We start from the raw sequence: 58,404 nt of genomic DNA on the forward strand, positions 1-58,404 counted from the left end.
CATTGTGGAATAGGCCAAACTTTTCTTAATATCTTTTTGAGCAAGAGCTAAAGTAGCTCCTAATAATATTGTTATTATACCTATCAAAGATATTAGATTCATTATGTAAGGTACGACTTTGAAAAGAGGAAAAAGGCGAGCTACAAGAAAAATTTGTGTCTTAATTTGGGTTTTTAATTATGATACAAAGGTGTCTTAAGTGACTGCCTAGTCAAGCCTAGACAAGTAATCAACTGTTGGTGTCAAACGCATGTGAATTGTGATAGGTAAGCCGAAAAAATTGCATTAGCTGAAAACGAAAAAATCAAGGAGGCATGAAACCCAATTAATGCATTTATTCAAAGCCAATTTGTCAAGCAATTTTCCAATGGCTTACTCAAATAAAAGAGTTTGAAGAAAAATGAACTCAATCTCAATTATAATTTATCAAACAATAAATATTCAGTCACACGAATTCCTAAATGTCAAATCTTACAACACTAATGTGTGGCCCGATTTGTCCACACCCAACCTATTCTAATGTATTCAAAAGAAAATAATGAGATCAAAAGAAACAAATAAAGAAGAAGATATGGAACAGTAAATCAGAATTGGGACAATTAGATAATTCCTCTCAAGGTGTCCAAAATTTGATTAATGCCTTGGTATTCTCCAAGTTGTGTTCCACTCATCTCCGCTATGCAACCCAAAAAGTCTTCATTTTTATTGAATTTCTAGCCATCGAAATTACCTATATGAAGCCACTTAAACTTTGGCCACTAATCATACAATATAAGATTAATTCATCTCATGCATCGGGGTCAGTTTAAGCCATTACACGATTGCCACTTTTAGCCATTAAATTCTCTATGATTCAGCTGCACAAAGCTCCATTAATGGCTGCATATTCATCCATTAAAATCAGCCTCTTATACCTCCATTAACAGTTGCATGTTCAACTATTAAAATTTCAGCCTCATTTTCCATTAAGGCCACACTTAAATCATGAATAATTTCACTAGAATTTCAACAATGAACTTTCATCTATGAAACCCTCAAATTTATTAAAATTCAGTTATATTTCCACTTGAATTAAAGCAAACTTTCAGCTATAATTTTCAGCTCACTTATCAATGGTCCTTCACCAAATTTTCAGCACATTTCATTGTGAATTTTCAGCTATGAAAAAGTTTTTATCCACAACCACAAATTCAATCTTGAGATTCAACACACCTATGTAGTCTTATATCCTTAATTATCCATCAAAACCTTACTCCATTGACTTTTGACCACAAACTTCACAAATGCTGCCACTTTCTCCATCGAAACTCACTAATGCAGCATGAATTTCAACATGAATATCCAATCCTTGAATTTGAGCCAATTACATCATTTAAAATCTTAGCATACCTTCACTTGAATTTTAGCCGTGAACACAAGCATATGCAGCCACAAACATATTTGTGCATGACCGTCAAAATTTTCTATTATATTACCACAAAACCAACCTCCAAATTATGTACATGCAACCACAAAAATTCGTCTTTCCTTCGTTGCATTTTCACCATAAATTTTTGGCCTTTTAATTGTCCATTAACAACACAAAATTTCAGCCACGCAACCTTCTCAATTCGGTCAATAATATTTACTTAAACAACCACGGGATACACATGCACACCTTTGAATTTTTTGGCCACTTATATTCACCTATGCAGCCACATTAAATTTCCAACCACTTTAAATGTTAAAATAAAGAAAAAGAAGCACAAATTGTTATCATGATCACAACCAGCCACATTAATTCAATGCATTTATATATCAATATATTCCATTTTCATTGAATTTCAACGTGCCTTCATTACAATTTTAGCAACTATCCACTTGAATTTCCATAATATTTAGCAAATATAGCCATTAAAATTCAGTCATGAATATCCATTAACGCAACCACTTTTCTCCACGATTTTTCTACAAATTTCAACCATGACAATTCACCCATACATGGACACTATCTTATGGTGAAAAGTATTCCAATTGTAACTACATCGAATGGTGGAGACTAAATAAAACCATTGATAGACCCAAGTGAAGATGGTAGCAAAAAAGATGGCCTTAGTTATCTCAATCAATTTCTAGGTATCAAAGTAAAGGGAGTTCCAACTTCATGGACCCAGAAATGGACTTAGAAATAGAGAAGTTGCATAAGGGGGGATAATAATGATAACAAAGTAAGAACAAACATGCCAAATGATCAATTAAACGTAGCCCCATTCCATGGGTTGTCAATGGGCTTCCAAAGCAAGAGAGAGAGATCACAAGTTCAGATAAGAACCAAGGACATGGTTCTTAGATGTTTCACAACAAAAATGAAATAGAGTCAGGTTGATTTCTGAAAAAATCAAGAAGAACAGTAGATAGGACAATAACAAGAAAACCATGTCGTCCCAAAGATCAACAAAAATCAAACATGCAAGATATCCACATTCAGATCATAGCAACAATACCCATAGATGGTAAGAGAAAATGAAGAATTACATGATAATGAAGAATAACAGTGAATCTGTCACAATCATACCTGAGTGTGCTCCCTTCCTGTAGCTGATAAAATAATCAACTTTCCTTTCTCCTTCAAACGTCCTTTTCTTTCTTTTTCCTTTTTATATTCTTTCTCTATAGACACTCTTCCAGGTTTTGTTGGGTCTCTAGCTCTTCTACTACATCTCCAGATTCAGCCAAAATCTTCTTATGCTTCATTTCTTTCTACCAAAAATCGGAACCTTTATGAGAAAACAAAGGCTATGCTTAGTTAAGAAAAACACCCAAAAGGGGGGGGGGGGTGAATTGGGTTTTTGAAATCTTTTCAATCACAACAAATTTAAACAAAATATAATCAAAGTAAAGAGATAGAGTTTAGAGAATTCAAACTCGAGTTTATAGTGGTTTGACACTTCCTTGCCTACGTCTACTCTCCTCAACCTCCTAACCGAGTGAGGGTTCCACTAACTTGAAGCTTCAACCAAGCTTCCAATCTTCTTACACTTGGATTCCGGCTCCAATGGGCTCTTACACAACCTCTTCAAGATTCAACCCTCTTGAAGGCTTTAACACTCAGATTTTTACAAGATATAATCCCTCAACCTAGCTTAAGGATAGCTCAAATATAAGACAAAGCTAGGATGACACACAAGAGTACACTAAAGGGTATGCAAGTGGTGATTTAATTCACTATGAAAGAAAAGAGAGCTTTTTGATCAAGAACAGGTAGGTAGGCTATTGAATGCAAGTGTTCTTTTGTCAAAAAATGAAGTGGAGCTCTCAATTTATAGGTTTCCAAGCTCGGGAGTCAAAAACAACAAAAGGTAACCTCGTCCGGTAGAGCTAGGGTCGACTGGTTCACTAGTCGTTGGAACATTTAATGCATGACAGGTTACTGTTGCCTTAACCGGACCTCGACCGGTCCTCGATCGACCTCGACCGTCCTCGATCGACCTCGACCGGTCCTCGATCGGACCTCGACCGGTCCTCGATCGGACCTCGACCGGTCCTCGATCGGACCTCGACCGGTCCTCGATCGGACCTCGACCGGTCCTCGACCGGTCCTCGATCGGACCTCGACCGGTCCTCGATCGGACCTCGATTGGGAAAAGAAGGCTACTGGGAGAGAGAGAAGGTTTTTGAGCTCCCTCGATCGATCCTCGACCAGACGACCACAACCGGCCGACCGGTTCCTCAACTGGTTGAGCCGGTTGGCCATAGCCTCGACCGATTGAGCCTTTTTGGCCCCGACAACCTATTTTTTTGATTCCTTTCTTTTCTAACACTCAGGCAAGGTCTTTAGGTAAATTATTAAGCCAATTATAAAACATTTTGCCTAAGGTACACTAGTTAGAAACTCGGGTTTTAATGAAATCGAAGTTTTAAAGAATAAACCGAGTTTTCTAAGATGCATAAAATGTATGAAAATTCTAAGTGCACTCATGCATTCATCTTACATTAGTTTTCTATTATCACAAGTCTTCCAAGCATCTCGATCTTGTATCCATTTGGTCATTTGATGAAACTTTGAGTTTATACTTGAGATTCTTAAACATTTAAACCAATTAGTCACTTAACCATGGTTTGTTATCTTCAAAACCTGATTAGGAGAACCCTTGGGCTAACAATCTCCCTCTTTTTGATGATGACAAACCTTGGTTATTTAGGAGAGAAAAAAAGTCTCCCCCTCAAACCAATCATGGATCAATCAAACGATTTTTAATAGGAAGCAATGTAAAACACGAAAATGAACAATGGATCATAAAAATATCATATCATATATATATGAAAACGAAACCTCACATGTACAAACAAGATAGATATGACTATGATGACAATGACATGTATGAGGGTCTCTTAGATCTTATAAATTTCTCCTCCTTTGGCAACATAAAAAAGAAATAGAGGGGGATCTCTAGATAGTCTCAAGGCTGAGGGGGTAGAGGAGGAAACACAGAACGGAGGTAAGCCATCATCTCCTCATGCTGACTCGCCTGACAACTCTCAATACGATCAATGCTCTGTTGGAGATGCTCGAATGTAGCCTGCTGCTGATCCATACGCTTCTCTATGCGCTCAAATCGCTGCTAGAAGTGATCAAATCGAGAAGTGACTCCAGTCTGATACTGATCCATGTGCTCCTCCATAGAGTAGAAGCGAAAGTCATGGACTAAAGCAAGCTCCTCCATACGAGTCCCAAGGGAGCTGATCTGAGATGAAACATCCATCTAAGGTGCATGATCAGGAACATGAGGTGTCTGAGATGGTAGCTCGGTAAATGATGGTTGAGATGATGGTCTTGTTGTGAAAGACGACTCAATCATCATAGGCTTTGAGAAGGTAGCCTCAATATGAATGCCCTTTGACTGAGGTGGAGGCGGAATGTCAAGCTCGGGCCCTCTCTGCTCAAAGTCCCTCTGAGGGTCTAACCCATCCTCCATCTCTCTGATCTTGGCCTCTTCCTCTGCTCCGGGATGCATCTGATCCTGTCCCCGGGCCTGTCGCTCAACTTTCCTAACCTAGGAGCCATTGGGTGCCTTCTCAAACTTCATGCGCCTCAAAGACTGCTCATCACACTTGTCATAGCTAGTAAGGGCCTCGAAATCCGTCTCTCTACTCAAGTCGACCCCGACATCCTTGAATACTCGGGTAAGGAAGCGGCCGTAGGGGAGTACTCGTATCGTGCTCTCAATGCAGGAGATCATATGCATCATAATCAGATATCCCACGTGAATCCGTCTCCCGGTGAGGATCGAGTCCACAAATAATGCCTCAAGGTAGGAGACCTCGTCTCGATGTCCTCCACATGGCAATAAAATGGAGCATATCATGTGGTGAAGAACTCGGCTGGGCACTGTCAGGCTGTGTGTCGATGGTTTGCCTATCCCCTGGGCATTTGCGAGTCCGCACAACCTCTGAACAACCTCTCTAGGCTTGAATCCCGGCACAGTGGGCCACGCCTTGGCCTCATACACTCGGAGTCCAACTGAAGGGATGTCGAGAATGCGGCAGATACTCTCGGGACTCAATTTGATCTTAAATCCCCTCATAGTGGACAATACGGGTCCTCCAAGCTCATAGGTCGCCCGGGAATAAAAAGCCCGCACCAGAGTCAGGAAGATCGACTCAAAAATCGTCATAACTGGCAGCCATCCCATCCGACCGAATAGTCCCTCAAACCCGAAGTGCTGAAGTTGGGAGAAATTGACACTTCTCCCTGGGACGACTTTCCTCTGGGCGAACTTTTGCTTGTAGTGCTGATAGTCTTCAATCGAACTGAAGAGGGCTGTGTCATACCTCACCTTTTGGCGAGCCTCCGTCTGCTCGGGCTGAGATGGTTCAGCAGGGCACTTGCCCTGAGCCCTGGAGGTGTCCGTCTCTCGCCTAGGAGCCATCCAACGAACTGAAGGGAGAAGGAGAAGGCCAAAATGAGAATGAAAACAAATAGGAAGGAGCAACCACCAACCCGAAGCCCTAGGCGCATGGAGATGAAGCTGAATAGACCCTGAGGCGCGTAGTGCAGAGAGAAGACGTTCCCAAAAGCTGAAACCCTGGGTTTCAAATCAAAACCCTAGCTCAAATGCGTCTCAAAATCCACTCAAAGCCTTCAATCAGTCCAAAATCCAACCCAAAATGGACTCTGGAAGCAAGTATGTGAAAGAGCGTCAAGCTATGGAGGAGAATAGGTGAGAAATGAAGCGCGCACGGGGGGAGGGGCTTTTTAAATTCCCAGGCTTGACGAACTGGTCAACCGCCTGGTCAACGGTCAACGGTCAATTTTTCCAAATTTTGTTGCATTTTCTTGTCTCGTGATCCTCCCCCTGCCCTTTTAAGTTGAAATCCCCAATTTTTGATGTCCAATGCCACGAGAATTTTGATTTTTGGTCAAAATTTGACCTCTTTCCTAGGATTATTTCTATATGATGCATATGATATGAATTTCACGCAATCATAGGGTATATTCAAGTGTAATATCAACAAGAATTCATCAAGCAATCATTTGATCATAAAGAAATCACCCCTAGTTGTCTTCTAATATCAACAAATTGCTCTTTACTTAAGGGTTTTGTAAAAATATCAGCAAGTTGATCTTTTGTGCTTACAAATTCAAGTGTAATGTCACCCTTTTGTGCATGGTCTCTAAGAAAATGATGTCTTATCTCTATATGCTTAGTCCTAGAGTGTTGTACCGGATTTTTTGAAATGTTTATGGCACTAGTGTTATCACATTTTATAGGAACATGCTCAAAAATCAAATTGAAATCACTAAGTGTTTGTTTCATGCAAAGGATTTGTGCCCAACATAAACCGGCTGCTATGTATTCGGTTTTCGCCGTAGACAAAGCTACCAAATTTTGCTTCTTACTATGCCATGAAACAAGTGAGTGTCCTAGGAAATGATAAGTGCCACTAGTGCTTTTCTTCTTAACTTTACAACCGACAAAGTCGGCATCCGAGTATCCAATTAATTCAAAGTTATCACCCTTAGGATACCATAGGCCTATGTCCATAGTCCCTTTTAAATATCTAAGAATTCGTTTTACAACACTTAAATGACATTCCTTAGGACAAGATTGAAATCTAGCACACAAGCATACACTATACATGATGTCGGGTCTACTAGAGGTCAAATATAGCAAAAAACCTATCATGCCTCTATACATAGTTGAGTTGACAGGCTTACCTTTCTCATCCATGTCAAGCTTGATGGATGAACTCATTGGAGTCTTCATTGTTTTGGCTTCCTCCATATTGAACCTTTTGAGGAGATTTCTTATATACTTTGCTTGATTGATGAAGGTTCCTTCCTTTAGTTGCTTGATTTGAAGTCCAAGGAAGAAGTTAAGTTCTCCCATCATGCTCATTTCGAACTCACTATGCATGCATTTAGAGAATTCTTCACAAAGAGAGACATTAGTAGCTCCAAAAATGATATCATCAATGTATATTTGTACTAAGAGCATGTCATTTTCTTTGGTTTTTATGAAAAGAGTTGTGTCAATTTTTCCCATTTTAAAACCCTTTTTCAAAAGAAATTTACTCAATCTTTCATACCATGCTCTAGGTGCTTGTTTCAAACCATAATGTGCCTTTTTAAGTCTAAAAACATGATTAAGAAAGTTAAAACTTTGAAAACCGAGTGGTTGTTCAACATATACCTCTTCATTTATAAAGCTATTTAAGAAGGCACTTTTCACATCCATTTGATATAAAACAAGGTTTTTAAAACATGCAAAGACAAGTAGCATCCTAATGGCTTCCAATCTAGCTACGGGAGCACAGGTTTCTTCATAATCTATCCCTTCTTCTTGATTAAAACCTTGGGCTACCAATCTTGTTTTTTTCCTTATAATTATGCCATTTTCATCCGTTTTGTTTCTAAAGACCCATCTAGTTCCAATAACACTTTGATTTTGAGGTCTTGACACTAATTCCCATACTTCACTTCTTTCAAATTGGTTTAACTCTTCTTGCATGACCATCATCCAATTTTCATCAACTAGAGCATCTTTTATATTTTTAGGTTCAATTTGAGAGATAAAAGCAAGATTATTGCAAATATTTCTAAGAGATGATCTAGTTCTTACTCCACTAGATGGATTACCTATAATTTGATCTTGTGGGTGGTTGATGACAAACTTCCAATCTTTAGGGAGATCTTGGCTTGATTCACCTTACATTTGTTGAGGAGGAGGTAGTGCCAAAGGTGATTCTTCTTTCTTGGGATCCTCTAAAACTTCTTTTTGTTGCCTTCTATCTTCAATTTGTAATTTTCCCATGGAGGTCTCCAAGCCTAAATCATCATTAAAGCTCTCTCTTTCTTGGAGACAATTGTTAGATTCATAAAAAATAACATGGATGGGCTCCTCAACAACCATGGTTTTTTTTATTAAAAACTCTAAAGGCTTTACTTGAAGTTGAGTAACCAAGAAAAATTCCAACATCCGATTTTGCATCAAATTTTCCAAGATTGTCTTTGGTGTTTAATATAAAGCATTTGCACCCAAAGACTTTGAAATAGCTAATGTTGGGTTTCTTGTTTTTCCAAAGCTCATAGGGAGTTTTCTTAAGAATAGGCCTTAATAAAATTATATTTAAAACATAACAAGAAGTGTTAACCACTTCGGCCCAAAAGTATTTTGGTAAATTGTTTTCATTTAGCATGGTTCTAGCCATTTCTTGAACAGTTCTATTTTTCCTTTCAACTACCCCATTTTGTTGAGGAGTTCTAGGAGCCGAAAAAGTTGTGGTTAATACCATGCTCATTGCAATAGTCTTCAAAATCAATATTTTCAAATTCTCTCCCATGATCACTTCTTATACAAGTAATTGTAAAACCTTTTTCATTTTGAACCTTGTGGCAAAACTTTGAAAACTCATAAAAGGCTTCATTATTTTGACTTAAAAATAAGACCCAAGTGTATCTAGAGAAGTCATCCACAATAACAAAAGCATAAGATTTTCCTCCAAGGCTTGGTGTCCTAGAGGGACCAAATAAATCCATATGCAACAATTCAAGAGGTCTAGTTGTTGAAATTAAATTTTTGTTTTTAAAGGAGTTTTTGATTTGCTTTCCCATTTGACAAGTTTCGCAAACTTTGTCTTTTTGAAAATTTATTTTGGGAAGGCCTCTAACAAGTTCATCTTTGTTGAGTTGGGAAATGAGGTCCATGTTAGCATGTCCCAACCTCCTATGCCACAACCAACTTTGATCATGCATGCTTGAAAAGCATCTATCATGACCATCATATTTTGAAATATTTATTGCATAAACATTATCACATATATGGTCCATGAAGATGGTTTTATCGTTTTGAATATCTTTGATGATGCTATGAGATGCTTCAAAAATCACTTTAAAACCTTTGTCACAAAGTTGGTTTATGCTCAAAAGATTATGTTTTAAACCATCCAATAATAAAACACTTTCAATAAGAGAGGATGTTGTAGACCCTCAATTTTGTCCCTTTAACACATGTCTTTAAGTTCATTTTCAGTGCTCCACAGTAGTTCCTTGGTGGCCCAGTACTACTCACCACTTACCTTTTTCTGAGTCACCTTGGAGACTTTGGTTGAGGGATTATTTGATCCCTTATTGTGACCTTTGGCAGCCTTAATTTAGACTTAGGCTTTTCTTGTTTTTTTTAGGATAGCTTTTAGATACACTTGGCCCATTAGGCACCACCCTAGGCCCACTTAGTCTCATCATAGGCCCGTTTAGGCACACTTGGCCCATTTGGACATTTTTAGTGTGACTTGTATGACTTGCATGGTTACATGGCTTTTGGGCTCGGCTTTTGTTTATTGGTTTATTTTTATTTTATTTTATTTTATTTTTAGTTTTAGTTTTATGATTATCATTCACTTTTTATTGGTTATCTTCCTCTTTATATTATTTTCCTTAACTTATTTATTTATTTATTATTTATTTTTGTTTGTTTATTTATTTATTTTTTACCGTTTCCTAATTTATTTACTTGCTTATCTATTCATTCAATTTATTTAACTTCAAGAATTTCATGTTTTTGCAAGGAAACTTACCATTGGAGTTTAAGGAAGGTGGGACTCTCCTTGGAAGGTTTTAGAGGGGAATTTGAAATTGGGAAGATTGCTTTTGATTGGAAGATTTAAAAAAAGAAGAGAAGAAGAAAGGAAAGAGGAGAATTTTCCTTTTTGGAAACAAATTTAGGTCTTGAGGGGTGATATATATAGGTGAGAAAAGGAGGAATTGTGGGAGGACACGCATTGGAGAAAGGAAAGGGAGAAGAAGGAAGATAGCAGGAAAGAAGATTTTTTTTTAAAGAAAACTTTCAGCACACGTTGAGAACGGAGGAGATTTGGAAAAGAGAAGCAATTTTTGCTTCTTCAGAAGAGTTTTAAGGTAAGTCTACTGTTATTTTATTTTTTTTATTTTTTTATTTTTTGGCTCGTATTATTAATCTATGTTCCTTATTCTTTCTTTTATGACCTGGGATGTTGTTTGCTTGTTGGGTTGAGGACGGCATAAACTCCATGTGAATCTTGCTGATTTCTCATATATTGTTACGGATATTGTTTCATTCCCTACTTTTTTTTTCTTTTATCATTTGAACTCAATGAGACTCTGTTTTATGGTATATTATTTCAAGATTTTGGTTGCCCAGATTCTCTTTACTCCTCCCACCAACCTAATCTCGTGGATCGAAATATGAAACACGACTTTCTCTAGATCATTCTATTTTCATCCTCTATGCTTTCTTTTCTTGGTTGCCTTCTTTTGTTCTTGTGTGTATTTTCAAGGGAGACGTGCATCACTAATTAATTACGTTAGAGAGGAGCTTTTGAATACTGCTGAAACCTGAGACTTAGAACCCAAATTCGGAAGCGGTAAGCTGGCTTGATGACTCTAATGAGAATTTTGTTTCATGGGAAACATGACTTGATAGTGATTGAATATGGATTGATGGGGAATGGATACTTCAATGCGTCCTATAGTGGATTACAAGTTTGGTTCCCTTTAGGGAAGGCATGTCCAAGACAGGGGAGGGCAAAGTTTTGTGTTCGTGACATCCCAGGAGCAGTCAGGATGGCTAAGACCTTGTCGATGGATCTCAGTTGTTGTTCTGAACAATCTGAATTCAAGCCTGTCGAATTTAAGCAGTGCTTTTGAGAGTTATGGGACTGTGGAATAACTATAGCTGATCCAGCTTATTTCACGACCTTTTACTCTAGCGTCAACCTGAATCCAAGGCTTCCTCCACCTCTCATTTAACGGGAGAATCAATGCCTGTTCCTTATCCACTTACAAAGAGGAGTCTGACGACGATAGGCCATCCCGGAAAACCTCAGATGATTGGCCAGAAAGCAGCAGTGCAGCTATGCCTAGACAGAGGACAGTTTCTTCAGTAGATCGTCATAAAAGTTCAGTTGATCTGATACAAGAGGACTTCTCCCGCACCTCATCACCTATATATAATTAGTTTCCTTCCTCAAGCTATGCAGCAATGGATGAACTATTTAATTGCATTACCTCCACATAAAGATCTCTCAGGGAATGAACCACTCTTATAATGACATGGAAAAACTTCCCCATGCACTCTCCAAGTTCCCTCCAGTTGAGGTACAATCTATGATGCAGTCTCCTAGGCTCACCCTTCCTCAGTATGCAACAGCAGCAACGTATATCGTTTCAGGAAGTCCATTTTATCCTAATTTGCAGTCAGTGATAGATCCTCATCCACAACTGTTAGTCTAATATCAAAGGAGAAGCCTATTATCCTTAGTCATGCAGGAATTGAAGATTGCATTGGCCTTCCCCAAAGCTGCAATTCCCCCTTTCATCACAGAACTTGAATTTGGATGGAACTCTCAAATTTGGCTTTTTCTCTATTTATACCTTTTAAAGGTCACTTAGTACATTGTTACATCTAAGTCCCTTTGAGTTGGAAGATTCTGTGGGAGCATTAAGATGTTTTTTTTTTCAACCCTTTGTTCGATTATGTCCGTATTTCTCTATTACAAACTTTGAGCAAGCATTTGGAATGTCTATCAGATGAAGGTTCCTAATTTGCTCCCAATTGTTTGAGGTGTCTTAATTGAGGTTTGCTGGATTTAGCACGTGGCCAATTTTCATGGCTGATTTCCTACTGATTTATGGTTCAGGTTTGGAACCTGGTTTTGATTTTAGTTGATTGAAGCTATTTGACAATGTCACTGCTAATATAATCTGGTATATCCCTGAAGTTCCACGGTACAAAGATCACCAAAGAAGCTGATCTGGAGGTGAAGATGAAAGCCTACAGGTTTATACAAAGCTGAAAACACTTATTCAATGACCTATGGCAGTGGATATTTTCTTCAGAACATGATACATTGGATTTTATATTAAATGAAGGCAAAATAAAAGAATCAACTTCGCGGTTGTTTGAAGAGGTGAAGAAGCAGATAATTACAGGAGCCTGAACTATTTTTGGAAGTGTTACTCAGAATAAGAAACTGTCCCATTTCCAACTATATTCATCAGTAGAAAATAATGAAGCATCCGATTATTTGTAGAAACGTGCCACTGTTCACGGGCAGTCTGAATACGGTGTGCGGTTGAGTTGATAATTCGTCATCTGATAGCGCTATCCCTAAAAGTCCTATAAACCAAACATCATCAAAGGTAATGTTGACTCGAATGAGTAAGCTCATATTCAGAAAAAACAGAATTTGATCCAGACTTTATTTCCTCTGGTTTTGCTACAAATAAAGAAGCTGAATTTCCGAATTGCACAAAGACCTCTTAGTTTTGATTCTTCGATAAGTGCCAATCTTACCACAATGGAAGATGTCCAGAATAGTTTTAATGCAACACAACCTAGTCTTTGTGGAAGGCTAAGCAATGTCGAGGGCTACATAATGCCGATCATCTTCCCAAGTGTTATTTTCTATGGCTGAGTTGTTTTCTGAAGCTAAAACACAAGGACCCTCTCAATAAGGCCGCCTCTGTGAATCTTGCTCAGCATGCTCATGAGTAATTTTGGTGAATTATTGTAGCAACCAGAATACAGATTTCCAATGCGCCCGAAAAGAGAAGAATACGGTTCAAAGAAGCATAAAAATGATTTCTGAGTAATGTTCATTCTTTGAGGGGAAGTTATATCCAAAGAAGATAAAAACATTGAAAATGAAGTAGAATTTCAGATTGCGGAATGACTTTCAAACTCAAGGATTCAACACCAGCAGAGGAGTTAGTCACGTCTCCAGGCTTCACCCATACAGATGCCACCTTGGTGCCCACCATCCCCACTGGTTTCTCTGCTGGCCTTACAAGTATTTAGATCCTCGCTCTGAATGATAATCCGTTCAATGAAACTACTCGTTTATGTTATTTGAAGGGACAATAAGGAAGTTATAAGTCACTGAAACAGAAATGTCAGAATGGGATTTCACTGGCTAGAATCTTGTTGGCAAGTTAGCTCAATTTCTCCTGCGATAGCTCCAACAGGAACAACACAGACTGCTGCTAAAGAACTTCTTGATTCAATTTTGGACATTGTCGTCAGGATATTTGAGAATCATGCTGTTGTTAGAGCTTTTGGAATCAAAAGCCACCCAAGTTGATACAAACACACCCAAGTCAGTGACTCTAGATATAAACTGGAACCATGGTTTTAAAGCATCTCAAATAAACTGGAGGCTATAGTATTGGCTTTTCTTTGACAGTTTTACAGAGTGCATGCCATCAGCGTTCATCCCCTGTTACCTGCATACCAAGGTTCTGATCCTTGCTCGCCAACTCCTATAGATAGATCCTGCAAATCCCATGATGCTGTGAAGATAACTAGATTAACTTCAAAGGCTCCTTCAGTTGTTGAAACCTCAGAAGACCTGCAACCTTTATCAAAACACATGAGAACAGAGTGACCTTCCAAATCTTTTCTTGCTGAAAATGAGAGCTCTGTAGTATTGGTTCCCGTAATAATTGAATCTTATGTTCCACAGGATGCACAACGCCAAGAATATCGACATGGTGATGATTAAGTATGTCAAATAAATATGAGTTTATGGAAGTGGGGGTGGAAGTTCTTGTGAACCATGGGCAGAGAAGTCCTCAGGTTAGTGAACTAAAGGAGGATAATTTGGATGATATCTGCAACCAGAGGTCTATTAGTAAACCTATTATATATGATGAGTTTGCTGGTCTTGCTAAGAAAGAAAATGTGAAACTTGAGAAAGAGAAGTGATGAAACCTTGGCAGTGAGAATTTAATTTGGAATACAAAAAGCTTGTCAGTGTAGAAAATTGGGAATTAGGGACCTTCTGTTCAGTATCTAACCGCTGTTGGGAAAATCCAGTTGAGTTTACAAATCAAGTTGCCTTTTTGATTGAAGCATTTGACAACTGAACACCTTCATGGTGAATTGACTTCTTTTATCCATAATTCCCAGGCTCTACTCTCTCTTGGCCACCTTACCACACATCATACTCCCAATGATTCTTCTTCTTCTTTGTGATCTTATACATTTTAAATTTGGATTTCAAAATCTTTTTCACAATTTCAGTTTTCTTCAAATTCCATCCTTAGAGATTTCTAGGCATAAAATTCAGATTTCAACACCCTTTTGCTGCCATTTTCCTTCCGGCATGCGACTTCACTATTTTATTTGATTTTCAACTAATTTTTCTTGATTTTCAACAAGCATGAACAAACTTCATGATTCCAAACAATGGAATTCATTGAATCGACTCATGCAAAATCAACTTGGACCTTGGTGGGGGGTCCTACATTCTTGACATCTTCACTAATATTGATTTTGATTCCTCTTGGAGATATGCTTGAATTTGTTTTATATTTGTTATTGGGCTAACCTTGCTTCCCATAAAGGCGCTTTAGCTTGCTATCCAGGTATGTTTCTTCTCATCTTTCTTTTTCGAGAATTCTATGGACACGTATGTGATTAGTGACCATATCCATGCATGATGTGATTCTTGGGTGTTTAAGTACATACTTCATTTGCTCGGATAAGACACATGCTGTGTGATAGATCCCCAAACTAATCTCTTATGTTTTATGATAGCGCTTAAGAAGCAGTCCAGGTACGTACCCTAAATATTTTTTTTCATGATTGTGATTAGTTTTCCTGCTAAGCATGCTATTTTTCGAAATCACCCTAGCTCACTTAAGTATCCATGATTAACCATTTAATTGCCACATTTCCCTCAACTTAGTCAGTAGAGACCTTTTTAGGGCTTAGAGGGGTGCTACCTCCTAGAGGTACCTTCCCAATAAGTAACCTGATCCCCGGACCTAGACTTGGGTTTTTCAAAGACATGCCTTTTTTCCAAAAATTATGGAGTCACATTTTAGGGTTTTTCTTTCTTGTTTTATTTTCCCTTTAAAATAAAAATAAAATAAGTGGCGACTCCAACTTTTCCAAAAATTATTTTTCACAAATAAAAAGCGAGTCTCGCCGATCGAGTGGGGATGCACGTGAAAAATGCGGGTCCACAGATGTGCCATTACCAATGTTGCCTTGACCAATGATCCTTCCTTTTGAATTGTCTCCAAAGGTAACGTATCCTCCCTTTCTCTTTGTAAGGAAAGCAAACTTGGATTCATCCCCGGTCATGTGTCTTGAGCATCCACTATCCAAGAACCACTTATCCTTCTTTGATCCTTACAAAATAAAATTTAAGTTGATTTAGGTACCCATATTTTTTTGGGTCCTTGAGGGTTAGTGACATTGGATTTCTCAACCTAAACCATTTTAGCTTTAGCATTAGCATTTGAAGTCTTTTGAGAACCATTTCTTAAGGGACATGTACTACTAATGTGCCATCCTCTTCCACAAAAGTTGCAAGTGGTGGAAGGACTTGCACTTGCTGATTCTTTTACAAAGTAGTTTTTAAAATACTTTTGATTTTTTGATGATTTGAATCCTAGCCCTTGTTTGTCAAAGACACATTTTTGGCTAGCTAAGATCATTTCAAAAGATTTTTGTCCACAAGAGAAAATTGAAAGAGAGGAGGTTAACCATTCATTTTTCTTTTTCAAAATCTCATTTTCACTCCTCAAAATCTCATTTTCACTCCTCAAAATCTCATTTTATTTTTCAAGATGAGTTTTAGATATTTCAACAATTGAAAATTTTTCTTTCACTTCTTCAAGTTCCTTTTCAAGTTCTTGAATTTTCTTTTTAAGAGAATTATTTTTCAAACTAAGTTTTTCAAAATCCTCATATAATTATTCAAAAACATCATGCATATCTTCATCACTAAAGTTAGAGTTTACCTCATCTAGATCATCTATTGCCATGAAGCACATGTTTGCCACTTCCTTATCATTTTCTTTTTCGGAGGATTCTTCACTTTCACTCCAAGTGGCCATCATTGCCTTCTTCATTCTTCTCTTGGCTTCACTCTTGTAGAGAGGACAATCATATTTGATGTGTCCCAATTTTTTGCACTTGAAGCATGTCAAATCTCTTTTCTCTTCCCATTTCTCCTTGTCACCAAGGGATGAAGATTCCTTTTTAGAAGGATCCCTTATAGAGGTGAATTGCCTTCCTCTAAACCTTTCACCTCTCATATATTTGTTGAGTTTTCTTGTGATGAGGGCTAGATTATCATCTTCATCACTTGGCTTTTCTTCTTCAACATCTTCTTCTTTCTTGGTTGTAGCTTTGAGGGCTATGCTCTTCTTTTTTTTGTCTTCGCCCTCTTGTAGCTTCTTTGTCAAATTGATCTCATATGTCATGACCCTATGAGCTCTTCCATAGGTAGCTTAGTCAAGTTTTTTGCTTCTTGAATTGCAGTGACCTTGGTATGCCACTTTGATGGGAGAGACCTCAATATCTTCATCACCTTCTCGGATTCCTTGTAGGTTTTTCCCAAAGCTTCAAGACCATTGACAATGTCAGTGAACCTAGTAATCATCTCAACAATAGTCTCATTTTCTTTCATTGAAAACAATTCATAGTTATGAACAAGTAAATTGATTTTTGACTCTTTCACTTGATTAGTTCCTTCATGAATCAAGCAACCTCCAAATTTCTTTAGTCGATTTGCATTGACATATTCTATTATATTCATTTCTATCCATAGCACATTGCAAAGTAAAAACGACTTTAGCATTTAATTGAAAGTTTCTTATATCAAGCTCATTCCATTCTTGCTTGGGTTTTGGAACCAAAACTCCATCAACTAGTTTAGTGGGAAAAGTTGGACCATCTTCAATGACATCCCATACATCTAAATCAGTAGATTGCAAATACCAAGTCATTCTAGTTTTCCAATAGGGATAGTGTGGACCCCGCATTTCGGCTCAATGCGTTTCCCACTCGATGGCGAGCTCGATTTTTATTTTGAATAAATTGATTCTTTATTGATTATTTGAAAATGACTTGGAGTCGCCACTTATTTTTGTTTTATTTTTAAAAGGGTAAACAAAATAAGAAAGAAAAACCCTAAGTGTGACTCTTTATTTAGAAAAGGTGATCTACGAAAAACCGGATCGGGTTCGGGGGTCAGGTTACTTATCGGGAAGGTACGGTAGAGACCGTAGCACCCCTCTAAGCCCCTAAAGTCGGGTCTCTACTAATAGAATGAAGCAATCATGGTAATTGATGAGGGAATCAATGAATACTCAGAGTGATCATACACATGTGAGAATCAAAACACTCTACAAGGAAATTACCGAAGTGAGAACGGGGCATACCTTGGCATCAATCGATCAATGCGCTATCAAGAAAGAGGGTTAGTACACAATTAAAAGAATAATATCATGCATGCCATAGAGCTGAATGAATCAATCATTTGTGATAATCAAATCAATCAATCAATCAATCAATCAATCAATCATAGAGTCACCCCTGTTGGACCCCCACCAATGCCAGTATTATTCTTGCATGAATTAATTCCATGAATTCTATTATTTAGAACTATGAAAATTAATCTTTGCTTATTTTGAAATATTTTAAAATCATGGAAATTGTTAAAATTGCATATCAAAGATAATGACAACAAATTTTTATTGAAAATATGGGCAATGCTTAAAGTCAAGGAAAAGAGATAATAATTGTAATAAATAAATAAAATAAATAAATAAATAAGAATAAAATGATCCACGCCTACTAGAAAAATAATAAGAAATAATTTACTAAAGTGGGGTTCATTCAAAAATCGAGAAATAATAATAAAAAAAAGAATAAAGATGATATTCTCTCTGGAAAGCCATTTTTGAGAATTTGCATGAAGGAGGAATGGGACACATGGGCTTCATAAGTGACCCACCAAGGGTGGCCACGCATCCTATGCCAGAGAGGATGAATTTCGGGTCCTTTAGTGAGGGTGGTTCTCAACACTTCATCAAGAACTACGCCGATGAGAACAGCGAGGTGAGACCAAGGACCCACACGCGCCTACAATCCAATTCTTCATTTTCACTGTTGATGGGGTTCCATCATCTTTGTCTGCATCCGTCCATCAAGCCATGATTCAGAAAGATGGAGAATCCAACGATTGTGATCAACCCTGCTAGCCCAATCACTGCAGACCTTCATGCATTTTATCTTTGAACGAAGGTGGCCTCCAATGCGCACTCCTACACTGCAATATGCTTCATCACCTGGACTCTTGGCCCATGCTGCTCCCATGGCGATAGGCGATGGCGACTTGTCTCCTTCACCTGGCGGAGGAGCCTGTTTCTTTCTGGCGGGTTCGGGGGTTGCACTTTCTTCGGCAGGTGGAAATGCCGGAGCCGCGAAAGGGAGATTGAGGACTTGGACCATAAATCTGAGTCCCCTAACGCAGTGTCTGCGGCGGCTGCAAATGATGAACCTGGTGCCAGCGCTGGTCGGCGGCACCTACTGCCTCGCCGTCGCGGTGGGTGGCGAGTGGGTTATATAAAGCATCAATCCGACGCTGAATGAATAACTCTTGCATGTCTGGTGCAAAGGACCAACACCTCTCTCCTGGCTGTTTGAAGTTATTCTCCTTCGGAAGGATACACTTTCCCGTCTTCTAGTCAAATAACAGGAGGAATGGGGCATCTCTCGGCATAACGAACGGGATCATACCTCGAAGGGATATAATTGACCTCCTCGTCCCTGTACATGAAATTCATGAGACCTTCATGATGATTGCTATGGTGAACACACTCAGGGGCATTAATTGAGAGCTGCGGATAGCTCGGTCTAAGGCGATGCCTCCACAATCTCTTAGCCGGTTTGTTAAACTTGCTTCTCTTATATGCACGGAACCAACATCACCTTCTCCGTCTTTAGACTCTACTAGAAATGACAGCCATGGAGTCTCTCTTGTACCGTTTCCACTGTAGGAACACTTTCTGGGGTTCAATGGGTTTATCCTCTTCATCATCACGGATCACTTCGGGTTAGAGACGGAGACTAAGCGTCAGAGATGGGCCAGCTATGAAGTATATTGGGGATGACAATAATGACCACCAGAACAGCAATAACCTGGGCGGCGGAAGAAGAAAAACGCATGCAAATCACGCGAAAAGAAAGATGAGATGGAGGTCTTGTCTCAAACGCCAACATGTGGGTGTTGCTTCTAATTATATCCTGTCGGCTTTAGATGCTTTCACCAGAAGGTGGTCATGCATGGGGGTGTGGGGGATGAGGAATGGTGAGCAAGGCGTGTTAAATGGGATTGGAAATATGAGGGAATACAGAGATATGGGTATGACTGTGGTGTAGAGAGAGAAAGGTGATAAGAAAAAGAAAATGGGTGTGATGGTACATGAAATATGAGCAGTGGGTTTGATGGATATGAAAACGTTAGAGAGAGAAAAGGTGGCAGCGCGTAGGGGCATTGTGAAAGGTGGATGTGTACGCGGGTGGATAGCAGTGGATGTGGTTGCATGAAGCTTGAGCAACGGGTTTGAGAATGTAGAGAGAATGTGGGTATGAGGGTGGTTGGTGGAATGGGCACGACACTTTTCAGAAGCCTTCTCAAGACATCTTCTTGGTGTGAAAAAGGGTGGCTACCGTGAATGATACTTGAAGATTCAATGCACAAGGTAGTGCCTTATAACCACCTGAATTGAAACTGATTAAATTCCCTGCACATGTCATATTATTTGCCAAGAGAATGAGATGCTCTTTGAGCATTCCTTTTGCAACCATTCGTTACCGATTTTGACAGGCGCTGAACAGCTTGGTCCAAAAACGCAAGAAAACCTTAGCAGTTCCTGTACCTACTTTATTGCACGTGGCATGGAATGCCTAGTGTCAATCGAATGGAGTACAGGACGACAAGCATCAAGGGCATTCTTCCATGCATCGCCTCTTTGCTTAACAGCTACTTCCATGGAATGGACTTGAGCTTTCCCATGAGAGCCTCAGCCCAGATGACCAGTACGGGGTGCGACATTCAACGTTTCGAAAGGAAAAAAAAAAGAAACTTGATAGGAAAATAGGAGCATGAAAAACAGAGCATGTACATCTATGTAAAAAAAGAAAGCTGCCAAGCCTCACCCCATTCCACAGATGACTATAGGAGGGGTTTGGGTGGAATCAGAAGAAAACACGGGCATGACATCTAAGAATAAATACAAATGCAATGATGAATCCAAACTCAGGACATCCCAAAAACAGAAAACATAGTGTACAAGCAGTCTTCAAACGTCAAAGGAATCCACGGGTGATTAGAAACAGGGGAGAGCAGTTCAAAACAGGGGAAGCAAAACAAACTAAAAATAAAAAAAAAGCATACCTGGACCAAGAGCCTCCGGCTGAATGGATCTTCAGATCCTTTCCAGCTTACTCCCCCTCCTCTGCTCTCGATCACTCGCTTGAAGCCAAAAACCCCCTTTTATCTCCTCCTGTTTCTATCTTCCCTAGCAAGCCACTACCTGCTTCCTCCTGTTCATGCATCAGCAAGTATGGTGCCTTTTTTCCCACCAGCATGGCCTGTGACATGCCCTTGCAGCTGATTTCCCGAGTATAGGGAAAAGAGGAGGCCCCCCACTTACCTCCGGTGCTGCCCGGCTCTTTTAATGCTATATTAAAAACTAAGATCCCCCAAATGGGGGTCTACAGATAGTCAGTTCCCGTAAAGAATAGAACTCTATGTTTTGAAAAAATTTCAGCTTGGGATGAGCTTGATGGAATAGCCATTTCCTTTTAGACGATTAAGTCTTAAAAAAAAGGTCTAGCTTTGATACCAATGAGAAAACGAAGGCTATGCTTAGTTAAGAAAAACACCCAAAAGGGGGGGGGGGGGGGGGGGGGGGGGGGGGGGTGAATTGGGTTTTCGAAATCTTTTCAATCACAACAAATTTAAACAAAATATAAGCAAAGTAAAGAGATAGAGTTTAGAGAATTCAAACTCGGGTTTATAGTGGTTCGGCACTTCCTTACCTACGTCCACTCTCCTCAACCTCCTAACCAAGTGAGGGTTCTACTAACTTGAAGTTTCAACCAAGCTTCCAATCTTCTTACACTTGGATTCCGGCTCCAATGGGCTCTTACACAACCTCTTCAAGATTCAACCCTCTTGAAGGCTTTAACACTCAGATTTTTACAAGATATAATCCCTTAACCTAGCTTAAGGATAGCTTAAATACAAGACAAAGCTAGGATGACACACAAGAGTGCACTAAAGGATATGCAAGTGGTGATTTAATGCACTATGAAAGAAAAGAGAGCTTTTTGATCAAAAACAGGTAGGTAGGCTATTGAATGCAAGTGTTCTCTTGTCAATAAATGAAGTGGAGCTCTCAATTTATAGGTTTCCAAGCTCGGGAGTCAAAAACAAAAAAAGGTAACCTCGTCCGGTCGAGCTAAGGGTCGACCGATTCACTAGCCATTGGAGCATTTAATGCATGACATGTTACTGTTGCCTTAACCGGACCTCGATCGGTAAGAGAAACACCTCGACCAGGAAGAGAAGACTACTGGGAGAGAGAGAAGGTTTTTGACCTCCCTCGACCGGACGACCACAACCGGTTGAGCCGGTTGGCCATAGCCTTGACCGGTTGAGCCTTTTTGGCCCGAAAACCTATTTTTTTTATTCCTTTCTTTTCTAACACTTAAGCAAGGTCTTTAGGTAATTATTAAGCCGATTATAAAACATTTTGCCTAAGGTACATTAGTTAGACACTCGGGTTTTAATGAAATCGAAGTTTTAAAGAATAAACCGAGTTTTCTAAGATGCATGAAACTTATGAAAATCCTAAGTGCACTCATGCATTTGTCTTACATTAGTTTTCTATTATCACAAGTCTTCCAAGCATCTCGATCTTATATCCATTTGGTCCTTTGATGAATTTTCGAGTTTATACCTGAGATTCTTAAACATTTAAACCAATTAGTCACTTAACCATGGTTTGTTATCATAAAAAACCGATTAGGAGAACCATTGGGCTAACACTTTCTATTCCAAATTCTTTTTTTTTTTCATTCTTGGTTTTCCCATACTTTTCTTAAAGACAGAACCCCCATATCAGGCTTCTCAATGTCTCATCTTATATTCTACTCTCTCTTTACTCTTGTAATCTTCCAATTTTTTCCATCTCGATGGTCTTTCTCCACTTCCCCACCAAAAGTCTTTAATTTAAAAAAAAAATATAGTCTTTGCCTCCTTCCCAATGTGGGTTGCTGCTCCCACATCCTCAAAACTCCTTTTTCCAACGTGGGTTACCGCTCCCACTTCCCCCAAAACTCCTAAATCTCCCTTTTCCTCAAGATAATTAAACACAATTGGTAAAAAAAAAAAAAATCTCGCATCCATGTATAGTTTACAAAATTATCAAACTAAATAACATTATTCTTCAAGAATATTAAATTAAAGAAAAAAAAATGAAATTGTTAAATTAAATAAGAACATTTTACAAAATCATTGAATTAAATCAAAATGTGTTACAAAACTATTAAATAAATAAAAGCATTTTTCAAAAGTATTAGTTTCAATAATTTTTTTTAACATTATTAAATTAAATAAAAGTATTTTTTTTTCTAAAAGTATTCTAATTAAGAAAAAGCAATTTATGAAATTATTTAGACTAAAAATGAGCATTTTACAAAATTATTAAATTAAATCAAAGAATTTTACAAAACTATTAAAATGTGTTACAAAACTATTAAATAAATAAAAGCATTTTTCAAAAGTATTAATTTCAATAATTTTTTTAACATTATTAAATTAAATAAAATATTTTTTTTTCTAAAAGTATTCTAATTAAAGAAAAGCAATTTATAAAATTATTTAGACTAAAAAGGAGCATTTTACAAAATTATTAAATTAAATCAAAGAATTTTACAAAACTATTAGATTAAATAAAAATAATACCAAAAACAATCATGCAAGCCATGCAAAACAAGTCATGCGAGCCATGCGAGCTATGGAAGCCATACGAGCCTTGCAAGACATGCCTAAAAGGTGACCTACGCGGGCTAGGTAAAAACTAACTAGGCCCAAGTGGGTCAAGTGTGTCTAAGTGAGCCTAAATGTGCTCAAATGGGCCTAGGTGGTCATGGTGTGCCTAAAATGGGTCAAGGTGTTCCTAAATAGGCCCAAACAAGCCGAAAAGTTCCTAAGTGACTTAGGGTGAGTTTGTGTAAGTTAGAAGGTGCCAAGGTGAACTTAAACAGGCCTATATGAACCAGAATGGGTCTAGGTGAACCTAAGTGGGATCTAACCTAAGGACGAAGGGTGGCCAAGGTCACAATATGGGTTCGAATGAGTCTTTCAACAAAGGGTCCTTGAAGGTGGCTCAAAAAATGAAACTATATAAGTGTCGATGGGCCACCAAAGGATGACAATGAGTAAAGAGAGAAATATGGGAAGACACCTAGTGTCACATGTGTTAAGAGGACAAAATAGAGGGTCTACACAAAGTGTTAAGATATTTTTCATTGAGATCAAGAATGCAAAGAATGTATAGGTTTGTATTTTATTTTATATTATTTTTTTATAGTCATATAAATATAAATTTTTACACACTACAATATGAGTGAATTACTTTGTTTTATGTAGTGTACCATGGGTTGCAAAAAACATAACTTGGCATTTAACTAGAAGAATGCCACCAGGAAAGAAGGGGCATCTTGTTGATTCAAATGCATGGAAACATATTGATGATATGTACAAAGATTTCTCTAAAGAGCCTCGAAATGTTTGACTAGGACTAGCTACTGATGGATTTAATCCTTTTGGATCATATAACACTTTTTACATTGTTTGGCTTGTTATGTGTGTAGTGTATAATCTTCGACCAAATTTATGCATGAAACCTCAATTTTCAATGCTAACATTGCTTATCGGGTCCTCGAGAACCAGGAAAAGACATTGATGTTTACTTACAGGCATTAGTTGATGAGTTGCAAGATCTTTGGTATAAAGGGGTAAGGATATTTGATTCACATAGTGACAACAGTTTGAATATGCATGCTATTTTGTTATGGACTATAAATGATTTCTTAGCATATGGAGTCTTATCTGGATCTAAGACAAAGGGAAAATTTTGTTGTCCTTGTTATGGTCCAAATACTAATTCTTTAAAACTTCCAAATGGAAAAAAAAACTTGTCTATATGGGTCATAGGCAATGGTTGCCACTTTCAGATGAATTAAGAAATGATACAAGTGTAAGCTTATTTAATAAAAAAAGATGAGTATTGACGACAACCCATTGGTTTGATTGGGAAAGAAGTAAAAGAAATAAAAACTAATTTGGAAGTACAATGGAGAAAGAAGACGAAAAAGACACAAAGATATACTCAAGAGGCAAAAGAAAATGATGATGGTGATAGGTTAGCGTGCTTCTCCAAGAGATCTATACTATACAATCTTTAATATTGGAAATACATTCCTATGCGACGCAATTTAGATGTTATGCATATTGAGAAAAATGTATGTGAAATCCTTATTGCATTGATGTTAAACATTAAAGGGAAAACGAAGAATGATGCTAATGCAGGAAGAGACTTGAAACATTTTAAAATTAAAGAGTGGTTGTGGTTGAGGAAGCAAAATGACAAGGAAATTCAAATACCTGCACGATATTGGTTAAAAAAAAAAAAAGGAAAAACAATTATTCCTGAAGGTATTGCATGATTTAGAAGTTCCTTTTGGATTTAGTACTAATTGGAGTGACATTGTTAAAGAAGATAGTATAGATTTGAATAACATGAAATCTCATGATTACCATATTCTAATGCATCATTTACTCCCAATATTGATTCAACATGTGTTTAAGGATCAAAAGGAAATTCAAAAAATAATAATAAGTTTTTGCATTTTCTTCAATGCATTATGCTCAAAAGTCATAGATCTTGAAACACTTGTTGCACTAGAAAGGAGCATGGTAAGGACATTATGTGAAATGGAGAAGATTTTCCTTCATTTGATATTTGTTATCTGATGCATTTGCCAATCTATTTAGCTTATGAGGTTCGTGTATGTGGTCTTGTACGCTATTGATGGATGTATCCTTTTGAAAGGTACACTTTGAGCATTATCAAATATTTTACTACTTTTATATTTTCAATTTATGAGTCTATTTTTATTTTACTTATTAAATGTATCTTTAATATACTGTTGATATTCAAAGGTTGATGAAAACATTCAAGGACTATGTTGTTAACAAGGCACGACCTGAAAGTTGTATAGCAGAAAGGTATATCCAAGATGAGACACTAACATATTTCACTGAATATAAAACTGGAAGCAATGTAAACCTTTCTAAAAAACTTGAAAGGTTATTTGATGGATCCAACCTATTTCAACTAAATTTGTTTGATGATAATGACAATAATTTGATTGGTCCTAATAGTGGACCAATTGGCTTTGGTCCAAAATTTGTCATTAAGGGTGTTGAGTTTGAACAAGCTCGTAGATGGGTAGTGAAAAGTCATCCATTGTATGAGTCATGGAGAAGGTATGTAGTACATTAATATTATATGTATATATGTGTTTGTGTGTGTGTTTTGAATCCTTATTTAATAATTGGATTAAATTTAGAAATAAATCATTTATACTTCTTTATGGTTAGGAAACATGAACATATGCTACAACAATGTAAAACATCTTTAAGGAAGAAGTCGGGGTACTACAAGGTACCTATCAAAAAGACATTTTTACCTTGGTTAAGTCAATAGGTATTTTATTAAAGATAATTTGGAAAAATATGGAATGAAAGTATAGAATGCTATTTTATATAATTTAGTAAATATGTCACTTATGTTAAATGTTTACAACTGGAGTTCACAACATCAGAAAATGCTAATTACAAGGACATTGTAAGAGGACCTACACCTTTCGCTGTACAGTACAAGAAATATTGTATTAATGGATTCTTCTTCATCACCAAAGAACATGAGTCAAGTAGAAGATATCAAAATAGTGGGATTTGTATAGATTCAATGACCACATTTCGTTCAAGTTCTAAGGATGAATCTTCAATTGATGATGCTATAATATACTATGGGGTTTTTAAGGACATCATCCAATTGGAGTACCACGAGGGATACAAACTTGTGTTATTCAAGTGTGATTGGGTTAAGGTGACACAAAATGGTATACATGTTGATGAGGAATCAAATCTTAGATGGTAAATCTATCTAATATGATTAGCTTTGATCTATTAGATGATGAGCCATTCATTCTTGCAAAGCATGCTAGACAAGTTTTCTACTCAAAGGATCCAAAAGTTCATAATTAGCATATAGTTCTAGATGTTCCACCAAATATTTATGTTAAGGATGAGCCATGGTTGTCAACAAAGCCACCAGATGTTACTATTTCGAATATAGAATCTAGTAGTGTTACACATTTCATTGAAGACGAGTTGATATATGATAATAGTAGTGATATTGGTGTGGTTGTTGAAAAAGTCAAAAAAAGAAAGAGTAAAAAGACGTTAAAGAGGTATTACTATTTTATTCTTTTTTATTATATATTTTAAATTTCATAAGCTAATAAATGATATTTTATATTTTCTAATATCTCAATGATTCTTCTAATTGTGTAACCTTAGTATATATAATATTTTCATATGTGATTTTTATGTAATACAGGTGGAATTTTTTATATTATAGACTCCCTTCCTACATCACTACTGCAGGGTAGTGATCTCGATAAGATTATTCAATTTTTTTTTTTTTTTTATCTTTTCCAAGTGAAAAAAATTAATTTATCAAATGTTTTTCTTTTTTCATGTAAAAAATTTTCTCAATTCGACAATATCATGCATAAAGAAGAAAAGAGGTCTATCTTGTGGCCCAAGTAAGCTTCCTGATGGAAAAAACGTAAAGTGAGTAATAATGAATATGGGCAACCAAACTTTGGTGATGAGGAAAGCTTTAGTAACTTCTAATGGAATCATGGCAAGAGCACACATCCCAATTATCTATCAAGGCTTTCAGGATGTGCCACATTCATTTATACATAGAGTAATAAAAAATTTGGAGGTAATTATTAATGCATCGATCAAGAGTTACTTGCAATGGTATTTTTATATCCTTAATTTTCATATTTTGGTGTTGTAACCAATTTGTAGGAATCTTATGATTTGGAATATATCTTTTTTGCGTATTTGAAAGATCGAATCAATCAATGTTGGAAGAGTTACAAAAATACTATATATGTGAAGTATGTCAAGGGTAATGATCCAAAAAGAGCAAAGAAAGAACCTTCTCCATATTTTGTCAATATAGAAGAATGACACCAATTTGTAGACATTTGCAATTCTAAGAAATTTAAGGTATATTTAAAGTAGCTCATGTTATAGTTTTTCTTCTACAAAAGTACAGTTTTTTTTTTAATAGGATTAATGCACTCTATGAGTGCTCGCAATTCAATTAATAGAAATAAACAAGTATGCTCATCTACATTAGGTAGATGAAGTATGGCCATTGTTCGAGATGAGTTGGTAATTGATTATGCTTAATTCTAATTTAATTATTTTTATTTTTGTTTGTCTCAATGTATTCATGCATTTGACTTTGTTGCACCTATTACACACCTCAACATTTTATAGGCAAAAAAACGAAATTGTGCAAGTGATGTACAAGTGGGTAGAGCTAAAGTATTTATTAAAGCCCATACAAAAAAAACATAGTAATAGCCAATGCCCCAAAATTGTGGTAAGTGGTCCAATCCCCAATATTTTTGTATATAACCATAATTTTATTTACAATCTTATTTTCATATTGTTAACTAATTTTCTCATTTTATTGAAAAAAATTCAAGAAATTGAAAGCTCAAATCCACAATCTAAACTTACAAGTGTGAATGATGCCTTTACATAGGCACATAGTGTTTGTTTACACATTAATTTGTTTCAACTATATGATAACCTATAATTATATTTATGTTTATAAGCTCTTGGGAAATAGGGTAAGGGGCATGTTCTTAGATTAGGTAGTGGGGTTTGCATGTCTGTTTTAAAGAATGCAGATCATTTATTGAAGAAAAATCAGAAGCTTGAAGAAGAGAACAAGCCTAACACATATGATATTGAAAAGCTCAAAACTCAAGTTCAAATGTTGAATAATATAGTTCATGATATGGTAATTTCAATATTCTTTTGTTGTTGTTGATTAATTGATGTTATAATTTCAATACAATTCATAAGTTGATACCATGTGTTTTAATCATCGAGAAAATGTCACAAAACATGTCCCAAGATACACCACAATCATAAAGGCCTATACAACATAGTACTTCATCACATCAAGCTCATTCGGTATGATACAATTTTTAGAATTTATAGTATATAAACAACACACTTGAATTCTTATTTTTGTTTAAAACCAATAACTTGTATTTTTACATACATGTAGATTCCCAATACAGATATTGAACATCATTGTAAGTTGTATGGATTTCCTCTTCGTGGAACAATTGCTAATGGTGAAGTGATTTCCATTGATTCCTCAACCATTATCCACAATTCTATCTTAGGAGCAGACAACTACAAGATTGCTTTGACACATGTGATAGAAAGTGCTACAATGTTGTTTAATTTGGATGGGTACCATCAAACAATGGGAGAAGTGGGCATAGGTGGATTTGTTACCCAACCTAGAGCATTTTTATAGATTGTTTAATTATTCTACACTATGAGGTAAACTACTCTTAGTTTTTATTTTTATTTTTTAATTTAAGAAAAATATTCATTGTGAATCGATATAAATTGGTTGTTCGATTTAATTGCATGCGATCTTGATCATATACTTTAGATTTAGGTTGAGGAAATAAAGAAACAAGTTTAAGTGTAATTACAGGGAAAAAAAACCTTGGTTTGATAAAATTAAAAAACAAAAAGAAAAAAAATATATGGATTGGTTTTATTTTATTTATAATGGTTATACAAGAATTTTATTCATTTAAACTAATGTTAAGATTTATTTTATATCATAGGTGCTGCATGGAAAGATGTTGAGGACAAAGAAGATTTATAAAGGAATAAATGTAGCCTTTTAAATTTGCGTTTTGAAACCTTGTGGATTGAAATAAACATTTTATGGTGGAAAAGACAATTGTTGAATTTTATATTAATTTTTAAGGATGTTATTTAAAGATTATAACTTTTTTCTTGTTTGTGTATACTATATACAAAGTTAAATTTCTAGTATTTTTTAATTAGTTAATACCATTTAATTACTTTGAAGTGATATTTATTAATTTATATGGAATTGTTTTTATTACTCTTCAGATGTATTCATTAGTGGTTTAATGACTTAAACTTTTTTATTCTTGGTTTATGCCGACTAATTTAGTATGTTGGTAAGAGTGACAATTTGGTAATGTTGCTAAGTCCATCATTAAAAATCTTTTGCTATTTATATTTTCCAACCAACTTAATTCGTTGGTAATAGCGATGACTTCCCAACCAACGTAATTCGTTGGTAATAGCAACAGTTTCCCAACCAACTTAACCCGTTGGTAATAGCAACAGTTGGAATCCATTGGATAGTCAGTCGCTAAAATTTTTTTATTGGCAATGGAAAATTCCTGTCGATAAACTTTTGCCAACACATCTTTCACCAACTACCATGCGTTGAGATTATTGGTTGGTGAATGCTTATTCCGACGATATATATTAGTCGAGAAAAGTAAAATTTCTTGTAGTGTTTAACCTGTGTATTCCTATTGGCTTTGGGAGCACAAGTTCAAACCTATATGAATAAAACAAAATTTTGAAAACCAACAAAGGAGAGTGCAACTTAGATTGAAATGAGTTGCATAATTTCCAGAGAAAATGTGTTCTTTGCTTAAACCTAGAATGAATGTTTTTCTAAAGCCTTTTATTGGTTTAAATACTTTTGAAAATGATTTTAGAGGAAGTAAGAGGAACCAAGTGATTTAATAAATCCCAATCTAGACAAAAAATGTATTTTTGATTTCTTTCTTAAAAGAAATTGAAAACAAGAAAATGTCTACTTGGATCACCTTTTTGTCTACCTTTCATTTGGGTTCAAGGAGCCAAATTCATGATATAGAAAAATTCATTTTAAAACTTTTTTCAAATATGCATTGTGGTCACTTTAAGCCATTACACGATTGCCACTTTTAGCCATTAAATTCTCCATGATTCAGCTGCACAAAGCTCCATTAACGACTGCATATTCAACCATTAAAATTAGCCTCTTATACCTCCATTAGCAGCTGCATGTTCAGCTATTAAAATTCAGTCTAATTCTCCATTAAGGCCACACCTAAATCCTGAATAATTTCACTAGAATTTCAGCTATCAACTTTCATCTATGCAACCTTCAAATTTATTAAAATTCAGTTATATTTCCACTTGAATTAAAGCACACTTTTAGCCATAATTTTCAGCTTACCTATCAGTGGTCCTTCACTAAATTTTCAGCACATTTCATTGTGAATTTTCAGTCATGAAAAAGCTTCTATCCACAGCCACAAATTCAACCCTGAGATTGAACACACCTATGCAACCTTACATCCTCATTTGTCCACCAAAAACTCACTCCATTGACATTTGAGCCATAAACTTCACACATGTTGCCACTTTCTCCATTAAAACTCACCAATGCAGCATGAATTTCACCCTTATGTCACAGGATGCTTCAAATGAGCCTCCTCATGGGTTTATATAGAACCCAGGAAGCTTTTGGAGACTCTTGGAGCCATCTACACTAAGCCATTGGAGGGAAGAGTGTCGAAGGTTCTAGAGATGCCTAGAGATGTCCACACATCTCTACACTATGGTGGAACGCATGAGAGGAGTCCAAGGCTTTCTAGAGAATTCTAGAGATCTCTTGTACATAGGGTTGTACATAGAATTGTGTAAGGTATTCTAGAATCTTCTTGATTTGTAAGAAACCCTCCAAGGTTCCAGAGAGTTCCATTGGTGCCTATAAATAGGTGAGGGCCTCATTTGGCCAAGGCACCACCCAAATCACTTCCTAACCAAGTAAGTGAGTCCTCAAAGCACTTGTAAAGGCTTCCTTGAGTAATAAGAGCTTCTATTCTTTAAGAGTTTCCTACTACGCCTTCTAAAACTCCCGAGTCGCAAGCGTCTTAGCGGAACAAGCTAAGCATTGGGAGTAAGGCTGACTTAACAAGATCAAACGTCTTGACTTGTCTAAGTGCTGCACGAGCTTAGGAAAAGACTAAGTCTGTGACACTTAACTCTCCATGTCCAACCTTGAATTTTAGCCAATTACATCATTTAAAATCTTAGCAAACCTCCACTTAAATTTTAGCCATGATTTTCATTAAAATTTTAGCAAATAATTACTTGAATTTTCATAATATTCAGCCACCACATTCAGCAAACATAGCCATTAAAATTCAGTCATGAATAATTTGTTAATGTAACCACTTTTCTCCATTATTTCTTTACAAAATTCAGCCATAGAAATTCACACATACAAGGCCACCATTTCCATAATTTTCCACAAAAAAATTCAGTCATGACAATTCACATATACACGACCACTATCTCATGGTGAAAGCTATTCTAATTGATTGATGAACTCTAAAAACTTTAAATATCAAAGCATTTACTTCCATGACTAGCCACATATTCATATTTCTTTGATTTATTTAAATTTTTTTTAAACAACTAAAACATCAAAGCACTAACTCATGCACATAGCTACACATTCACATTTCTTTGATTCATTTAAGATTTAAAAAAAAAAACTAAAACATCAAAGCACCAATTCATGTGCACACAACCACACATTCATGTTTCTTTGATTCATTTAAGATTAAAAAATTCAATAACACCAAAGCATTGCTAACCTCAACACAATTGCACCCGAGCTCCTCGAAATTGATGGTATTTGATGTATCCAAAGGTGTAGCCTTTGCTTTCGATATGCTGTTGTATGTTGCGTTCTAGCCATGGAGACTTTCTTCAGTGCATCTCCTCGTTGAATGACATCAATGGTAGCGTCTGGTATGTGGTGTGCATCCATAAAATTTCCCGAGGAAAGTCCAATCTGCTGGTAGTTTATTTTCCTCCCAAATTTTGGTAGTGCTCATCCAAATATTTGATGTCTCTCAACTCAAACCAAATGTGTCCAATAAGCCCCAAAAATCTGATACTCTCCATCATCCTCAGACTTACCATTCATCAAATGTGCCTACACACAATCTGATTTTCTCCATAAATAATTCCATTGTTCGTCATTAGTAATGGTCGTGCACTCCTTTTCCCTTTCCAAAAGGTTGATCTTCTACCTCTATCACACAGTGATTTTTTCCTAACACCAGCTCATTTTCTCCTCTTTAAATTGCGGATTACCATATCTAAATCTCGGTCTCCATCTCTTCCTAGAAGGTCTGAACTGAATAGGTTTTTTTTTTTTCATTGAAATCTCACCAACCCTTTACCTTCCTGTCTCTCTGTGGAACCGCATTTTTCATGTGCATCCCCACTCAATGGCGATACTCATTTTTATATGATGGAAAATTAGTTTTGGAAAAGTTGGAGTCGCCACTTATTTTATTTTATTTTAAAAGGAAAAATAAAACAAGAAATAAAACCTTAAAGAAGTGACTCCATAGTTTTTGGAAAAACATGTCTTTGAAAAACCCGAGTTTAGGTCCGGGGATTTGGTTACCTATTGGGAAGGTACATCTAAAAGGTAACACCCCTCTAAGCCTTATAGAGGTCTCTACTGACTAAGTTGAGGGAAATTGGGCAATTAATTGGTTCATTATAGATACCTAGGTAGGTTAGGTGATTTCAAAAATAGCATGCTAAACAAGAAAACCAATCACAAATCATAAAAAAGATTTAAGGTGTGTAACTGAACTACTTCTTAAGCGCTATCACAAGACATCAATGGTTACTTTGGAAAATAAAACACACAACATGTATTTTACCCTAGTCTCTTAATCAAACATGGCAATCTAAATAGACAATAAAAAAGACATGCTGAACAGGTTGACAATCGCATACGAAGCAATACATAACGATCATATATAAAGCAATACATAATTTATGGAATTAAGATAAGAAGGTAAGAAGCGTACCTGAATAGCGTAGGTAACTTGTAACGTGCTTCCACAAGACATGAGGGGTTAGATAATAAATAATAAAATAAAGAAATCCTAGCATGATTGTTATCTAATTAGCATTGCAAAAATGATCAAAGTATGTGAAATCATCAATTTTCACATATATCTTGTATATAATTCTTAAAAAATAAAATAAAAATAAGAAGCGTACCTAAATAGCGTAGATAACTTGTAACGTGCTTCAAAAAGACATGAGGGGTTAGATAATAAATAATAAAATAAAGAAATCCTAACATGCTTGTTATCTAATTAGCACTGTAAAAATGATCAAAGTATACGAAATCATCAATTATCACATACATCTTGTGTATAATTCCTAAAAAAAAAAAAGATATGATTACAACAAGTGGCAAATGTGGCAGCAAAGATGAGTTTTGAAAAGATTTTCTTATATAGGGGTTTCCCCAATTGATATACACAAATCTAGCTTAGAATTATCCCATTTGTTTGGGACCATAAGCTTGGATTCATGTTTTACTTAAAACCATAATTTTTATTGAAAACTGAGAAAGGTGCAAACCGATTAAGACATGGTTGCATATTATTTAAGAAAATGAGATTTTGATTCTAAGGACTCTAAATGAATTTTTTTCAAAATAGATTTTCAAATGGATCTTTTGAGAAAAATATTTTACTTTAAAATAAAAGGAATTAATTTGAAAACAAGAAAACATTAGAAACAGAATACCAAGAAAAATAAAAGAAAACAAAATCACAAAGTAAATTTTTTTTTACAACCAAGCAAGCTAAAGTGGTGAGAATGGAGGCCAATCTTTACTATTTTCCGATGGCCTTAAAAAAAAAAGGATTTGACTAACAACCGCTAAGGCAACAAATAATGGCTTTCAAATCAAACAAACTAATGAAATATTAACCGAAACTAATATCTAGAATTCAAGAAGTGCATGAGCTAAGATAAAAACCAAACAAGGATTAAAACCAACAAACTTAACATATGGAGACGATAACATGGGATCAATTAAAGTAAATTAACACTCAAACAAAATATGATGAATAAAAAACCAAAGTTTAGCAAACTTGAAAATATGAAAACAATAATATGCAATTAACTAGATTGATTAGCTAAAATTCCAGAAAACTCAAACTAAATATTAATAGATCAAAACCAAAATTACCATACTTAAAACATGAAAATAATAACATGTGACTAACTAAATTAACTGACCAAAACTCTAAAACACTCAAACTAAATATTAATGGATCAAAATTAAAATTACCATACTTAGAACATGAAAATAATAACATGTGATTAACTAAATTAATTGACTCAAATTATAATCAACTACAAAATTGAATATAAATGGAGTAAAATCAAAATTAACAAAATCAGAAACACACAAACACATTTAAACTAAAAAAAAAATAAAAATTAATGCTAAATTAAATTGGAATTAAAAATATCAACTTCATCTAATAAGATCGATCAAACTGTTGAATTAAAATTACAAATACATCTAAACTAAAACAAATAAATAAATAAGTAAATTAAAACTAAACTAAATCAAAATTAAAAACATGAAATTTATCTAAGAGGTTTAATCAAACAATTGAATTAAAATCACAAACTCATTCAAATCATAGAATAAGTTAAAACTAAACTAAATTGAAATTAAACTTTATCTAATAAGATTAATTAAACTAATAAATTAAATCAACAATGAATCTGAACTAAAGAATAAATTAAGACTAAACTAATTGGAATTAAAAACACATTTTATCTGACATGATTATTTAAACTATGAATTAAAATCACTAACACACTTAAACTAAAAGATAGATTAAAACTAAACTAATTTGGGATTAAAAAAATATAAACTTTATCACAAAGGATTAATTAAACTATTGAATTAAAATCACAAACACATTTAAACTAACAGATAGATTAAAAATAAACTAGCATGGAACTAAAAACATAAGCTTTACGGTTATTTAAACTAATGAACCACAATCACAAAAAAAAAAAAAAAATCTAATCCAAGAGATAAATAAAAATTGTACGAATTGAGATTAAAAAAAAAATTGTCAGAAAGAATTAATTAAACCAATAAACTAAAAATCTAAGCTGAAAAAATGCTCTATTAAAAACTAACATGTGCTGTGGAGAGAGCTCTCTCATACATTTCAGTCCTTCCTTTTGATCTGTGGAGAAAAATCCTCTCTTGGTGCGTTGAAGTGGCAACCCAATCTGCTGTCTGAAGTCCTCTATTGCTCTCAAAAATCTGTGTGCTCTCCCAGTGTTCTTTTCCCCGTTCTTTTATTTTTATTTATATGGCAGCACGTACCTTCTATGGAATATTTTGTTTTCTTTTTTGAATGCTCGTGGATATGGGAAGTGCATGTATGCAGCCCTTGTCTTGTTTGGTAAGTGATCAAATCCGTGATCATTTTCACATTAACCCTAAGATTCCAAGCCCTCCTTACTGTCTCTACACTATCATGTCTAGGTGGGTCGAAGAGAGGCATGTGGCTAACAAATTGCCATAAACCTCCCAAGCTTTCTTTCCTTCCATCAAGAACTTCCTAGTATGCCACTATAAGAGATCACAACCCCCTATCTGCAAACTTATCGATCATAACATGAACTTTGCTTTCTATTTCTGACTTGTTGTGCGTGAGATTAAGAATCTGTTCTGGTGCACCTTTGCTGATCTGATGCATTTTTCCTTGGCCATCAATATATGTAAGAGATGTTCACTTATCAGTTGGGTTAAATGGAAGGAAGTGAACCTCTTGAATAATAGCTCGTGTCTCCCTAGGATCAGCTAACATCCCCATTATCAGATGAATATGGTGTCGACGCTGGAGACGAGTCAGGCGAAGGCCACAGAGAAGATTCCAAAGGCAGTGGTGGCGTCGGTGGTGATCCAAAATATGGAGATGGAGAAGGAACGGTTGGCGAAAGTGGCAGAGACAATGCATGTGGCGATAGAGTAACATTTTCGGCACCGCTTTTAGGCGCCGGAGCAGGCGATAACTCTGGCGGATCTACGACAACAACAAACTCCACTAAAAGCAACACCGAAGTAAGTGCAATGCAGAATCTGAACAATCTCGCCAAGATTTCTTGAGAATTCCAAAACAGTTGTGATCTCTTGTTCTCTAAAAAAAATGGTTATCCAAAGGAAAATGGTAATTCCGTCACTGAGTATGAAGATCTTGAAGCTCCAAAAATGGGTATCTGGTGATCCTTTCTCATTGTCGGTGAACCACGATGGTTGTGATGAATATTGCTTTCCGATGACAATGAACCCTAATGGCAGTGATGACTTTCTATAAACGAGCTAGTGAGCTTCAACGGTGGCGAACTACTCTGGTAGTGATGAACTTTTCTAATGAACCAGCAAGCATCAACAATAGTGAACTTTTTCAATGCAGAATTTGCTCTTCTTAAGAAAATACCCAAAAGTCCTGCTATTGGTGTTGTCCTAAAAGTGCACCTAAAAGCTATCCTAAAAAGGAAGGAAAAACCTAAGTCTAAATTAGGGCTGCTAAGAGTCACAATGGGGTTAGATAAATTCCTCAACCAAAGTCTCCAAGGTGGCTAGAAGGTAAGTAGTATGAGTAGTAATGGGCCACCAAGGAACTACCGTGGAGTACTAGAAGTGAACTTAAAGACATGTGCTAAAGGGACAAAATGGAGGGTCTACATTCTCTTTCTGTTTTTCTTCATTCTCTTCTGTTTTTTTTTTTCCCATTTACTCTCTCTCAAGCTCTCTAAATTTTTCTTTTTTTTTTCCCTTCAAAAGACTTTCTTATCCTCTTCAGAATCCTTCATCTTGAAGGCTTAGATGTCCCTTCGAAAATCACAACTTGCCTTTTTTTTTTATGCAGTTCAAATTTTTTTTCATTTCCTCAATTCCCAGTCTATTCCTTTTTTCATCTTCTCTTGCTTCCAAGGTAAGTCTTCTTTCAGAATCATTTTTTTAAAAAATAAATAAGTAAATGAAATAAAATAAATAAATAAAAGATAATAATAATGATAATAATAAAATGGATAAAGAACATATAATAAAAAGTGATAATAATAATAATAATAATAATAATAATAATAATAATAAGAAAAACAATCCTAATGGTGATAATAACAAAAATAATAAATAACAAAAATAAAAAATGACTAAAAAAAGTAAATAAGAAAATAAATAAATAAATATAAGTACATGACACATATTCATAAAGAAGATCATGCAAACTACATAGGCCATGCGTGCCAAGCTAGCTACGTGAGCCATGGAAATGATTTAAGGTTGCTTGGGTAATCCTAAGTGAACTAGGTGCACCTAGACAGGCCAAGTGTGCCTAATGGGCCTAAATATATCTATGCAAACTGTCATAAAAAAATGTACCTGAATATCTAAAATGGCTCAAAGAGGTAAATTATGTGAGTAGCAATGGGCCGGTAGGATCTACTATGGAGTACTGAAAGAGTACTTAATTAGGGCATGTGCTAATAAGACAAAAATGGAGGGTCTACACTAACAAGGTGAAAGTTATTAGCCTATCAATGTTACATCTACCATCCTTGAGTTGTCAACCTATTAATGTTATAGATCCTCCCATTTTATAATCAAATAATATCCAATAGCCTTATGTCAGACTCACCATAGGTCTTATCCAATATGTAACCGTACACACTAGTGCACTCACCATGGAAACCCCATCTCTACAGTTAAAACCAATCATCTCTCTAATTAAGAGGTAATGCACTACAACCTCAAATAGATTGTCTTCGAATGGATTGCTTAAGTTTATAAATCGGCTGTAAATAAATCATTTACTTGCAAAGAACCCATAACTTAGTTCTTCTATACAATTCCTATTAATGAGCCTAAGTTGTGCATAATATAAGAGATACAAACTAAAATTCTCATAAGAATATAATTCATGGAATAATGATAGATTAAAGTGAAATTAGAACATTATTAGATAATAAATCCACATTTTTTATGTCATGTATGCTTTTAAGGGTTTTATCTTGACAATCTTTCATTTTCCCTTAAAGCATTATGCTACTAAAGCAAACTAGGTACACATCTGACATCTATGTTATTCATGTGACCATCAAAGACTCTCCCTATCAATGTCTTAGTGAAGAGATCTATAAGTTTCTTTGTAAAGGTATCTTCTCAACCACCACATTACTCTTCTATACTATCCTACTTATCAAGTGGTACTTCATATTAATATGCTTATCTTTCAGGTGGTTTCTTAGTTATTTAGATTGTGTCACTATCTCACTGTTGTCATAAAACAATGTCATGGCTTACACAACCAAAGTACTACTAAGAATCTGAATTGCTTCATTCCTTAGCACTATATCTAGTAGGGTGTATGCATATGACCTAAGGCTCTCTAGATCCTAATCAAAGCGGAAATATGACATTAAAAAACTAATTAGATATTTGATCTAAAGATAACTGAAAACATACAGGGATCTGAATGTTCTTAGATGAATTCTAAACCATAGAAGATGTTGATAAAGAATTTGAAACCATAGAAAACTTTGAGAAGCTTGTCTACTCAGTGTTTTTCCACTCAATCACACTTTACACAATTCTAGGTACAAAAAAAGTGTGGACTTTTCTCTCTAAAAAGTGGCCAAGGTTTCTTTCTATAGACTCTCTTTGGAAGCAAACATGCAGAAATCTAAAGCTGTAATTCTTAAGGGCGTATTTATAAGGCTCCTTATAGGCTTAAGTGATATAAACCTAAATTGAGCTTAGGTCATTTAATCCAATATATTTAGATCCTAATTAATTAAAGAGTCCTATTGAATTTCAATTAATTAATTAGCTCGATTAAGAAAGACAATTCATAAGATCTAGTGCAACTTTTCGCTTCTATCAAAATGCCCTTATGAACACTTATAAATATGAAACTCAAATCTTTCAAAATAAACGTGCCACCATAAACTAAGAGTTCAAGCGAAGACCAATAAATACATATTGGATAGTAAAATGAACTAGAAATATAATATGAACAAATTCATTAATGAAACTAAAATTGTTATATTGTGTCATGCTTTACAAAGCTTTATTCTCTAACATATAAATCCAATTCCAATGATTTTCGTTTCAAATAATTGTTTTGAAAAACATTATTAAATAAGGCTGAAATTTCTTTCTTATTAAATTTCTTTTTTCGCCTAAAGCTGATTGTTGATTTTGAATATTTATGCTTTTATTGAAATTTTTTTTATAAATAGAAGGTTATGATTTCATTTGAGATGAGTGCAACTTAAAATTCTTATATTTATATATAAAAATTTAGAGCAAATTCATTTCAAAATTGGAACCTAGTAGCCGATTTGTAAAGCAGATTCTTCCTAAAATTTTGTTCAAACTCAACGAATCCTTTGAAAAAGATTTTTATACACCATTCGTTGGAAGCTAAAGTCCTTCCTGTTATAAAATAAGGATAAATGTAACTCAAAGTAGAGATAAGATATATATTCTTTAACAATATATATAATATGAAGAATGAATCAAATAAGAGAGTTGAGAGAATCTAAGATAGAGAGAATGAAAGAAATGGAGAAATTTCTTTCTTTCTTGGAGGCACATATTACAGGGGATGGGAAGCCCTTTTGTAGGCTTTCCAAATTGCTTCCATTAATATTCCCATTAATGAATATTAATGGAACTCATAAATAATATTTAATGGTTTCCATTAAGAAGAAGTCATAAATAATATTTAATTAACATTTATTATAATTAATGTGGTGATATCCATTACTTCAATTATAACACTCCCCCTTGGATGTCCACCACAATAGAAGAATATATCTCATTAAAACCTTGCTAGTAAAAAACCTGATGGGAAAACCTAGCAAACGAAAAAAGTACAATATTCTTATAATTATTTGAGTTGCTCTTGGTATGTTAGGATTGCCTCGTTAAAAACCCTGCCAGTAAAACCCAATGGCATAAAACCTGGACGAAGGGAATAAGAGTACAATACACTAACACCTTTTTACAAGCATACTCCCACTCATGTTGATATCTTTGAGTCGATGCATTCCAATATTCTGTATTTACTTCTTGAATGTTGAGGTTGGCAGTGATTTTGTGAATAAATCTGCTAAATTATCACTTGAGCGTATTTGTTGCACATCAATTTCACCACTCTTCTGAAGTTCATGTGTATAAAAGAATTTTGGTGAAATGTGTTTAGTTCTATCTCCTTTAATATAACCCTCTGTTATCTGTGCAATGCATGCAACATTATCTTCAAATAATATTGTCGGGTCACCTTTGATAAAAGAGAGTCTACATGATTCCTGAATATGCTAGATCATAGATTTTAACCATATACATTCACGACTTGCTTCATGAATTGCTAATATTTTTGAAAGATTTGATAATGTGGCTACCATTGTTTGTTTGATAGATCTCCATGAAATAGTAGTACCATTGCAATTAAACACATACCCTATTTGTGACCTACCTTTATGTGGATCTAAAATATATCCTACATTTGCATATCCAAGCAATTGTTTCTTCGATTTCCTTGAGTAAAATAGACTAATATCAGTATTTCCGTGAAAATAATGCAATATATGTTTGATACCATTTCAATGTCTTCAAGTTGGAGCAGAACCCTATCTTGCTAATAAATTGACAGAAAAAACAATGTTTGGACATGTACAATTGGCAAGATACATAAGTGCACCAATAGCACTAAGATATGGTACTTTAGGTCTAAGTAATTCTTCATTTTTTTTTTCGCATGGACAAAATAGGTCATTTTTCACTTCAAGTGATTGGATAACCATTGGAGAACTTAAAGGATATGCTTTATTCATATAAAAATGTTTCAAAACTTTCTTAATGTATGTTGATGATGTACTAAAACTCCATTTGGAAAATGCTCGATCTGTAGGTTAAGAAAAAATTTTGTTTTTCCATGATCTTTCATCTCAAATTCATTTTTCAAGTAATTTGTTGTTTTTATGAGCTCTTGAGGAGTTCCAACAAGATTTAAGTCATCAACATACACTACAATAATTGCAAATTTGGTTTCTGATTTCTTAATGAAGATACATGGGCATATAGGATTATTCACATACCCTTCTTTTAGCAAGTATTCGCTAAGGCGATTGTACCACATGTGTCCAGATTGCTTTAATCCATACAAAGATCATTGTAACTTGATTGAGTACATGCTACAAGGCTTTGTACTATTTGCTTCAAGCAATTTAAATCCTTAAGGGATTTTCATGTGTATATCATTATCCATGGATCTGTATAAATATGTTGTAATAACATCCATGAGACGCATATCCAATCCTTTTAAAACTGCCAAACTAATTAAGAAACAAAATGTGATCGCGTCCATGATGGAAAAGTATGTTTCCTCGTAGTCAATACAAGGTCTCTATGAGAACCCTTGTACTACTAATCGCTTTTTATATCTTATGATCTCATTATTCTCATTGTGTTTTCGTACAAATACCCATTTGTACCCAACAAGCTTTACATCTTCAGGTGTTTAGACTACAGGTCCAAAAACTTCTTATTTTGTTAATAAGTCTAACTCTGCCTGCATAGCTTCTTTCCATTTTGGCCAATCATTTATATGTTGGCATTCTTCCACATTTCGTGGTTTGGGATCTTCATCATTTCTTATGATATCGAAGGCCACTTGGAAAATGAAAATATTGTTAATAACAATATTATTTCGATCTCATTTTCTCCCGTGTGTACATAACTTACCGAGATCTCACAATTTTCAGGTACCTATGCCTCTTCAAGGGTTTCTCATTCAATTTGTGCCTCTTCAAGGGCTTTTTGTTCAATATGTGCCTTTTTCAGGGGCTTTTTGCATTATTTATGCCTATTATGGAGCTATAGACTTATCAATTTTAAATTGATTAGTCATTTTGATAGCCTTTTTTAAAGTGCCAAGCGTTTTTTGTATTCTCCTCTTTCAGGGAGTCACATCATTTGATTTGATAGGTTTACCATGCTTCAGGCATATCTTAGATTCATTTGTTAACTGTCCTACAGGGACATCAATTCATGTTGGAGTATTCACAGTTGGGATATGTGACTTTGTCACTTTCTTTGTATCAATGAATGCATCTGGTAGTTGATTTGCAAGATTTTGCAAATGAATGATCCTTTGAACTTTTATTTCACATTGATTTGTATGAGGATCGAGATGGGACATAATAGATGCGTTCCAAGTAATTTCTCATCGTTCTTCAGGAATCGGATTCTCTCCCCCTAATGACGGGAAAACACTCTCATTAAAATGACAACCCGCAAAGTGGCCAGTAAAAACATCGCCTTCAAGATATGTTATGATAGATGGAGAATCAAAACCTACATAAATCTCAAGTCTTTGTTAAGGACCCATTTTAATGCGTTGTGTAGGTGCAATTGGTACATATACTGTACAACCAAAGATTCCTAAGTGAGAGATATTTGGTTGTTTTTCAAACACAAGTTGTGAAGGAAAGTATTTATGGTAAGTTGTAGGTCGAATACGAACTAAAGCTGCAACATGCATAATAGCATGTCCCTAAGTGGAAATAGGTAATTTGGTTTTCATTAGTAATGGTCGAGCCATTAATTGAAGACGTTTGATGAAGGATTCTGCTAAACCATTTTGGGTATGAGTATGAGCAATAAGATGCTCAGCATTTATCCCTACTGACATGCAATAGTCAATGAATGTTTGAGAAGTAAATTTGCCAGCATTATCAAGACGTATTGTCTTAATTGGATAATCTGAAAATTATGCTCGTAATTTGATTATTTGTGTAAAGAGTCTAGCAAAGGCAACGTTACGTGTAGAAAGGAGACAAATATGTGACAACCTAATAGAAGCATCTATTAAGATTATAAAATAATGGAATGGTCCACATGGTGGATTTATAGGCCCACATATGTCCCCATAGATTCTTTCTAAAAAGACTGGTGACTCGGATACGACTTTAGTAATTGGTATAACTATCAATTTACCTTATGAACAATCAACACATGAGTATTCATTGGGCAAAAAAATCTTCTGCTTTTTTAATGGATGCCCATGTGAGTGTTCGATTATTCGATGCATCATTGAAGACCCTGGGTGACCTAGTCTATCATGCCAAATGACTAAAATTTTTGGGTCGTTGAACTTTTGGTTCACGACAACATATGATTCAATAGGCTTTATAGTTGTACGATACAACCCAGAAGAGAAACCTAAGAGTTTTTCCATTATAAGCTTCTGGCCAAATATAATGGAAGTAATGTAAAGAAATTCTACATTATTTTCATTCATAGTTTCCATATGATATCCATTTCTACAGACATATTTAAAACGGAGCAAATTTCTTCTGAATTTGCTAGAATATAAAGCGTCATTTATATGGAATCTAGTTCCATTTGGTAGCGTTATGTTTGCTCTTCTAGGGCCTTCAACTAAGTTTGCAATACCAGATATGGTACTTACATTAGATTTTATTAATGTCAATTCGAATAAATATATTTTATCTCAAAATATTGTGAGCGTAGTTGCACAGTCTGCGAGACATACATCATCCTGATTCATCTTGAGACCAAATAACACATAGATTTTAGATATAACTATATTAAAAAAAAAACAAGGCATAATGTAAATAACAAAAGAAAATCATATATAAATATAAGGCATAATAATATATTATTTGACATATAAAATAATATCAATCAATGTTAATATTCTTATCATTTATTAAATGATCTGTTTTTTCATTAGGACCTCTAAAGAAATCAATGTCATAGTAGGTTAGGTCAAATGCATCACCATCAGTAAAGTTCATCTCTATCTCTTTTGCTTTTGCTTTTATTGATACTTGGTAAAGGTCGACCAAATGTTTGGGTGTATGATAGGTATGCGACCAATGCCCCTTCATTCCACATCTATAACAATTATTCTCATCGTTCTTAAGAGGTTTATCTTGTAAACACTTCCCATTTTATTGTTTTGCCTCAGTATTATTCCACTTCTGGTGGTGCAATGAGGCTTTCTTTTTCTGAGAATTTGATGAATTATTACCATAAGAACCATGGTATCGGGGATTTTTTCCACGACCACAACCATGTCCATGTCCTTATCCTCATCCACGTCCATGAGTTTGGGACGATATTGCATTCACTTCAGGGAATGGTTCAGATCCAGTTGGACGAGACTAGTGATTTCTCATCAAAAGCTTATTATTTTGTTCAACAACAAGAAGACATGATATTAATTCAGAATATTTTGTAAATCTACACTCTTGATATTGTTGTTGCAAGAGCACATTCGAGGCATGAAACGTGGTAAAAGTTTTTTCCAACATGTCTTATTCTATGATTTTTTTTTTCTTCACACAACTTTAATTGAGAGCTGATTTGAAAAGTACGGAGTCATATTCACTAACAATTTTAAAATCCTGTAGCCTCAGGTGCATCCAATCATATCAAGCTTTTGGAAGAATCATAGTTTTCTAGTGGTCATATCTTTTTTTCAAATTACTCCATAGAGTAAAAAGGTCTTTTACTATAAGATACTCATTTTTTAAACCTTCATGAAAATTAGCGTTTTTACGCGATCCTACAGGGATGCTTGATTTTCTTCTTTGATCGTAGCTTCGAGATTCATTGCATTAAGATATATTTCAGCATAAAGGATCCAAGATAGATAGTTCTTTCCCGAAATGTCAAGTGCCACAAATTCGAACTTTGTGAAATTCGACATTATCAAATAACTTCATATATATATAACGAAACAATATTATTAGAATTAGTTATAATAAATTGATAGCATTTGTATAACTTTTGATTATAAACAAAATAAAATAATATGCTTATAACTTTTAACAATGTATAACAAAACAAAATTTAACAACAATATAAATATGTAAAATTTTATTCTATATAAACAACTTTAAGTTTAAGATACGAGAATTACCTTTAGAGCAATTCGTGCTGATAACGTGCTGTAAAACGAGGATAAATGCAACTCAAAGTAGAGATAAGACATATATTCTTTAACAATATATATAATGGGAGGAAGGAATCAAAGAAAATAGTTGGGAAAATAAAAGACAGAGGAATGAGAAAAATGGAGAAATTTCTTTCTTACTTAGAGGTACATATTATAGGGGATGGGAAGTCATTTTATATGTTTTTCAAATTGCTTCCATTAATGAATATTAATCGAACTCATAAATGATATTTAATGGTTTCCTTTAAGGAGAAGTCATAAATAATATTTAATTAACATTTATTATAATTAGTGTGGTGACATTCATTACTTCAATTATAATACTTCTGATTTTTTTTTTCTCATATTATTATTAGAGTTATTCTCATTTATTATAATTTTCATTCTCGACTTACGTGGCAAGAAATTCTGTTGCGATAACAGGATTTACAATTGGCCAATAACACACTGCCACGTAAAATTGTCACGTGACTACACCAAAGATGTCACGTGGAATTCACTTGATATTCCCAATCACAGGCGTGGCCTTCTCCTTACCCATCCATCCTTCTTTCATTTCGCAACACAATTCAGCTTCGAGCCTCTGCAAACACCCCTCACCAAAACGACGTCGTTAATGGAGACGATCGTCTCAAATTCGATGCCTATCTCTGTCTCATCCCTCCCTCCGGTTCGTGTAGTTGCCTCCCCAAGAAAACTAGAGTTCAGCTCATTCACGCCTAAAACGACGTTGTTCGGGTCGCGGAGTCAGAGGAAGATAGGGTTCCGATGCTCTCCGGTGCGCAGAGCTGCGGTGACGTGCGGCGGCGTCACGGAGATCAAGGAGAGCCAGTTCTCTGACGTCGTTTTGAAGGCTGATGGGCCAGTTCTCGTAGAGTTCGTCGCCACTTGGTGCGGTCCCTGCCGGTTGATCTCTCCGGCTATGGAAGCGATTGCTCAGGTTTTCATTTATTCTCTTTATCCATTTGAAGTGCATTGGTTTTATTGTTTCGCGTTGTATGTGTTTGGCTGCCGGGAAAACGAGCGAAAAGCTTAGAAAAAGAACAGAAAAGAATGGAATTGTTCTATGTTGAAGAGCCTGCTCGGAAGCAGAAATGATATCGGCTTCTACTTTTTTAAAACAGAACGTGATTTTATAACAGTGAGTCGTTTTAGGAGATGTTAGAATTTCTTTCAATTTGTACTAGTGCGTTGCTTTTGTAGCTTTGTGCTGTTTGTTTGGTTGCCCATAAACGGAAAAAAAGAAAAAAAAATTAAGAGAGAAAAGAACGAAAATTTGAATATTGAGGGCCTGTTTGGCCTAGAAACGAGGAATGCTTTTAGTTTTTTGAAACAGAAAAATGGAAATGAGGCGTAAAACATGTTTTCTGGTAACATGTTTTGAAGAGCTGTTTCAGAAAACATTGTAAAAATAATTCATTTAGAAATCAATAAAAATTTGTTTTTAGCATTTTATAAAATGCAAGCACTATAATCATTGAAAATGATCCAAAAAAGAAGTTTTTGCTGTTTTCATTTTGGTAACAAACAGTCTGAACCTTTCATTATTTAGGACCTAGACAAACAAACAGAGCTTTCTACTGAGACTAGCACCACTGCCAATGTTGACTGGCAAAACATTATAAAATAAGATTGAGGGCTTTGTTTTCTTTTTATCCAGTTTCTGAGCAGGCAAACAGGGATACTAAAAAGCATAGTGACATACTGACGTATTTGGGAATTTTGAACTAGCTAATTGGGCGTCAGTAAATATTTATCAGAATGATGAGGGAAAATTTTGGGAATGAATTCATGAGTAACTGTAAAACTAATATATTTTTAAAAAAATTCCTTTGAAACGAGTGTTTTAATTATTTATCAGAAGATAATTATTTGGAATCCTGTAAAATAATTTTGGATTGTTCATAATATATGGGGTGTTTGTTAAAGTTTTGAATATTATGTGAAACTATAGGATAAATATAATTTTGATTTGTCTGTTGAAAAATTGAGAATAAATTTGGAAAATTTAAAAATGATTTGAGAAATGTAAAGTTATATATACTTAAAAGCTATACTGAAATTATACTAAGAGTATGTGTCTGTCATTTTCCTGTCTTTAGAAGAAACATAACTGTGCATTTAATTTCGAAAGCACTCTCCCACTTCTATTAGATCCTCAATTTTTGTTAAAATGGTAAAAACAAGAACCTTCTTAGGGAATATGAAGTTCAGTTTTAGGTCTTTCCAGAAATAATGAGTTTTAGGTTTCTGAAACTGGGGAAAAAGGAATAAGAAGCACTTTGAAACCAGAAAGAATAGGGCCTGTTTTGCAACATTTTTAAAACAAACTTTTGAAAATGATTTTTTAAAATAGTTCTCAATTATTTTCTGGAATGAAATTTGTTTTTGAACTCAAAATATGTAAAACAATTTTATTGGCTAATTCTCTGTGAAATCACTTTTTGCTTGTAAATTAGGCAAAAATTATATATATATTTATATATATATTATTGTCTAATCTCCATATTTCTAACAGTTTCTCAAAAAATTTACTAAAAGCACCTCAAATCTGCTAAAAACACCTCAAGTTCTTTAGCTTAGTGATTTTTATAGCCTATTTATTTAATGATCCATAGAGAAACTGAAGCAGGGATTGGGTGAATATTCATTGCAAATCCATTAATAGTAATGATTATTTTGCTGAAGCAGAACGTGATATCAGGTGTCCACTTATTTGTATGCTCACTAGGCTTATCTGAGTTGTTGCTCTGTAATTTATGTTTACTATCTTTATTTAGTGCATTATTCTCAAGATGTTATGGAGTTGAAAGGTACCTATGGTAGTGTCAATAGGCCTGGAGTGGGAGTAATTTTGTAGTATTCATAGACTTGATACTATTTTTTTTAGTCATTTTTTTCTTTTACTGTTTTTTCCTTTTCTTTTTCTTTTTCAAAATAAGAGCAGATGTATAGGATGCAGATAAAGAAACGATCCCAAATAAACATAGAAAGTAGTACAAGTATTAGGTCTCATTTGGGTATCCTTCGAATTTTTAGAAATAGAAGCTAGTAATGATTTTTGTATAGAAAGTAGAAACTCTTATAAAAAAATTTATAGACTTATTTTATGTCTTCAAAAATTTATTTTAAACAATTTTAAAATTTAAAGTAATAAAACCTTTGATGCAGTATAGAAAGTAAAATGCAAGGAGGGTATAATTGAAAGGACCTTAGGAATCACTCCTAGAAACCTTTAGGCTTCACACTCAAGTACTCTTTGTATCACACAAAGAAAATATACTGATCTTTCTCTCCTTCTTAGACCTATCAGTTGTTGGTTCCTTCTTCAGTGCTACCTCCCCGGGCAGCTGCTCCAGCTTTTCCTCCTCTTGAACACCCTGCGAATGGGTGCCTAGATGGGTTCTGGGTAGACTACTCCGATGGTTAAGTTAGTTGAAGCCTTTTTTGCCTTAGCAAGGAAGAAATGCAGAAAAAACCACTTACCTCAGATTCTTGTGATTTCATTGTTTTATATCATGAATTTTGTATTCATAACTAAGGTTCTTTTTAAATTTTGTTTTTAATGGTGCAGTAGCGTCTCATTGATGGTGTGTGACAATAGAGTTGAGCGTAATAGATGTGTATTTATGGAGTGACCCTGCTCAGTTAGGTTTTGTGTGTATGGGGTTCAGCGCCCATTTAGGGGAGGAGTCTGGGTCCCCACAATGCCCCCGTTTTCCTGATTAGGCTTGCTGGAGCCAAGAGAGCTAGGTAGGAAAAGAAGCATTTTGTGTGGTTCTACTGTGCAGCAAGAAAAGGCTTTAGGCTTTAGGCTATGTTCTGGTTTTAACACAAGGTCAGATTATATTGGAAGAGCTGTTGGCTTTTTTTAATTAAGAGCAGTTATGATTTTAAGCTCATCTTAGCTCTTACACCTAGTTAGGATAGATACTACCCACAAAGTGAATCAAGCCATACATACCCATGTATCTTCAACTCTGACTATATTTTAAAAGCATAAACAATTTAGGCTAAGACCAAGTTTATGCCTAAACATCATTGGGAAGTAGACCAGACTTTGTCAATGATGAAGAAATTGGTGATGCTGACGGAAGTTGCTGAAGGTAATGGAGAAATTGGAGAGTTTGATAAAAGCTGCTAAAGGAAGTAACTTCGCATTGATAATCTCCTCAAAGCTATATGCAGAAACTAGGTGGAGGGACAGTGTGGCAAGGTCCGGACACTTTGCAAGGAAAGGAGAAGGTTTACAATAAGGGTTATATGACTTTAATAAGCTTATTGTTGCTTGTTGTTTTCTTTTAATCCTGTGGTATGGGCAGTTCGCACTAGGAGGGATTCAACTAAATTGCCTTGAAAATATACATCGTGGGAGACTTTCCTCCTAATCTAAGTCATCAATGGTCTGAGTGGAAGCTGTTGTTTATGATTTGGTAAGGAGTTTTAGTTGTCTGTCTCAGGGGGTGTGCCCTGTGTCCACCAATAATTGGGGTTTTAGGGTTTAATATATTTAGGGCAAGGCACCAGCAATGGATTAAATCTGGCAGTCCCTTTTTTTTTTTTTTTTTTTTTTTTGTTATGACACCTGCAAGAGTGGATATTCCTATGGCTTGGAAGCATGCCTTCTACCCATTGGAATCCAACTTTTGTTAAACCTTGGGTTCGCTCTACTTAATAGTCAATTCCCCATTCTTTGCATGGACACTATGGCCTTGTGTGGGCATTGCGGCCTTGAGTGGGCACTATGACCTTGAGTGGGCATCGCAGCCTTGAATGGATACTGGGGTCTTGTGTGAGCACGGTGGGCTTGAGAGGGCGTTGTGGCCTTGAGAGGGTGTTGTGGCCTTGAGAGGGCGTTGTGGCCTTGAGATGGCATTGTGGCCTTGAGATGGCATTGTGGCCTTGAATGGGCACAATGGCCTTGAGTGGGCATTGCAGCCTTGAATGGACACTGGGTTGAGAGGGCGTTGTGGCCTTGAGAGGGCGTTGTGGCCTTGAATGGGCACTATGGCCTTGAGTGGGCATTGCAGCCTTGAATGGACACTGGGACACTGGGTTGCTTTACACAATCCAGCACAAAGCCAAGGATAATCCACCAAAACTCTCTCCTTAAACCAATCATTTGAATGCCATGAAAGCAGAAGCTCCTTCACAAATCTAGGAAGCACTTGGACTAAGCTCAACCTCTACATCAATTATTCTAAAGTGCAACTTTGAACAGGCAATGGATAACAAGAAAAACAATGAACAACACCATACATGGCGAAGTCTCCTGTCATAACACTGTTATGCTTCTATTTTGAAGTTATTTAAACTTAAAACATTGAGAGAAAATTTCCAAGCATAAAATATTTCCTTCTGGGATATTCACAAAGTTCCAGATAGATAGTGTTCATGTGTCCCGTGCTTTTTGATTAATGAGATGAAAAAATTGAAGGATATTGTTGAAGTTTCGTGATATATACTGTACCTTCTGAACTTGTTGTTTATTTATAGGACTAAAAACTTTTAATGCTCATTATGGAAACTTGTTGAATGCATCTCATGTTTTGTGGCTTATTTCTAGCAAGCTGGCTGGAAGTTTGTTGCTTGTTGGGTTGAAGATCCAGTCATGGTTCATAGCCACATGGTATTGATTTATTAAGCATTTATTGATACCTCCCTTCTCCACATGTTTTCCTTCAGAGAGGGGAATGACACCTAAGATCTAACCAGCTACTTTTGGGTTCCTTTTTAGTTGCTGGCCAATGGATTCTAGAGAAGTGTCATACAGACAAAATTGAAACTCTGTGGTTGAAACTAAACTTTTAGGATCTTGCCTTTTTGAATTTCGTCTGAACTGTGCGAGGATAAAGAATCTATATGCCTAGTTTTTTTGGAACTACAACATTTAACATTTGTTAATATTTGTTTGACTGCCATGTTAACATTTGTTTAGTGTGAAAAGTTACTGCAAAATGGAACTCAGATTTCTCCAGAAATATGTCGATAATATACATATTTTAAATCCACATATTGATTTGATTGTTAAAATGAATAGGAACATGGGTTGCTTTTTAAGCAGCATTCAGGAATTACTGTTGACTAATGGGAAATGCTAATCCCTTCTGTTGAGTTATTAGTTTTGCCTAAAAACTTAATAGGTCAGGTAATGAACCAACAATGTATATTGAGCTGACTTACTTGAACGTGTTGACACTCTTCCTCATCAGCAGCCTTTTTTGTATGGGTGCTCAATAAATGTGGGAAAATAAAGAAAACATTAAAATTTGAACTCATGACTTCCTGAAAACTAAGACTCTGACACCATGTTAAGCAACTATTTTGACCCATCAAACTGTTAAGTTATGAGCCAAAACATATTTCCAGTCAACTTAGCTAAAAACCCTAGCAACTTTCCTTCTAGTCGTCATCCAAACAAAATTCAGAGAGGACAGACTTTTCATCAACTGCTCAAAAAGAATAGATTTGTTCCTTTACCCTAAGAACAGTGGGAATGCAGACACCATATGGGGGTTCGGAAGTAAGTTAGTTGTACCTATATTTTTTGACTTTTGTAAATGACACCATGCATGCAAACTTGAAACATCTATATAAATGCCATTTGTTGGTCATCTTCTCTCTTTCCCTAGTTTTCATCATCACATGGTTAAAACTTGAATGTTAGGATCCTAGACTAAATTTTGTAATGTGTTTTCAACCAAGCTGCCCAAATTATCCAAGAGATCCAACCCATTGCTTGAGCAGTATAGACATTACAGTAACCCATAAAGTTGGAGCAGTGAAAAGGGTTGAAAGAATTTAGAGGGATTTTTTACCGTCAGGTTCTGCAGAATCTAGTTGGGACTTGGTTAGCAGGGTGATTTTGCCGCAGTGGAGAGAGGACCTGGTTTGTAGTATGCTCTTTGGCATGCTAAGCATGAAGTATGAAAGTAATATTGTTGGGTTGCTAACCATTTTAATTGGAGACTCATATATTTTCTTGAATAGCCCTAACTCAAGGCTTCATTGTTAGGTAGAACGGGGAGCATTGGTAGAGAGGACAAAGGATCCATCCTTTTCTCATTTCTCTAGAAGAAGCTTCGACTGATGCATAGTGGAGGGTGATTCCATAATTTTCATTTTTTGGGTCTAACAAGGTATTCTGTCCCATGTCATAATGGTTACCTAGCAAGGGGTGGTTGTTGGTTGATACCATGTTCTTAGGGGAGGTTTGTGTGATGCTGCAGCTTTAGAAGCTTTTGGGGGCTATTATTGTGCCTCTTTGAGCGGTTTGTTGTTGAACGGGGCATTTTTATCTTGCTCATGGTACACCATATTTTTCTCTTGTTGCTTTTGTGAATAAGCTCTCTGGATTTTCATTTTTGACAGGTTACTTATATTGATGAAGCTGACATTAACAGTAGCTTTCTCTAATACTATCATCGTATATTTTCTATCTTTTTCTGAAACAAAGTTCTTTCGAAAATATCCAGGAATACGGGGACAGATTAACAGTTGTAAAGATCGATCATGATGCAAACCCGCAACTAATTGAAGAGTACAAAGTCTATGGATTGCCAACTCTGATACTCTTCAAGAATGGACAGGAGGTTCCAGAAAGCAGGAGGGAAGGTGCAATCACAAAAGGCAAGCTCAAAGAGTACGTGGATGCTCTTTTGGAGTCGATATCAGTGGCATAGTCCTCTTTTGGATTGCAGAAAATTTGCTGGGTAATTATCTCCTTCTTCTGTATACTAATTCTTATCCCATTTCATTTGTATAGTATATATTGCTGTAAACAACGAAAATAATTGATCCCATTTCTCTTTTGGAGTCAAATGTAATTTTTCTGGTATTTACTCCCTGAATATTCATGGAAAAACTGATGTTAGTGTTCTTTGCTGATAAATGACGTCACCCATATTCCTCTATGGCAAAACTTGAATTGAGTGAGATACTAATGGTACAGAGAATGAGAATGAAGGCGAATAATTGAAAAAGAGAAATAGAAAAACAATAATCAAAACACAGTTTTTGAAAATAATTATTTGATACGGTCCTCAATTATTTTTCGGAAATAAAATTCCATTTAAGGACTTAAATATGAAAAATAACTTTTTTGATTTATTCTGTAAGAAGGTGTTCCACACTTATATATAATATAAAAGTTTTTAAATATTTTCATTTTTATATTATTGCTTAAGCATTTTATTAAAAATAATAATTGAAAAACAGATCAAATTTGTTTTGAAAAACATGGTTTTAAAAAATAATTAAAAATTGCTTTTATCAAAAGTTAAGAAGCCTGAGGCAACTTGGTTCTAAGAGCATGTAGTCAAAATTTTCTTTTTCTTTTCCTTTTATCTTTTCCGGTGTATGGATTGAATTCTCAAATTAAGGTTCAAAGTATTTGTACTTTCAAAAGTATAATAGAGTTTTCTTAATTCATTATCAATAATAATATTCATATAAATATAAAAATAGAAATATTAAAAGAAATAAAAATAAAATATTTTCTAATTATTAGCCTCCTAAAAGAGTTAACTACCATTTTTCTTGCAATATGTAGCTTGGGTTTAAAAATTATATGAAACATCTAAACCATAAACTTGTAAATTTGTTGATTGTTTGAAAAAAAAAAAAAAAGGAAGCATGGTAGATAATAATTTTTATTAAGTGGTATAAAGTTATACTATCAGTGTAATTTCATAATTTTATGGTGTATGTAAAAAAAATTAAGAGTGAAAAAAAAAATCTTGTGAGATTTTATAATTACAATAAAAAAGAAAAAAAAAATTTATTGTTACATTTTCTAAAATTTAAGAAAGTAAAATAAAATTTCGTTTTTTTACAAGTTTTTTAAAAACATTGAGTAATTTTTTTCTTTAATAATTTTATTTTTAAAAATAAAAAATAAGAAATATATTCAAATACTACATTAGTTTTCTTGAAAAATTCAGATGTAAAATTTGAAAAATAGAATTGTGCCTTCACTTCATTTTTTAAAATTGAAAATTTTCCTTTCTTTGGATGAAAAAAAAGTTCAAAAACACTATCATGTACCCATCTCAGATGAAAAGAAAATAAAAGAGATTATATTTATAATTAAAGAAAAAGAAATTATTTTATAAAGGATATGTGTCCAACCCTTTTTATAGAAGGATAAAAATGTCTTATGTTTTTGCACATATATTTCATCAAATGTCCGCTTTTACATTGAAGTGGGTGGAGTGACGCAAAATTGCAGAGTTCCATGAGCAGAACTCCAAACCCACTCACAAATCCTCCCTCAAACCCTCAAATCCTCTCCCTCTTCAACCCCTGCAAAACCCTGAGACATCTCAAACAACTCCATGCCCAGATCATCACCCACCATAACTCCCCTTTTCAACTCTCCGCCTTGGCCTCTCTCTCTGCCCTTTCCCCATTTCCAACGTTCCTGGCCTATGCCAAGACCATCTTCCACCACCTCCAAAACCCACCTCCCTCACTCTACAACTCCCTCATCAGAGCCCTCTCCTCAGGTAAAACCCCATTTGAGGCACTCCCATTGTACCACACTATGCTCCAAAGCAGCCTAAAGCCTGATCACATGACGTACCCTTTTGTTATAAAAGCTGGTAATGAGTCATCCGTGACTTGGTTTGGGTTATTGGTTCATACCCATGTTGTTAAAAGTGGTTTTGAGTGCGATTCTTATATTCTCAGCTCTTTGATTCATTTATATGCAAATGGGAAAGATTTGGGTGCTGCTAAGCAGCTTTTTAATCTGTGTTCTGACAGAGGTGTGGTTTCTTGGAATGCAATGATTGATGGGTATGTTAAGCGTGGTGAAATGGGGCATGCTCGGATGGTATTTGATAGGATGGTGTGTAGGGACGTGATTTCTTGGAATACTATGATCAATGGCTATGCAATTGTCGGGAAGATTGACGAAGCTAAGAGACTGTTTGATGAAATGCCTGAGAGAAATCTGGTATCTTGGAATTCCATGTTATCTGGGTTTGTCAAATGTGGGAATGTGGAGGAGGCTTTTGGGCTGTTCAGTGAGATGCCCTGTAGGGATGTAGTGTCATGGAACTCTATGTTGGCATGCTACGCGCAGTGTGGGAAGCCGAATGAGGCCCTGGCACTTTTTGATCAAATGCGGGTTGTGGGCGTAAAGCCATCTGAAGCAACTGTTGTCAGCCTCTTATCGGCTTGTGCCCATTTGGGCGCTTTGGATAAGGGTTTGCATTTGCATACTTATATCAATGATAATAGAATTGAGGTCAATTCCATTGTTGGCACTGCACTTGTGGACATGTATGTGAAATGTGGAAAAATTTCCCTTGCCACGCAAGTTTTTAATGCAATGGAGTCCAAAGATGTTCTAGCTTGGAACACAATCATAGCAGGCATGGCCATACACGGCCATGTCAAAGAAGCCCAACAACTTTTCAAGGAGATGAAAGAGGCGGGTGTTGAACCAAATGACATAACCGTTGTAGCTATGCTCAGTGACTGTAGCCATGCTGGAATGGTCGATGAAGGTCAAAAACTCTTAGACTGCATGGGCAGCAGTTATGGGATTGAGCCAAAGGTTGAGCATTATGGTTGTGTTATTGATCTCCTTGCCCGCGCAGGGCTCTTGGAGGAGGCTATGGAACTTATAGGGACCATGCCCATGGAGCCCAACCCAAGCGCGTTGGGGGCATTGCTTGGAGGCTGCAGGATCCATGGCAACTTTGAGCTGGGTGAGATGGTGGGAAAACGCCTCATCAACCTTCAGCCATGCTCACCTATGCTGGAAAAGCCTACATTCACATGACTAACTTGTTTTCCAATTTTTCCTCAACAGCTACATCCTCCTCTCAAACATATATGCAGCAGCAAAAAAATGGGACGATGCAAGAAAAGTGAGGAACCTTATGAAGGTCAACGGCATCTCCAAAGGTGCTAGGAGTGAGCGTGATTGAGCTGAAAGGCATGGTGCATCGGTTTGTGGCTGGTGACTAGTCACACCCGGAATCAAACAAGATATATGAGAAGTTGAATGAGATACACACAAGGCTGAAGAGTGCAATTGGGTATTCAGCAGATACCGGGAATGGGTTGTTGGACATGGAAGAGGAAGATAAAGAACATGCTCTAGCTGTTCATAGTGAGAAGCTGGCCATTGCTTATGGGCTACTACACTTGGATTCAAAAGAAGCCATTAGGATTGTGAAGAACCTTAGGGTTTGTAGAGATTGTCACCATGTCACCAAGCTGATTTCAAAGGTTTATGGTGGAGAAATTATTGTAGGGGACCGGAATCGGTTTCATCATTTTGAAGATGGTGAATGTTCCTGTCTTGATTTTTGGTAGAGTCAGTGTTAAATATTGAATATGGGTTTATTTATTATAATTTAATAATAAAAAGATAAAAATTTATAATATTTTTAATAATATGTTATGTAATAAAATTTAATAAAAGATGCAGTTTTTTTTTTTTTTTTAAATATTTTTTTTATAGAAGATACCAAAATTCTTAAAGACTTATATAGAAAAGGTAATAATTTTAAAAGTGATGATATGAGTCACATTTCTAAATCTATAGTTAAAAAAAATGTGATGCCAATTGTTTTTGAGAAAAAAATTAGTTTTTTTTTTTTTTTTTAATTTTTAATTTTTATTATCATTTACAATTGATTGGGATAAAAACTTTTACTATTAAAATAAATATTATTCATATTAAACTGAATAAGCATTAAAAAATTGCGTTTTTGTTAACTTTGAATTTTATCTTTAAAAATAATTTATATGACTGTTTTTTAAAGAAATAAAAAAATAAATTTAATTTTGTATATTTTTGTCATTTTTACTAAGGAGATGTCTTCAAACTAATGAATAAAAAAAATTAGAATTTAAGATATTTAAAAAGTAATTGAATATGCTAAATACTTCTATTTATTGAGTTCGTTGAAAAAAATTGGAGAACTTTCAACTTTGTTGTTTGTTTGTTTTTTATTCTTTTATTATTATTTTTTTTAAAAATTTATGCTTTATCGGTCTTTATTAAAAACAAATTACAATGGTTTCAGTTTTAATTTTTTTTAAAAATTTTAATGTAATTTAATTTGCAAAAAATTAATGTCATTTGTATACCTCAATTATACCTTAGTTCCTTTACTTTGTACCTAGGGTTCTATGACTATGCATCTTATCATTATTTTATACGTAGTTGTCATTATTTTTGTATTATGATCATTGGTTTTTTTATATCTTGATCTTATGTGCATTCAGTTATTCAGATGTTGATCAATGATTTTTGTCGTTTATTGTATTAAAACAAGATTTTTAATCTAATTCACTATTCTAAGGTAGCTTTTACTTGATAAGAAATGACTTTTAGTAAAAGCCATGGTAGTATAACGGTTTAAAATATCGTCCATTAGGATGAATTATTTTTGGTAATCAAGGCTTAAATGGGAAGAAAAAAATGAATGTGATCAAGTGAAATTGGAGTGACAATTCATAATAAAAATAAAAATAGCAGTGATTTCAAATTAGGAAGAACAATTCAATAAAAAAGAATCAAATTTTGAAAGAAGATTAATATGAAAAAAATCTTAGAGTTAAGATTCTCTTGAAAACACTCTATGGTGATTAGTTGTTGAGATTTACTCTTCATCAAGTTATATTGTAAATATAAATTTTCATTTAAACCGATTTTTTATTTAGTTTTAAATCAAAATCTTTTTTATATTCAAATTAGGTGATTTAATTTAAAGGACCAATTCAAATTACACATTTAATTCATCTTAAATCGTCTTTTAATGATTTACACAATGCAACTATTCAATTTCATTAAATTTAACTTTAAGAATTTAATGAATTTACTTAATTTGTATTGTAGTGGTCATTTAAGAGAATTTGAAAAGAAAAAAAAATCCCAAATTTCAATCAATTGAAT

The 58,404-nt window shown here is 35.1% G+C and overlaps 2 protein-coding genes across 3 annotated transcripts; both read left to right on the forward strand.

The window, feature by feature from the left end:
- Positions 1-46,036: 46,036 nt before the first annotated feature.
- Positions 46,037-53,275, forward strand: LOC117923308 (thioredoxin X, chloroplastic-like). Its single transcript, XM_034841541.1, has 2 exons — positions 46,037-46,425; positions 52,961-53,275. The coding sequence occupies exons 1-2, from the start codon at positions 46,102-46,104 to the stop codon at positions 53,165-53,167; spliced, it is 531 nt and encodes a 176-aa protein (XP_034697432.1). The 5' UTR covers positions 46,037-46,101; the 3' UTR covers positions 53,168-53,275.
- A 1,390-nt stretch (positions 53,276-54,665) lies between these two features.
- On the forward strand, positions 54,666-56,836 carry LOC117923428 (pentatricopeptide repeat-containing protein At3g29230-like). Of its 2 annotated transcripts, none has more exons than XM_034841708.1 (2): positions 54,666-56,211; positions 56,308-56,836. In XM_034841708.1, exons 1-2 carry the CDS (start codon positions 54,721-54,723, stop codon positions 56,407-56,409), a joined length of 1,593 nt encoding a protein of 530 aa, XP_034697599.1. In that variant the 5' UTR covers positions 54,666-54,720; the 3' UTR covers positions 56,410-56,836. The 2 variants fall into 2 exon arrangements, with proteins under 2 accessions (XP_034697599.1, XP_034697600.1); XM_034841709.1 differs by having other exon boundaries at positions 54,666-56,203.
- Positions 56,837-58,404: the final 1,568 nt, after the last annotated feature.

This window comes from Vitis riparia, chromosome 10 (genome assembly GCF_004353265.1).
Source record: "Vitis riparia cultivar Riparia Gloire de Montpellier isolate 1030 chromosome 10, EGFV_Vit.rip_1.0, whole genome shotgun sequence".
Classification (NCBI taxonomy): domain Eukaryota; kingdom Viridiplantae; phylum Streptophyta; class Magnoliopsida; order Vitales; family Vitaceae; genus Vitis; species Vitis riparia.

What these genes read in the sequence shown, in the direction of transcription:
- LOC117923308 (XM_034841541.1), top strand. Translation starts at nt 46,102, where the DNA reads ATGGAGACGATCGTCTCAAATTCGATGCCTATCTCTGTCTCATCCCTC. An exon ending in CTATGGAAGCGATTGCTCAG is followed by an intron (nt 46,426 to 52,960) that starts GTTTTCATTTAT and finishes GAAAATATCCAG; the next exon opens with GAATACGGGGACAGATTAAC.
- LOC117923428 (XM_034841708.1), top strand. Translation starts at nt 54,721, where the DNA reads ATGAGCAGAACTCCAAACCCACTCACAAATCCTCCCTCAAACCCTCAA. An exon ending in ACTTTGAGCTGGGTGAGATG is followed by an intron (nt 56,212 to 56,307) that starts GTGGGAAAACGC and finishes TTTCCTCAACAG; the next exon opens with CTACATCCTCCTCTCAAACA.